We start from the raw sequence: 72,089 nt of genomic DNA, 5'->3' as shown, positions 1-72,089 counted from the left end.
ACAGGAGGCAAGGGAGGAGGACGTCCCATTTCCGGCGTAGGGGTTCTTCGAGGCCCATGATCATCCCTTTCAGGGTCCGGTTAAATCGCTCGACTAGGCCATTCCCTTGGGGGTGGTATGGGGTGGTGAACTTGTACGATACCCCGCACTGCTGCCATAGGGACCTCATGTACTTGGAGATAAAGTTCGTGCCACGATCACTCACGACTTCGCGAGGGAACCCCACGCGGGAGAAGATCCCCATCAAGGCCCGGCCTATCACAGGGGCCGTCACGGTGCGGAGGGGAATGGCCTCTGGGTAGCGGGTGGCATGGTCCACCAGGACGAGAATGAATTGGTGGCCCTGGGCGGTCTTGGGATCCAGGGGTCCCACGATGTCGATTCCCACCCGCTCAAAAGGGGTACTAACAACGGGGAAGGGTTGTAGCGGAGCCTTGCGCTTCCCACCACTTTTTCCGCTGCCCTGGCACGTGAGGCATGACTTGCAGTGGGCCTCCACATTCGCTCGCATTTTGGGCCAATAGAAGTGGGTAACGAGTCGCTGATAGGTTTTGTCTTGGCCTAAGTGTCCTGCCAGGGGTACATCATGGGCTAGGCCCAGGAGGAAACTTCGGAAGCGCAGGGGTACCACCAGTACCCGGGCCGATCCCAGCTCGGCCGACTTCTGTTCACTGTACAGGAGGCCGTTTTCCCAATATACACAGTGGGTTCCAGACTGGCCGCCTGCTGCCTGGGCTTCGGCCTGCTGTCGGGGTCCAATGAGGGAAGGGCAGGTGGCCTGTTCCCTGCAGAATTATTCTCGGGAGGGACCTCCCTCGCAGGGCCACTGGGCCATCTCGAGCAGGTCCCCGAGCTCGGTCAGTTGTTCGGGATCTGGATGCACTGACCCGTCATCGGGAACGGTTTCTTCTTCCGGAAGAGGGTTGTCGTGCTCGGGTATCGCGTCCCGGTCCTCGGGGACGGCGACTGGGTTCAGGGGTAAGGCCTCAACTCCCTCGGAGGGAGGCGATCAGGTAGTCATGGAGCACGTGGTGGCGCATACCCATTCGGATAGGCCCATCATCTCCAGATGGGCTCTTCGTTCCAGTTGTCCCCACGGAGAACTCTCGAGGTCGTTGCCCAGGAGGCAGTCTACGGGTTGGGAGGTTCGGACTGCCACTCTCAATTTACCGGTGACTCCCCCCCATTCGAAGGGTACCAGGGCCATCCGGCAGAGGCTCTCGGAATTGTCCGAATATATGACTGGACAGAAAGCGTCGGGCAGAATCTGGTCTTCGGAGATCAGGTGGCAGTGGACCGCTGTGACACTCGCTCCGGTGTCGCGGAGGCCCTTGACTCGGTTCCATCTCTTCTCCTAGGGCTACGGAGGCCATTTGTCGGGCCGGAGGGGCTGTCGTTGTGGGTCGTTAGTACATGGGACACTGGGGGTCACTGGCATAGTGTCCGGTCTGTTGGCAGCGGAAACCGGTGATCTTGACTCGGGGTCCCGGCCTCCCCGGGGGCCCGGTGCTGGCTGGAGGTGGGGCTGGAAAGTGCGGAGGTTGGCCTCTGGGGGGACTGTGCTGTGAGCCCACCTGGGATTCTGTCGGTCGGCCTTGGTTCCCTCCGTCCCTCTGGCGGGGATGGTCCCTGACTGTGGCGACCGTAGTCTCCCACGGGACCCCGGGAGGCCCGGGTGTTCACCCATCGGTCAGCTTCGACTGCCAGTTTCCGAGGGTCAGTGAGCTTGCTGTCCAGGAGGTGCTGGCGTAACTCCACAAAGCAATTTGCGGACAAGTGTTCCCATGCTATTAGGTCAAACAGTTCCTCAAAGGAGGAGACCTTGCAGCCCTTGATCCACCCGTCCAAGGCCCGGCTGTAAAAGTTCACGTACTCTACCCATGTAGTACCGGGTATCTTCTTGCAGTCTCGAAACCGTTGCCGGTACATTTCGGGGGTGAGCCCATATCTGGCTACTAAGGCCTCTTTCATGTGACTGTAGGAGTTCAGCACCGTGGAGGGCAGGTCCAGCAGGGTGTCTCTCCCCTCGCTCAGGAACCGGCCCCACAAACCAGCCCCCCAATCTTTCTGCGGAACTCGGTGGGAGGTCATGGCGACTTCGTAGGCCTTGAACCACTGCTGGATGTCGTCGTTCTTGTAGTATTCCTTCACCACATCCTTGGGGATGTGGACCTTTGGTTCCACGGCGGAGGAGGGTGGTTGATTTCCCGAGGTTCTGGACTCCTCACTTTTGGCCTTGAGTTCGATCTCTTTCAGGCTGCGTTCGTGTTCTAGTTGAAGTTTTCTTTCTTCGTGTTCTCTCTGGCGTTTCTTTTCCTCGAGTTCTCCTTGTAGGCGTAATTGTTCTACGGCTAACTTTTTCTCGGCCAGTTTTAGCTCTCCCTCTATTTTCAGTTTCACTAGTTCTAGTTCGTTGTTGCGGCCCCTGTATCGGTCCGCTAACTCCTCCAGGGACAGGCCCCCCTCTGGGGCGCTGCTCCTTACCGGGATGCTTCGTGTCTCGTTTGGCGGCTCTCCTTCTGTTTGGGCCAGGGAAGCACCTGCCTCGACCCAGGTCTTCAATGCTCCCTGGAAATCTTCTTTTGTGCTTAATCCGGTGGTAGGGATTCCAAGGTCTTTGCAGAATTAGTTCTCGATGCGTATAATATTCCAACTGGTCCTCTCGGAATGTTGGGCTTGTGTTGGTTCCTGCGGCACCTAGGGAGGTTTCTCCTTCCATCTCTTTTCGGTAGTGCATCAGCCGTTTACTGCACGATCTCTAGGTGTCGGCTCGGATCCTGTCGTCTGCCACAAAATGTTGGAAGGGCGTTCCCCGGGGGGCTTCGGAATACGTTCCTGACCACCCTTTGACCCACCTCTCCCAGAGTTAGGCCGAGCAAGGGCAAGGAGGCCCTTCCGGGAAGGGTCTCGTTCCTAGGATCGCACACGCTGAGCTTGCACTAGCTGACAGAGGGACACCACACAGTAGTTCTACGTAAGACAGTATATTTTATCGATAGTTTCAGGGGATCTTTATGATCCGAGATGCAGTTATTAAATCAATGCCACAAGCGGCGGCGGTCTCGTGATGGGGGTATTGGGGTAGCGGGACAGTCTTTGAATTCAGTGTCTCTGCGGAGTATCCTTCGCACAGCTCCCAATCCTCGAGCTGGGGGATGTTGTTTCTCTCGGCAATCTCTGCCAATTCTCCTGGAGGGGAGTGCCGCGAGTCACTCAGCAGGCACAGGTGGTTTCGGACTAAGGGGAGCCGCAACAGCGTCAGCAGGGCTCATATGGTTCAGAGTTCGGGGAGCCGCGTCAGCAGGGCTCAGATGGTTCAGAGTTCGGGGAGCCGCGACAGCGTCAGCAGGGCTCAGATGGTTCAGAGTTCGGGGAGCCACGACAGCGTCAGCAGGGCTCAGATATTTCAGAGTTCGGGGAGCCGCGACAGCGCCAGCAGGGCTCAGATGGTTCAGAGTTCGTGGAGCTGCGACAGCGTCAGCAGGGCTCAGATAGTACAGAGTTCGGGTAGCGTTTCTTCGGTTCAGGGATCGATCGAGCCGTGACCAGGTCAGCAGGGCTCTTGTAGGTCCAGGTCTTCTCTGCCTCCCATCCCTTCAGCACCCCTATACTCTCCCTCCTCTTTGAAGTCCGGAGTCCTCGCTGAGAGGGGTCTTGGTGCCTGGGGGCGGTGTGTCTGGATTTCCTGTCGCTCGGCCCTTTGATCTGTTCAGGTGGGTCTGGGAGGGACTCCAGATGCCCAGCAGGCGAGGCGCCCGCTCACCGGGGGCCTGGTGGCCGATCGAAACCCTCCTTGGGGAGGAGATCAGAGGTGTGACTGAGACGGCGTCTCCTGGTCTTGCTTGGGGGTTTCCCGCTCCCTCGGCTGGGCATGCGCGGTAGTGTTGAGGGTTCGGCTGGGGCCCCGGCCGGCCATCGGGTTTGTTGGGCCATGGTGGCCGGAAGTCCGTGACATCGGGGATCAGGTGTGGTTGCAGGGTTGCTTGCTGGTTGGGAGGGCCCATGCCACGAGGCCGGTCTCACACAAATCAGTCTGACCCTGTGCCTCATGGGAACAGTCCAGCCCGAACTGCCAAGCCATGTCTTCCCTGGACCGGAAACAAGCATCCTGGGACCGGTTTCGGGTTCATAACCCTCGTCAGCCAGGCTATCATTCAATCCAGTGGTAAAGTGAGCAAGGGACCCACATCTGGGCATACCCTGCCAACTTAGGGCGGACAAAGCGATACCAAAGGGGATGATGGACGGAGCGCTTGAGCAAATCAAACACTCACCCCCAGTCAACTGATCTGGGTTTAACCAATCATCATTCTTTAGCTCACTCCACCACCCCAGTTCAGACATGGCCATATGCAAATCAGTCTGACCCTGTGCCTCATGGGATCAGTCCAGCCCGAACTGCCAAGCCATGTCTTCCCTGGACCGGAAACAAGCATCCTGGGACCGGTTTCGGGTTCATAACCCTCGTCAGCCAGGCTATCTTCAGTCCAGTGGTAAAGTGAGCAAGGGACCCATGTCTGGGCATACCCTGCCAACTTAAGGCGGACAAAGCGATACCAAAGGGAATGATGGACGGAGCGCTTGAGCAAATTAAACACTCACCCCCAGGTCAACGGATCTGAGTTTAATCAATCATCATTCTTTAGCTCAATCCACCACCCCAGTTCAGACATGGCCATATGCAAATCAGTCTGACCCTGTGCCTCATGGGAACAGTCCAGCCCGAACTGCCAAGCCATGTATTCCCTGGACCGGAAACAAGCATTCTGGGACCGGTTTCGGGTTCATAACCCTCGTCAGCCAGGCTATCTTCAATCCAGTGGTAAGGTGAGCAAGGGACCCACGTCTGGGCATACCCTGCCAACTTAGGGCGGACAAAGCGATACCAAAGGGGATGATGGACGGAGCGCTTGAGCAAATCAAACACTCACCCCCAGTCAACTGATCTGGGTTTAATCAATGATCATTCTTTAGCTCACTCCACCACCCCAGTTCAGACATGGCCATATGCAAATCAGTCTGACCCTGTGCCTCATGGGAACAGTCCAGCCCGAACTGCCAAGCCATGTCTTCCCTGGACCGGAAACAAGCATCCAGGGACCGGTTTCAGGTTCATAACCCTCGTCAGCCAGGCTATCTCCAATCCAGTGGTAAAGTGAGCAAGGGACCCACGTCTGGGCATACCCTGCCAACTTAGGGCGGACAAAGCGATACCAAAGGGGATGATGGACAGAGCGTTTGAGCAAATCACTCACCCCCAGTCAACTGATCTGGGTTGAATCAATCATCATTCTTTAGCTCACTCCACCACCCCAGTTCAGACATGGCCATATGCAAATCAGTCTGACCCTGTGCCTCATGGGAACAGTCCAGCCCGAACTGCCAAGCCATTTCTTCCCTGGACCGGAAACAAGCGTCCTGGCCGGTTTCGGGTTCATAACCCTCGTCAGCCAGGCTATCTTCAATCCAGTGGTAAAGTGAGCAAGGGACCCACGTCTGGGCATACCCTGCCAACTTAGGGCAGACAAAGCGATACCAAAGGGGTCACAGCGGACTTCAGTCGGAATTTCTGACAAACTTCTCGACATTCCGACTTTGGACTACGCCGCTAAACGACATTGCACCCGGCTGTGGCTATCAAACCTTTGCTCATCTACTCTCGAAAACATAACATAGTTGGACGTCTTTTCAATCCATGTGGTGCCTGCCATGTAGTGCATTTAAATGAGGGGGGTACCATAGGTACCCCCCATGTGCACCGCCCACCCCTCTGACACCCTGGGGGCCCGCAACAGGCACCAAACAGCAAGGACCGCATGCCTTTCCTTGGCCGCTGGCCCGGTGGGGACGATCTGCCCGCCATCCATGTCTGTTTGACCCCCAGCCATATTCGTATGGCTGGGGGGTCCGTGGCAGACGGAAAGACCGTCCACCGCTTTTCCGCCGGTCGACTCGTTGATCGGGCAGAAAAGGGGCATAATATGCGCCATCCATATTAGGATGCAGGCGGAGATTAGCCTTTCCATGGCGGCGTTGCTGCCATGGAAAGGCATGCAGTTCATGCTTTTGGAGGCCAGTTGCGGGTCTCCAGACTTTTGGGGGGTTGGGGGTGCACATGGGGGTACCTATGGTACTCCCCACATTGCAATGCACTACGTGGCAGGCCCCAAGTGGTGCCTGCCATGTAGTGCATGGCAATGCTGTGCACAGTCCTTTTACATAGTGAGTGGATCTGCAGCCAGCAGATCCACCGGCAATGTAAAAGGCACAGAATACACCCGAAAGTGTGGTGGGCGCATCCTAATACACATGGCGGGATGGCCACAACCACGGTGGTCGGTCCCTGGCTCCCTTGCAATGTCCGCCCGCCATCGTAATGGACCTCTTAGTTTTTACCCCTTTCATTCATTCCCACCGATCAATGACATAATATCGACAACAACAATATCGACCTACCAGAATATTGTGTCAAGAAAATTGATGTTCATAATATCGACATCCTATCTACCACATGGTAAGTACAAAAATATCGGGGGAAAAATATCGTTGTTCAAAATATTGAAGTTAAATATATTGGTTTTTTTTTCATGTTAAATAAATATTGTAAAATAAAGAAAAAAATACTATTTACTGAAAAATAAATTATTTTATTTTATTTGTAAATGTAATGAATTATACATATTAAATTTAATTAAAAAAATAATCACACATATTTACAATTAAATATATATATATATTTACTTTAAAATAATTGATAAATAATATTTTTATTTAATTATAACATATTAGAAATATATCAAAAAATACAAATAAATATATGTACACAAACACCTGTGTAAACACAAGGAGAGGGGCTCAATAACGTCCAAAGGAACAGAGCACCAAAATATACTGTGAAGTAAGAGATTTTCCCTTTGGACCGTCTCACATAGATAATAGAGGCACTGCTAAGGTGTCCTGTCAAGGATAGATATCATTTGTGAGAGTGTCTACCAAGCCCAAATAGGTGGCCAAATGGAGTTCAAAGTGTACAAAATAAGAACCAAGTAATGAAAATCAATCCTTCCAATAGGGTGTCATAAGGGTGATCCAATACACAGCAATGTAATAAACAAAATGCATATGTAGAGTACATTTAATTAATCAATACATGCTTTATTAAAACAAATTTTAAAAGGAGAGACGCAACATAGATACAAAGAAAATTAAATTAACTCGTTACACAAAAAGTTCCTTTTATAAAAAACAATTTTTTCATAAAAAAATATATATGCACAGATTAAAACCAACCTATCTCACGAGTCAAAATCACACAAATCAGTAAAGAAGGACACATTTTGCAATGAAAGCACCACAGTTGTGCTTCAAAGGTGTTGGTTTGTGTTCACCATGGACCAAATCCGTTTGAGGATACTGCAAGTTACAGACTACAGGCATCCCCTTAACTTTCAACTTTGAGGTACATATTCTTGATATGTAGGCCCTCTTTTATAATTATTTAGTTTAGGTTGCTTAGCCTGATCCTTCACGATGCGGGCCGTTTGTATAAAAATATTCTATGCCTGCTTAGTTTTCATAATAAACTTATTGATGGTCAATTTACTACATATGGTCGTCCTTGGGCCCCTTTTCTCTCAATATTTTGGAAATATACTCTTCCTGGCCTGATCCTCTCACAGCAATGAGTAACATTCTGGATTAATTTGACATCTAAAGAGAAATTGTGATAAAATGAATGTTGTTTTTTTTAAAATGCGTAGACATGAAATACAGAGGATGTTCATTTTTAAGCATATATGTCGTTTTTTGTCTTATTACTTTTGAAATTTGATTGTATGTATTTTATTGTTAGGTATTGTTAGAAGTATGATTCACAGAAGGAAGGATCATTATTACCCGTCCTGAAGAAGGTGGCCCTATCAATTTGCCCACCGAAACGCGTCGACGCTTGAAACCCGAGTTGTATTTGTCCTGGGACCAATTACCAAATATTTAGGCATAGCGAGTTTAGTGGTATTGGTCCATGGTGAACACAAACCAACACCTTTGAAGCACAACTGTGGTGCTTTTATTGCAAAATGTGTCCTTCTTTATGATTTGTGTGATTTTGACTCGTGAGATAGGTTGGTTTTAATCTGTGCATATATATTTTTTTATGAAAAAATTGTTTTTTATAAAAGGAACTTTTTGTGTAACGAGTTAATTTAATTTTCTTTGTATCTATGTTGCGTCTCTCCTTTTAAAATTTGTTTTAATAAAGCATGTATTGATTAATTAAATGTACTCTACGTATGCATTTTGTTTATTACATTGCTGTGTATTGGATCACCCTTATGACACCCTATTGGAAGGATTGATTTTCATTACTTGGTTCTTATTTTGTACACTTTGAACTCCATTTGGCCACCTATTTGGGCTTGGTAGACACTCTCACAAATGATATCTATCCTTGACAGGACACCTTAGCAGTGCCTCTATTATCTATGTGAGACGGTCCAAAGGGAAAATCTCTTACTTCACAAACACCTGTAACATAAATATTATAAATAAATAAAAATTATATTATAATTTTAATATATAAAATATTGATTATATTTTAAATAATAATTGAGTACAAAAGTAGGGAAACTGTTGGATAGCGGAGGGGTAAAAATTACTATTCCCACTCCTTTGAGTGCAACAGTAGTGAAAGTGTTGATTAGCGGGAGGCAAAAATTACTATTCCCATTCCAACAAGTGTAACAGTAGGGAAAGTGTTGGATAGAGCAGGGGTTAAAAATTACTTTTCCCACTCCAGTAAGGGCAACAGTAGGGAAAGTGTTGGATTGCATCCCCAAATGCGATGCAGTGCACGCAACAAAATTCGTTTTATTAACTTATATGTTAATTTACCCGTAAACCTCCGTAATCCATAGTTTACTACCCCCCACCCTGCCCCTCCCCTTCCCCACGTCGCCGCCCTGCAGTTACTCCTACTACCGACCGCGGCTGAATACTGTGCATTCCTGTCCTTTCTGCCTGCATTTGCGCCATTTTGACAGACTAGCGCCAACATAGGTACTCTTACACCATGGTGCAAGGGTGCCTCTGTTACAGGCAGAGTTGTTTTTGTGTAGGAAGGGGCACCTTCCTGAACAAAAACAATCCTACAAGGTGTTTACCTCTTTCTATATCTCTGCAGAATGCAGTGCATATGGAAAGAGACAAAATGAGGAGAAATTAACATATTTCTCTTCGTTAAGCATCACCTCAGAGGGGGTACAGATTTGATGACTCCCCAAGTTTACATCACTTTGAAAATCTGGAGCAGTGGCAAATTCCATGAGTGTTGCATGGGAAAACCCACTGCAATGGCCAAGGAACGCCTCCTGGGCACAGAGCAAGGCGACGCAGCCATTTGCGCAGCGTCGTTCTACTCATGATTAATGAGGCCACTCAAAGCCATGCAGGGTGGTTTTGTTTGGTTTCATAAATCGTAATGAAAGACGTGAGTCACACACGTACCACCTTTACGTGGCATAAAAGGGATTCAGGGCTTTCATAAATAAGCCCCTTTGTTTTCATCCCATCCCTTCCCTTTGCAAATGCACATCCTTTGAGTAGTCAGTAACATATCAATGGTTTGCGGCCAGAATTTCGCTCACAAATCATTGAAGCCCAGCTTTCTGAATCACAATCTGGAAGGGACACCCTAAACATGCCCTTTCAAATTGCGCTTCGGAATGCATTTTAAAATTGATTTTACTATTTAATAACCTGCTACTGAAACGAAAATGGGTTTAGAAAATTTAAAGAAGACATGGAGTGGAAGCAAATCCTATGATTAGCAAATCACAGACTTTGTGACTGGTTAATTGCTTTGTACATCTGGCCCATTAATGTATTTCTTTTAACATTGGTCACATATTTCATAATTCTGCTACATCTCAATTTCAGAACAGGCAAAAATATTGATGCTTTTTTCCAGCACTTTACATCTGTTCTGTTATGCGAACAAGCATGCCCTCTATACCTATATACTATTATCTTGCTATGGTTTGCCATGTGTAAGTGTGGTTGCACAAGTGCTAAATGTAAGGGATTATGAAAACTATTCAACGTTCTTGAGCTCTGTAGGACCATAACCGTATTATAACCTTTTAATAAGCTCAGCGATGACTTCTCAGCTTTGTCCTTTGTCTCATTAGCATAAGACTTTCCTTGTTGTGTAGGAAATATTCTTTTAATCACGTCCTTTGGCAGATTGGCTCTTAATCTCCATTAAGATTGAAGTGATTAATTTCTAAGGGAGTAGGGGAAAGGATAACCTTTTTCACTCATAAGGATTACTCAAATAAGGTTAAAGAACAAATTGATGTATAAATCATGCAGTACATTGCAGCTGATAACACCTTGAACTTTGCATCCTAGAAATCCTTGTTAAAATATCTTTTAATGTTTTGTAATACTCTTTTTTTATTGTCATCTAGAAATAGATGTAACTTAGTTGATAACTGTAGTAAATTAAATAAAACTTTATGTGCTTTTAGTAGCTTTAAAATGTAATTTAATTTATTTAAATGAAAATATTTTGAAGGCGATATGAAATTAAATGTAAACTTTTCTTTTTCTTTTTTGAAATACATGCCCTATTTATTCCTTTGAGGAAAAGGAGGCGCATTTTTAAAACAAAAATGATTTATTGAAAAGTAATCACCAACATGGTGGTTGGGTGACCCCAGCAGGCCACCATCCCTGCGATGGCATCATTCCTAATGGGTCTCGAAAACTGTGAGCTACCTCATTAATATTCATGAGGTAGGTCGATATGCTACCCACTAGGAATCACTATTTAATGTTAGTAAGTTTTCTTACATTGGGAATTTGTATTTCCTATTTGCGACTTAGTAAGAATCGCATTTAGGAAATTGCAATACCTACATTTTGCAATAATGGACCAATGAGCTAGTTAAGGAATGGATAACTGTAGTCATGATTTGCTTTCGAAATACGTTTAGATAGACAGAAGTGATCAATAGAACATCACGTCTAAATGTGTTGCTTACTTTTATGCTCCCCTGTGGTGTTGTCTGGGTGCTGTAGCGTCGAGGCCTTGGCCACCCGGGTCCCTACACGTGGGCAATGACACTCGGGACACGGAGATGTGTTTGCTCCGTCACTGCTGCCGTGGCCGTTCTGCCTACGTGCACGCGTGACGTCATATTTATTATCTAGGTGCACACGTGACCTGATGCGCACGCCGTGGCGTGTCACGTCAGTATTAGTATCGCGACATTACATTCCTCCCCAACACACGAAAACAACAACAATAACCCAAACCAAATGACTGCATTATAAACACAAACTTCAGGTACCTCAGTAGTCATCAGCTCTGCGCTAGACATTGGCAACTCTAGACCACTTAGACAAAAATGAAGACAGTCTTACTTGACGTAGTCTCGTAAACGACGGGAGGGCTCAGGGTGCGGCCTTAGGTCATATCACGATCCCCCACAGTCCGGCGCGACACCCCGGCCCCTACTCACAGAGTCACCATCTGCGCCACCATCTCCATCCTCTGGCACGCCAGCTTCCTCGGGTGGCGTAACCTCTGGCTGGTGGTCTTGCTGCGGTGTGACAACTCCTTGATTCAGGGAATCCGCTCCCCCACTCGCATGGTCCATACGCTCAGCAAGTTCTAGGAATCTCTCCTCTCGTGGCGTGGGCCTCAGGGGACTGTTCTGGCGTCTTTCATCCGTTCCAGGGGACACGGGGATATTCTTGAAGCATGAAATGTTCCTCGTTATCTTCTCGGCACCTTTCCTGGCTGTTACGCATGTGCCCATGACCTTCTCCACTGTCCACGGTTGCGGTTCAAAGTTCAAACGAAACTTGCCTCCTGGCATTCGATTTTGGATCAGCACTCTGTCACCTGGGGCCAGGTGTGGGGTCACAGCATGCCGTCGTGCATCAACACGAGCAAAGGCTCCGCGTTGGTGCTCATCAATGGCACTGTCATTGGGAGTTTCGGGCCTCCACTCTGGGTGGTGTGGTATGGTATCGGTGACAACCCGCCCCATGAGCAGATGTGCAGGTGCCACTCCCGTGGTAGAGTGGGGCGTCTGGCGATAGCTTCGGAGAAACGTAAAGATTGCGAGTTCCACAGACTGGTTTTTTTCGTGGGCAATCCGTATCACTTTGTTGAGTGTCCTCATGAAGCGTTCAGCCTCTCCGTTCGCTTGAGGCCATCGGGTGGTGATTCGCCGGTGATGAACCCCTAGAGCTTGTAGGTACGCCGCGAAGTCCTGACTCTGAAATGGTGATCCATTGTCGGTTCTGATTTCCTTGACTATGCCGTGTGTTGCCATGATTTTCTCGAGCTTCGGGATCACTTCCTGGGCACTCAAAACGGTTAGTATTTCCACTTCGGGATACTTTGAATGATCATCTATGGCAACCAAAGTGTGCCTTCCGTCCGGCAGGCTGCCAAAGTCAACGCTTATCTTGGACCAGGGCCTTCTGGGTCGAGGCTCCATCACAACAGGGGTGGGCCGTGGTGCTTCTCCCGTTTCCTGACAGGCATGGCATTCTCGAACGGTGGCTTCAACTAACTCGTCCATCAGAGGGAACCACACTTTGGTGCGGAGCCTTGACTTAGTCTTGACCATACCTTGGTGACCAATGTGGGCCAAGTCCACCACTCTCTGGGTTAGGGCCGTCGGGATGACCAGCCTGTGGCCCCTCAGCAAGCAACCCGTGTCGTCTTCCGTCAATTCAGTTATTACATTGTACAGGCTCTCCATTATTTGTTTCGCCCGAGGCGTCAAGCTTTTCCACTCCTCTATGGCCCTGTTCCAGCTGTTGTTTTGGACCGCCGCTCTCGCTCTTTGTAGGCATTCATCTTCACTGGTGGCATGCGACAAGCTGGCCATGGACACTGGCCGGGGACACGAACGCGCCGTGATGCAACGGACGTACTCTTCTGTTTCCGCTGCCTCCTTCATCTCTTGTGGAGTTGCCTTGCGAGGGTGGCGAGATAGTTAGTCTGCCGGGTTCCGGGCGCCCGGTTGGTACTCAATCTTGCAGTTATAATTTTGCAGTTGCAACATCCATTTTTCGATTCTTGGCGGCGGCTTAGTGGACGTGCCCGCAAATAAGGATACCAGCGGCTTGTGGTCGGTGGCCACAACGAATGGTTTTCCGTAGACGTACAGGTGGAAGTGATGACACCCCCAATGAATGGCGATCGCCTCTTTTTCTATTTGTGAGTATCTCTGCTCAGTCTCTGTGAGTGACCGGCTGGCGAATGCCACCGGGGCCCATTCCTCTGCGCTTGTCTTCCTTTGTAGCAGGACTGCGCCCAATCCGACTGGACCGGCGTCGACGGCAATTTGTGTCAGTTTGGCCGGATCGAAGAATGCCAACGTCGTGGCTTCTGAAAGCGCCCGTTTGATTTCCTCGAACGCTCGATCTTGGTCACTGTTCCATGTCCAGGGGGTGGACTCTTTGGTGAGCTCTCTTAGTGGCGCTGTGAGGTTCGCCAGGTCCTTGATGAACCTGCCGCAGTAGTTCACCATCCCTAAGAAGCTTCGTACCTCCGTAATATTTGTGGGAGCGGCCGCTTCCTTGATGTCCTTTACCTTATCCGGATCCGGGTTGACGCCGTCTGCCGAGAAGGTGTAGCCGAAGAATTGGATCTTCCTACACAGAAATTCGCACTTCTCCCGATGCAGGGTGAGGCCTGCGTCTCGTATGCGTCGTAGCACCTGCACCAGCCTCTCATTGTGTTCCGCCACGGTCGTGGCATGCACCATGATGTCATCGCTGACGTTGATCGCTCCGGGGATTCCTGCGATGAGTTCTTGTATCACGTTCTGGAACACCTCCGCAGCGCTCGACACTCCGAAGCTTAACCGCGTGTACCGCCATAGGCCTACATGCGTGGAGAACGTGGTGATGTTCCGGGACGCTTCGTCCAGCACTAGTTGGTGATACCCAGAGCGTAAGTCCAACTTTGAGAACCATTTTGCGCCTGCCATTTCCCCGATGATGTCATCGATTGTCGGAGTGATGTGTCGCTCCCTCTTGATGGCAGCGTTGGGGAGCCGCATGTCCACACATATTCTGACAGCGCCTGGCTGTTTAGGTTTCCTCGCCACGACGATTGGCGACACCCACGGGGTCGGTCCGGACACCTTCTCAATGATTCCCGCCGCCTCCAGCTTCTTCAGCTCGGCTTCCACCAGTGGCCTGAGGTGAAACGCTATGCGGCGGTGCCGGAGTGCTATCGGCTGAACAGTGGGGTCGATGTGTAAGTGGACCTCTTTACCTCGGAACTTGCCTATTCCGTGAAAGATTTCCTCAAACTCTTCCAAGGTGTGGTGTATCGACTCTTGGTGTACCCCAAATGCGAACGTTACCACTCCCAGGTCTTCTGCCGCTCTGCAGCCCAGGAGCATGCCTTGCCCATCTTCGGTAACGAAGATATTTGACGTGATTGATCGCGTACCATGGGATATCACAGTCCTGAACTTTCCCCGTACTTTTAGTGGTTCCTCCTGTCCATATGCGAACACTGTGATCGTCGAGGGATGTAGTGCTGGCTGTGGGTGCATGGATCTGTGCATCGCAGCGGCCATGATATTTATGCTGGCTCCTGTGTCTACAACCGTGGTGACTTCTTGCGACCCTACTCGGACGCTGCATTGCGGCAACCTCCTGGTCCTGCGTACCGCCGTGCCTATCATGTGTACTCGGTGTATCACCTTCTCTTCCTCCTCATCATCGTCCATGTCACTGGCCACCGGGCCTCCTTCCTCAACCGTGTTTACGGCTTGGCGGGGCTTTCGAAATTTCTTGGACCGGCACACTTTCTCAAAGTGGTTGAAGCGCCCACATCCCATGCACTTCCTCCCTCGTGCTGGGCACTCTGCCGAGGCGTGGGGCGAGCCACCGCAATACCCGCAGGACTTGGGTTGATCTTGAGCGGCCGGGCCTGGCCCTCGTTGGGGCCATCTCTGTTTTGGCTTGACTGCCACCGCGTTAACCGGCTCTGTCTTCACTGGCGCTTGTAGGGCTGCTTCCATGTGCGCAGCGCGCGCTTTTGATAGTTCTTTCGTCCGGCCCATGGTCAATATGTCTGCCAGGGGCTTACCGGATTCCTCTAAGATCCTTTCCCTCAGCTTGACTGATGCGCACCCTTGTATTATCTGGCCTCTTATCTCCTCCGTCTCATCCCGAAACCCGCAGGTGGCCGCTAGGTTTTTGAGACGAGCGTAGAATTTGTCGAGCGACTCCTCCGGCAATTGGCGTGCTTGGCGGAATATGAAACGTTCATAGTCGCGGTTTGCCATTGGTTCGAAGTACTCGTTGAGCGCCGCTATCAACGTCGTGTGCGTCTTGGGGGTGTTTTCCGCAAGCGTCTTCACTATGTTGTGGATCTCCTTTCCTCCAAGGTGGATTATCATTGCACGTTTTTGATCTCTTTGAACCTTCGTGGCCTCAAAGAAAATGCGCACTCTATCTTCCCAGTCTCTCCATCGGGCTGCAACTGCTGATGGGGACCCCTCTACGGAGAATGGCTCGATTGGCGGGATGTTTGCCATGTTGCGCGTGCGCTGCTTGCGTCGGGCGAGACCTCCTCCTGCCCTTGACCGTGATGGCTCCCAGATCTGGCTCCCACGTGGGCAGCAAGGTCCTCTCACAGGCTGGGTGTGACCTTCCCCTCGGTGCTCCCCCGGTATGGCAGGGATGTGATGATCATTAGAGCTCTTCCCTCGTGACCTCTTGAGCCTCTCTTACAGGCTGGGTGTGGAGAGCTTCAGTACCCCCCAGGCAGCACTCACTCAGGCCATCCACACGACCCCACGACTTACTGGCACTGAGGAGGAGGGTCCACCCGCATTCCAGGCAGCCACGGGCTTGAAGCAGGGAGTTTACAGCCCTTCGCGCGCTACGGGCAGGCAGGGGGGCGGGGCGCACGTGCTCAGGAGCGCGCTGGGGGCGCCGAGGCAGCAGTCAACCCCACGCGTCCACACCGCCGATCAGGAGCGCTCCACTGCGCTCGCGCTCTCCCACCACAGCACAGGGGGCGCAGAGACTGCAGCGCGTCTCAGCGGGGCATGAGCACCGCGAGCGAGGACCGCTCACCGGCCGCCACACCAGCTGGATGCCGGAGACGATGAAACGAGGGCACGCCCACCCTCGTCGCCACTTTGTGGTGTTGTCCGGGTGCTGTAGCGTCGAGGCCTTGGCCACCCGGGTCCCTACACGTGGGCAATGACACTCGGGACACGGAGATGTGTTTGCTCCGTCACTGCTGCCGTGGCCGTTCTGCCTACGTGCACGCGTGACGTCATATTTATTATCTAGGTGTACACGTGACCTGACGCGCCCGCCGTGGTGTCACGTCAGTATTAGTATCGCGACATTACACTCCCCTGTCCACTAAGGTGTGGTGACATTTTGGGGCACTGCCTATCCACCATACTTTAAGAGTTTGCAACTAACATTATGCTGTCACTCTTTGCATAAATGTATTTTTATAAACTGAAAGTGTGTGCTTGAAATGTATCAAAAACAGAACCGCAAACTGAAAAGGAAGGGGGTGATGCGTAGATACAAGAGAGTGGAGCGTCTATAACTCGGGTGAGTGTCTAACACATCTGATAAAGCCATCCGCAGTGGCCTATATAAAATAAAATACAGCTAATTTCCAATATTTTTGATCGAAATCAACTGCCTCCATGCTACAAATTCAGTTTGAAAGCGCTTATTTGAGAAAGGACTGAGTACAACATATATTGAAGCTGTTTTTCCACCCTCTGAACTGCTCTCAATTTGACCTGACCATCCATTATTTTGGCATTATTTCCACTGAGAATATTCACTCTATCTCGAGCATTAGCCACCTTCTGTGTCTGAGCCAAGTTGTAGTCATTGTAGGCCTTACGATCAGTCACAGTCACAGTTTCAATTTCAGTTTTCTTTTATCAATACCAGGGCCTCATTTAGAGTAAACCGGAGATGCTCCAGCCCCCCGCACTTGTGGTCCACCACTCTACTTATAGTTACAGGAAGAAGCAGTGTTAAACCAATTGAGCCTCAGCTGGCTCCACTGGAGTCATAAAGACAATTGTTCCACCCTACTGCAACACATGTTTCCTTCCTGTGTCCACCACATGATGCATGGTGGACATGGGCAGGTAAAATGAAGAAGGACTCCCAGGTGCAGAGAGAAGTCTCCCTGCATGTCTGGGCAATTTATTTCTTGTTTCGAGAAAATAATTTCCCGCTTTGTAGTTTGGTTTTTCTAAACAAAGAAAGTTAACATATCAGGCACTTTCAGGATGTCATCTGCTGAGCTGTGAACCTGCTATGCTATGATGGAAGCTTCTAAGACACATGGGGGGATATGTACAATGAAGTGGACGGAGCGTGTCGTTAGCCTCCTGGGCTTAACGACACGTTTCACCACTTCGGAAACGCAAGGCTGCACCAAATTTACAAGAAGGTGGCGCAGCCTTGCGTTTCCCCCTGCGATGGCGCTACGTTTAACAACTTAGCGCCACCGCAGACACCCTTACACCAGAGTGCAAGGCTGTCTGTGTGCAGGGGAGGATTGTTTATGTGTAGGAAGGGGTTCCTTTCCTGCACATAAACAATCCTAAAATGCCATTTTGTAACTTTCAAGTGTGCTACTTCATGCAGCACACAGGAAAGTTACAAGATGGAATTTTTATTTTTAAAGGTTTGTTCATGTACATGAAGGGACACCTTCATGTACATGAATAAACCATGGCATTTAGCTTTTTTCATGTGTGCAGCTCGAGGCAGCACACATGGAAAAAGCAAAAACGAGGAGAAATAATGCATTTCTCCTCATTTCGCCAACTTAAGACCAGGGTTTTTCCTGGTCTTAATTTTGGCGCTGCCTCCTATGTATGCCACCCTTGTACATAGGGGGCAGCGTCAAATACAATGGGTGTTGCGGTTGAACGCCCACCACAACCCCCCCTGCACGTCCCTTTCACGATAAACATAACATGAAAGGGTGCCTTATGTACAAGGCAGCGTTAAGCCATGTTAAGTGGCTTAACGCTGCCTTGTACATAAGGCAAAGCTCGTATCGCCATTGGAGCATCACAAAATGGGACATTCCTGTGGCGATAGGGGCTTGTACATAAGCCCCATAATCTGCGCCAGGGTGGCAGGAATGTCTAAACAGGGCTCCACCAAAGCGGCAATGGTGTGACCTTTGCCTCTCTTGCAGGCCATTGTACAGCTGCCATGTTGTTTGTTTTATTTTTACTGAAAATTTGAAACCAAATACCTAAAAAACTAAGTAAAAAGAGAATGAAACAAACAATCGCAACAAATGAAATATGCAAATCCATGTTTGCATTTGAGCTGAGCACATTTCTTTTTAGGTTTACCTTTCTGATACGGCCATTAATGCTAATGTATGCATGGACCACTTAGGTTACAGCCACAAAAGCTTTTGGATTTACACGAAATCGATGGACAATCCTATCAGTAATTGCCTACAGTTAGTTGAACTACAGTACAATTGGCTGTAAGGAGCTTCCCAATAGCTTGTTTTCAGTTCGTGTATGTTTGATCGGTGTTTTGTGTGTTGTGTGATGATATGAGCTCTTGCCAGAGCACTAAAGCAGTATGTAGACCAGACCTAAGAAGGCAGACAAATTAAATTGTGACTTGTGAGCAACTCGAAGAGAAAGAGAGGTGAAACAAACATTCAAAATAGGTGAAAAAAGAAATGCATGAGCCAAAGAAAAGTATATAAAAGGTGTTTCTCACTGTTGGCCTGAGAGTTTGAAACACTGAGAAACAGCAAATAAAAGGAAAAAGAAAACAGTGGTGAAATTAACTGTGTGTCTGTCTGAAGTGAAGTCATTATTAGGGTTGGGAGTCACCTCAACAACTTAATATAAACAATCTGGTGAGATCACACCACAAATCCAAGAGAATACCGGCTCACCCCTGGTAGCAATGGCACAATAGCCTGTAGTTTCATAGAGGAATGCCTGGAAAGAGTGCAGAGACAGAATATCAAGTCAAAAATATCGATTTACACAAATATCTTAGCAAAAATATCGTGGATCAAGAACATTAACGGAAAACATATTGTGGTCAAGAAGATCGACTTTGGGTTAGTAATATCGATGTAAAGAATATTGAAGTGTTTAATATCATTTGCAATAATATAGATGTAAACATTATTGAAGTGTTTAATATGGTTTTCAAAAATGTAGATGTTAAAAATATCAATTTTGTATTAATGTTATGTATTTTAGTATATATTTTACATGTGTGTGATGCATGTATTTTTTGTATAAGAACTGTTTGAATTTTTAATATATGTGTTGACATTTTAGTAGATATTACATTTTTTTTGTTTGACTTTTGTGTTTTTAGTTCCGTAGTGGGTTGTGGGTTTAAAGGGGAATAGGGTGGGAAGTAAATTAATAATGTAAAATATATTGATTATTTTTAGTAGGTATTATTTTTTTTATTTGAATTTTGCGTTTTTAGTACCGTGGCGGATTGTGGGATTATAGGAGAATAGAGTGGGAAGTAATTTAATTATAGAAAATGAATAGACACATTTTTATTTATTAGTACATGTTGAATTGAGATGTTATAGTGTTAAATGTGTAAATTAATTTGTTATTACTCATGTGATAATTAGTTAGTAATTAATTTTTATTAATTAATTGGTAAATAATTATGTTAATTGTGTAATTATTTTAAGGTGTATGATGTAGTGTTTATAAGTGTAAATGGTGGGAAGAATGGGAAGTAATTTATTTTAAATGAAAAAGATTGATAATTATTTGCTATTAATTATAGTTAAATAATTAGTAACTAATTATGGTAATTGTGGTGATTTATTAGGTGTGCGTAGTGCATATTATAGTGTTAAAGAATGCATATTCAATTAATGTTTATCAATTATGTTAATTGTGGAAATACATTTAAATAAAAATGTTGAAGTTATTTTTGTTGGTGTGGTGTTATAGGGTGGGAAATAAAATAAATATATTTATGTTTTAATATTCTGTTGTTAATATTTGCTTATTTTAAATAAATATTGTTTATACATGTATTTATAAATTTATTTTAGATAATAGTTGTACCTTTTTGTTACATGTATTTAATATATTTAATGTTAGTATTTAATATATTTAATCTGATATTTTTAAAATATTGTTTATTTATTTTTTAAGATTATTATTGTTTTTGTAATTGTTTAAATGTTATTATTGATTTTTGTTTCTCTGCTATCCAACACTTTCCTTACTGTTGCAATCACTGGAGTGGGCAAAGTAATTTTTACCCCTCTGCCATCCAGCACTTTCCCTACCGTTGCACTCATTGGAGTGGGAATAATAATTTTTACCCCTCTGCTATCTATCACTTTCCCTACTGTTGCACTTATTGGAGTGGGAATAGTCATTTTTACCCTTCCGCCATACAGCACTTTCCCTACTGTTGCGCTTATTGGAGTGGGAATAGTAATTTTTACGTCTCCGCTATCCAACACTTTCCCTACTGTTGCACTCACTGGAGTGGGAAAAGTAATTTTTACTCCTCTGCCATTCTGCACTTTCACTACTACTGCACTTATTGGAGTGGGAATAGTAATTTGTACCCCTCTGCTATCCCTCACTTTCCTCACTGTTGCACTCACTGGAGTGGTAATAGTAGTTTTTAGCCATCCAGCACATTCCCTACTGTTGCACTTATTGGTGTGGGAATAGTAATTTTTACCCTTCCGCCATACAGCACTTTCCCTACTGTTGCACTCACTGGAGTGGGAATAGTAATAATAATATATACTAATCTTTATTTGGCATATAAAAATATAACCATAAAAGAAACATCTTAAAACATACAAACATCAGACAAAGGAAGTCTTCATAGAGACTGCCACATACACAAGGAATGCAAGGTATATATACTGTCATTATCCCCCACTTGTCACTTAATATCAAAGTGCATCCAACGTGTTTTAGTACAGGTTTAGAATATTTAAAAACAATAAAATATACAGCTAATACTTTTATAGCAGCAAAACTTAGTGCAAAACAGCAATAATATGCTGAGCTTCAAGCACCCCACTTAGTTCTTAACTTTAAAGCAGATCTTAGAAAGTTGGAAACACAAAAGAGTGTTAAAACATCTGATGACAATTTTAAAAACAACAAGGCAACACGTGTCTGTCTAAATCTAAACCTTCTAAAAAGGCCCTTCAGGAAAACTTTTCTGGGATATGCATAGTGCGGACGAAATGTAGGGTATCCTGTGGAGACCTATTGTCTCAGCCACAGAGTCGTCTATGTTCTATATTCAATGTAAAACCAGCAAGTACAGCCAAAATGTGATGAAATAAATTGTATCTAAAACGGGTAATTAAAAATCATGTGTCATGTGCACTAGTTATGAGAGATAAGTATGGTTCTATGCCCTGGATTGATTTGACTAAAATATGTTCTCTCACCGTGGACTTTCAAAGTTTGCTGTCCTCATGTTGCAACGTAACATACTTAAAGAACAGATCTTTAATAAGTGCCTTTTCCTGGATTCTCACCTTATTGGGGTTAGTAAACAAATCTGCATGCCCTAATCTAGAGAAGGTGTCCTTTACATATTTTAACCACTGGATTTTGAGCGCATGGTCAAAAGAGAGACAGTCCTGGATTACCAGCCTATTAAAACCTGCCTCCTCGTTTGACTAGATCTTTGACCAGCACAATAGGGGTTTAACTGCCGCCATTTCTGGAAGGTATTTAGTCCCTAGTTCTTTGTGGACAATGTACGCAGTGGTACTGTGAGGAACTTTCAGAGTACACCTGAGAAACGTATTCTCTTCAGTTTGTAACTTGTTAACCTCCATAAAACCCCAGACCTCACTTCCATATAAAACTTTAGAGCGACAGATAGAGTTGTATTGCTTTAAAATCATTCTTCGGGTCCAATGGCCTAGTCTATGAGCAAAATTGGCGATTGATCTTGTGGACCTTATCAGGGTGAGACACTTCTCCTCTAATAAGAATATAAAGGTAAAATTTCCCTCAAATAAAATGCCCAAATATGAGAAGGCCAGAACTTTCCCTAAAATGTGTGTGCCTATTGTGTAATTATGAGACTTGCTTGGCTTCTTCCCAATTTCCATAATAAATGGCTTTGTTAAATTGGGGGACAGATCCAGATTATTCCTGAAGGTCACAAAGCCATCTATTAAAAGCTGCAATCCCTTTTGGGTGCAGGCGATGAGTACTGCATTGTCTGCATAAAGCAGAACAGGGACCGCTCTTGTACCTATCCTCGGGATGTCTGCTTGTATGGCCATCCGGGCAGAATCAAGGCCGTTGATATATAAAGTAAGCAAAAACGGCGCTAATATACAGCCCTGTCTAACCCCGCTTGAGCACTTAAAATGGTCTGTAACCTTACCCTCCTGTGTATTTCTAACTACTGCCGAGGTATTAGAGTGTAGAGACATTAACATATTGAATATTGCCAGGTCCACCCCAAGCTCACCCATGAGTGTCCAAAGTTTACGGCGGTTCACTCAGTCAAAGACCGCAGTGAGATCCATAAATTCTAAATACATCATCCCCTGGTTTGGCTAGTGTGTATTTTGCAGTATTTAGATAAAGATTGAGGCATTGGTCTTTGGTAGATTTCTCCGGTCGGAACCCATAATGAGCATCCGTTATAATTTGGTTGACCTCTGCCCATTCAGTCACCCTATTTAAAACCACCCGCCCCAAATGCTTCACAGGCACATTAATAAGAGATATGGGGTGATAGCAATGTGGATTGCCCCTGTCTTCTTTCTTGAAAATGGGAACGATAGTGGCAGTGGATCATGATGCTGGCATTACTGAGGTTACTGCCGCATTTAATACCCTTACTAAGAGTGGCGCCCAGACCTCTATGTTACATCAGAAGAGGTCTGGCGGGATCCCATCTGGTCCTAACGCCTTGTTCCTCGTAAGACCATCAATTCCTGTTCTCACCTCATCCAAACAAAATATAATGGGGGTGGAAATTTGTTCTGGATTTGGGGTCTGAGATTGTTCTACTCTATGAGGGTAGTTGTACAAACCCTGAAAGTGCTGCTGCCATTGATCAGGTAGGATATTATGGCTTAACCTAGGTTTATTCGAGTCTTTGAAACATGGGTTATTAATAACTCTCCAAAAACGAGCAGAGTCCTTTAGCTCCGCTGCCTCTGTTAGCTCCTCCCAGGCTTACTGTTGTAATTGTCCCTTTTGCCCCTTGGTGGCTTGCTTATAACTTATATGACAGGCTACCATCCGATCCCTATCCCTCGGAGACTGCTTAATGGCCACTTTAAACTCTCTTAAGGCCCGAGAGCATTGACCATCAAACCATCTAGGGGTATCCATGCTAGACGAGTAAGCGGGGGCTTTCAATAAGCTATCCACTAGCTGTGCGATATCCCTAAAGGCATCTACAAGTTCAGCCCCTTGCACTTCTAGGTCTAGACATTTCAGAATAACCTGCTTGCCTCTATTGAAGAGAGATATGTTAAAAGCAGCAGTATCAACCTGAGACCAGCGCAACTGACTACCTTGATCCGTTTAGGCAATCGTCGTACCCCCTACTACTCTATGTAGTACTGGAGGATGGTGTGAGGCAACAAGAGATAAAATCATCGGGTTATGGTCACTGAATACACTATAATTAATGCTGAAAAATGATATACACCTTTTCAATGTAAAAGAAACAAAAATCAATGAACAATGAAAACCCTTTCTCCTTAAAGGTCGGGTGGACGAGTATGTCCGGTTGGGTGGCAATCAAATCCTACGTGTGTTTTAACCCATAGGTATTTAAAAGGCCGCTCAGTTCCCACCTCTCCTGCTTATGCTCCATATGTGGTCCCTTGCTTAATGTGCAGGATGACCGATCACCTTGGGTTGCCCTCAGGTTCGAACACAGGTGGCAATTGAAATCACCAACTAGAATCAGTTATGACTGTGCCAGCCCTACCTCTCGTGTATGCTCCAGCCGTGTATTTAGTTCTTAAAGGCTAATCAAGCCCTGCGAGTGTGATTTTGCATTATAAAAATTTATTAGAACTAGCCTGTACATGTTATTAATAAATGTGAGTCCTGGGCAACATCTGAGTCCCATGCCAGTTTTTTCCATCTACCCTGCATTTTCAGATCTATAAATATAGTTAGGTCCCCCCTTGCTCGTCCTGAGCCCGATTTTGCTGCTGGGCCAAAGAAAGTTTTATACCCTTCAAAGAAGAAGTTATTTTCTGGCTCCCACGTTTCCTGGAGGCATATTATATGACATTTTTTAACATAGAGGAGCCATAACTCATCCGTGAATTTACTGGACAGGCCTGCTACATTCCATGAAATTATTTTTATGTCACCCCCAATGCGCCCTTCCATGGAACCAGTGAGCGGGGTACTAATAGGCGTAATATTAGCCCTCTCTGTGTTATCTATCCCCAGATGACTAAGATCCCTGCACTCTTGTGAGGTTTGTATTGTTGTCCCCAAATTGGACTCCTCTCTCCTCCCTACTATGCCAGTGTATTCCAGAGGGGTATCTTTGACTCTGCCCGCGCACTCACCTTTGTGTAGTCAATAGATATCGTTCAGGCCCCTCAATGATGCAAATGCATTACTTAAAGCCAGAGGTCCACCACCCAGAGTTATTCCCTTCCCCTGTCCTACACAGCATTGCAGCAAATTAAGACTAGACGGTGGCCTATAAAAGAAGCCCAATGGTAGTGGTTTGATCCCTTACTCTGCTGGAAATAGGCTGGAGGGATGAGATAAGATCTTATGAGATCTTATGAGCCAATTCAGGATACCTAAGCGTGACAATAACACTGACTCCTGGGAGTGCTTTCCTGGACCAATCCATAATACCCTCTTGGCCATCAAAATGTGCCTATGCTCTGCAATGTTAAATCCTGAATTCTTGCACAGCCAGTGACCCACTTTATTAATTAGCTGGGTGGAGGATTCCTCATGTGTGCTATTACGTCCTGGTACATCTCTCAGGTCCACTGTGTAGGGGCAGCTTGCTGTTGGGAGGTCTATTACTGGTAGGTCTTGGGTATTGGGGGCAGCTAAAGTAAACCCCCTACATGATTGCTGTTGCAAACTATGATCCCTTGGAGCCCTTTGGTGAACCTCCTGCGACACCTTGTTATTACCTGAAGCCACCGGCCCGGGGACCCTTAATCCTGGGTTCCTAACCTGGACCTCAGGCCATGTTGCCACAGGAGTAATATGAGTGATATGGGTCTCTATGTAGCTCATTGCCGGAGGAGCTACCGGGGGAATTGCTTGTTGGGCCTCCTGGCTATTAGGTGAGTTCAACAGTAAAGAAAGTATTGGATTGTGGAGGGATAAAAATTACTATTCCCTCTCCAGTGAGGACAACAGTAGGGAAAGTGCTGGATAGCGGAGGGGTAAAAATTATTATTCCCACTCCAGTGAGTGCAACAGAAAGGAAAATATTGGATAGAGAAGGGACAGAAATTACTATTCCCACTCCAATTAGTGCAATAGTAAGAAAAGTGCTAGATGGCTGAGGGGTAAAAATTACTTTTCCCACTCCAGTGCTAGGTCCCACATGCTTATTGGGGTACTGTATCCATGGAAATGTTTTAATGATTATTTTTTAGCACTGAACGGGGGGTTTTGAACCCTCTGTATATGGGCCAGGTTTCAAGATGCCCTTCCAATCCCTTTAGGACTTGCGGAATGAATCCTGTAAGGGCTATTGCAACATTTTTTCTAATGTTGCAATCAGTCAATCACACTGTCCTGGTCCCACAGGACCTTCCCCAGATATGAAGTACCAAAATAGCAAACAGGAAAAGCATCTTCCACAGTCAATCAGATATTAGATTTTTTTTAAATGTTGATACTGCTGGAGTACTATGGTACCCAAAGGTCCAGATGTCTCATACTTTCCTGAGAATTAAGCCCTTCATGCCCAGTGCTTGGAAAACTGAAGGAAAGGATTTACATCAAATTACAAAAAGCATGCTTTCTGAATAATGCTCTAATTTGTGCCAAATTGTTCAATTAGTTTTTCTATACCAGAGAGCAAGCTTTCCCTTAGGAAATGAAAAGGGAAATCCTGCTTTTAGGTACCCTTATGCTTCTTGACCCCCACCACCCCCCACTAGATGGTCCATGGGGATTATTCAGAGAATACCATAGTTATTCACAAATCACAAATGCTCCTTCTTTAAGCTTGCCTTCAATGTCTTAATCTACATTAACACAAAAAACGGAACTGGGTGTCTGCACAGCAACATTTCATGCAGTTTTATCAAGCAGCTCCAGATAGTTTTTAGAAAAGTAATATTGTATCCCCCCCTTTAGCTTTGCCCCACTTCTACAAATTTACATAAATCTTGACATACCAACAGAAAAGTGGATTTTCTATGGTTCGGTCGAATTGTATGCAGGTTTGTTACTGTGTCCAACATTATTAGAAAATTAAACAGTTTACCCCCCTTAACTTGAGGTGGAAGGTAGAATAGCAGGTTAGGCTGTAGGGTCTGGACTAAAGCCAGGCTCTGCATCTAACCTGCTGCTGGAAGCCAATATCTGCTGCATATAAATTTCAGCTAAATGCAGGGGCTAGATGCAGGGCCGTGTCTGCGACTATGGCCTGCACCCAACCCAATGTGGCTTACCAACTCCCATTGTTAAGGGCTCATGGCCATGTGCAGCAGGGATTAACTGAAGAGTGCTCTCAGCAGAATCTTTATTGCTTTTTGGGGGGGTATTCTTGCATTTGGGATATTTTGGGTGCAAATACTTTCTCCTAATAAGCTTTGAACATATTTTCTTGTTCTGGTCACTACATCAGATGTGAACATTGTACTCTATTCAGTGCAAAGCAAAAATCCTTCAGGCACAGGTACACCTTATCCTGGTCTTCGTTCAGCACTTCATCTAGAAGGCTGAGCAGCATTTCATCCTCCTCTGCTGTGACCCACTCCTTTTGGCACGTAATGTACTGCCTTCCTTGAATTGACCTGAAGTGTGGTTGCATATTTGATGCTCTGAGCTTCTGCTCACAAAAGTCATTGGTCACCATGACATCATTAGGATGCTTCTCACCCATGAAATGGTTGAAGAACTCAATGGAAGATGTCCTTCTTTACTTCTTAAACCATCTCCAGTACAGATCACCTCTACATCTGCAGCAGCCAAAGGTGCTGCAATCTCTTGTAGCATGTTGCCTGTCGAGGTATGAGCTGCATAACTACATTTTTTCTAAAAAAAGAACTGCTCAGATCTCATGTCTGTTGTCAAAAAGGCACTTTTTCTGTGCTGTTAGGATACCTGAGCTTTTAGTGAATAGGAAGCTTATAATGGCCTTTAAATTGTAACCTAGCTAGCATATGTCCATTGACTATAAGATGTCCGGCCCTTATTTCTAGGTTTGCTTGTGTGGTCTCTCAAGAGTGGCAGATGAATCACTGCTCTAAGAAAAGTTGAGTAAATAAATGGCCTACTAAAAAAGCTAAATTGATGTCTGAGCACAGGTAAGTAGGTCATTGTATGTGGGCAAAGTCGGTTTTGTGTAATTGGATACAGCCCTCCACCCCAATGTGATGGTCGTCTGCAGACTATTTCTTGAAACCATAGTCTTGATGCAGCCAAAATATTGGCAAATGTTCAAAGTTTGACGACTTGTCCATCAACTGTTAACACCTAAGATGTCACCCATAGTGTGTGGATTTGTTGTCAAGGTTGCACATTCTCTACACGTTCAAGATGGTGCCCGAAGTTTGCACCCTAAACATCTAGACGTAGGGGTATATTCACTAAGGTTTAATGCCATGTTTGCATCACAAAAGTCATGTAAATCAACACAATTATTTTTACTAACTTACATTCCAGCGCAAAACTGGTTTTGCGCTGCAAAATCACTTAAACGTAGCGCAAAACAGAACATAACACTGCTTTGCCTTATTTAGTGCCACAGGGGCGTTTCATAGGTGGAGCATGGGCATTCTCATTGACAGACTTTTGTCAGAAAACCAACATTTTTTACACAGTTTTGGCATTTTTCTGAGACATAGCCTATTTTTGCTTTTTTTTGTGCTTTCAACCTCTTTCCAGTTAATGGTAGAAATGGGTATGAAAGAAAAAATGGATCATAGAAAGCTATACATTTTAGAAAAGTAGATACAATTCTGAATTCAGCAAGGGGTCATTTGTGTAGATCCATCAAGGTTTCTTTATAGAAACTAACAGTTAAATATAGGAACAATTTAAATTTGTTGAAAAAAACAGCCTTTTGTGTCAACGTTTTCACCTGTAACTTCTTTTAATTATGATAGCTCTTTGAAAGCAATATGCTTTTACATCCAATGAACCTTCCTGGTTGTGGGGATATATAGGACTTGTAGATTCACCAAGAACCCGACGAACCCACAGTCAAAAACTGAGCAGCAATTTGCAATGGTTTTTTATTATGTTCCGGGTATATAGCAATTATTGTGGGAAAATGTATACATGGAAAAATCGGTATGAAAGACACCTATGTATTTCTGAAATGGGAAAAAATTATAGAGTTTAGAAACAGTACATATTTGCACATTTTCTAAGTTGGGAACACTCATACTAGCATGAGAATTATCGGTCATTTTTCAAAATGACTTCTTTTTTACACAATGTCCTTCATTTGGAAGGCAGAAATGCATCAGAAATCAACAGGTAATAACAGTTGCTTTACAAATCTGAATTACCCTAAGTCTCCCGATAAAAATGGTACCTCACTTGTGTGGGTAGGCATAGTGTCCACGACAGGAAACGGCTCAAAACCCAACGTGAACAAACCACATTTTCACAATGAAAATGTACCCTTTTTTTGCTAAGTGTCTAGCTGTAGTTTTTTAACACTAGCTCTGCCGGCACCTAGGGAAACCTAGCAAACCTATAAATTTTTTAAAACTAGACGCCCAGGGGAATCTAGGATGTGGTGACTTGACTGCCTCCCACCAGGTTCTGTTACCCAGAATCCCTTGCAAACCTAAAAAATGTACAAAAAAAACAAATGTTCCCCACATTTCGGTGGTGGAAAAGTTCTGGAATCTGCGTGGAAACACAAATTTCCCCCCACCTCGCGTTCCCCAAAGTCTTACGAGAAAAATGGTACCTCACTTGTGTGTGTTGGCCTAGTGTCCGCAACAGGAAACGGCGCAAAACGCAACGTGGTCACACCATAATTTCGCAGTGAAAAATGACCCTTTTTTGGCAAAGTGCCTAGCTGTCGTTTTTGAACCATAGGTCTGCCGGCACCTAGGGAAACCAAGCAAACCTATACATTTTTGAACACTAGACATCCAGGGGAATGCAGGACGGTGAGACTTGACTGCCTCCCACCAGTTTTTGTTACCCAGAATCCCTTGCAAACCTAAAAAATTATCAAAAAACCACATTTTCCCCACATTTCTGTGGTGGAATGTTCTGGAATCTGCATGGATCCACAAATTTCTACCCACCCCACGTTCCCCCAGGTCTCCTGGATAAAATGGTGCCTCACTTGTGTGGGAGGCCCAAGTACCCGCAACAAAACATTTTTTGAAAGACAATGTTGATGTCGCCTCACTACGTTTTGTGCCCTTGCCTGTCACGGGTACTTGGGCCTCCCACACAAGTGAGGGACCATTTTTACCAGGAGACCTGGGGGAACACTGGGTGGTGGGAAATTTGAGTGAGCTCAGTGATGCCACAACTTTCCCACACAAAAATGTGTGAAAAAAGTGATTTTTTTCAGCTAAAATTGAGGTTTGCAGGGGATTCTGGGTACGGAAACGTTGGGGATCCCCGCAAGCCATACCTCCCTGGAAGCCCCCGGGTGTCTAGTTTTCAGAAATGTGTAGGTTTGGTAGGTTTCCCTATATGGCCACCGAGCACGGGGCCAAAAACCCAGGTGACCCCCCCTTGCAAAACCAGGTGGTTTTGAGATAGGCAATTTTGATGTTGCCTCACTACGTTTTGTGCCCTTGCCTGTCACGGGTACTTGGGCCTCCCACACAAGTGAGGGACCATTTTTACCGGGAGACCTGGGGGAACACTGGGTGGTGGGAAATTTGAGTGAGCTCGGTGATGCCACAACTTTCCCACACAAAAATGTGTGAAAAAAGTGATTTTTTTCAGCTAAAATTGAGGTTTGCAGGGGATTCTGGGTACGGAAACGTTGGGGATCCACACAAGCCATACCTTCCTGGAAGCCCCCAGGTGTCTAGTTTTCAGAAATGTGTGGATTTGGTAGGTTTCCCTAGATGGCCGCCGAGCACGGGGCCAAAAACCCAGCTGACCCACCTTGCAAAACCAGATTGTTTGGTGATAGGCAATTTTGATTTCGCCTCAATACGTTTTGGGCCCCTGCCTGTTGCGAGTACTTTGGCCTCCCACACGAGTAAGGCACCATTTTTATCGGGAGACCCGGGGGAACACTGGGTGGTAGGAAATTTGTGTCAGCCCGGTGATGCCACAACTTTCCCCCACAGAAATGTGTGAAAAAATCGTTTTTTTCTGCTAAAATTGAGGTTTGCAGGGGATTCTGGGTAAGGAAACGTTGGGGGATCCACGCAAGTCATACCTCCCTGGAATTCCCCGGATGTCTAGTTTTCAGAAATGTGTGGGTTTGGTGGGGTGGGTACACGCAGATTCCAGAGCTTTCCATTACAGAAATGTGAGGAAAGTGTGGTTTTTTGACAAATGTTTAGGTTTGCAAGGGATTCTGGGTAACAGAAACTGGAGAGAGAGAGTCAAGTCATCCCATCCTGTATTCCCCTGGGTGTGTAGTATTTAAAAATGTACAGGTTTGCTAGGTTTCCCTATGTGCCGGCTGCACTAGGGCCCAAAATCGACAGGTAGGCATATTGCTAAAAACAAATCTGTGCCTTGTCTGCTTTCTGTCGCCCTGGGGGGGATATCGGGGGGTGGGGTAGCCTTGATATGCCCCCAAGGGGGGCAGAAACAATGTGGCTATTTGTTTAGGGGGTGTGGGCATGGGCATGCAAGTTTTGGGCAGCCCCACTCTAATTCAAATTTTCCCCCCAAAACATCCTGGCGTCTAGTGGGCTTTTTGCCCCCCAGGTGGGGCACATTGGGGGCCAATGCCCCTATCTGCCCCCCAGGGGGGGCTGAAAGTCCAATAGATGCCAGGGAGTTTTTTGGGCAAATTTTAATTAGGGGGGGGCTTCCCAAAACAGGCATGCCAATGCCCCCACCCTAATTAAAATTTGCACGAAAATCCCTGGTGTCTACTGGGCTGTTTTCCCCCCCGGGTGGCAGATTGGTGGCTAATGCCCCCATCTGCCCAACAGGGGGGCAGGAACGCTGTACTTTTTGCAGGGGAGGGGGTGGGGGCATGGGCATGCCTGTTTTGGGCAGCCCCCACCCTAATTCAAATTTGCCCCCAAAAAATCCCTGGTGACTAGAGGGCATTTTACCCCCCCGGTGGGGCAGATTGGGGACTAATGCCCCCATCTCCCCCCCCAGGGGGGCAGAAAGCCTACCAGGGATTTTTTAGAGCAAATTTTTATTAAGGTGGGGTTGCATAAAACGAGCATGCCAATGCCCCCACACTAATACAAATTTGCCCCCAAAAATCCCTGGCGTCTAGTGGGCTTTTTGTCCCCCTGGGGGGGCAGATTGGTGGCTACTGCTCCATCTGCTCCCCGGGGGGCAGGAAGGCTACAATTTTTGCAGGGGAGGGGGTGGGGCATGGACAAGCCTGTTTTGGGCTGCCCCATTCTAATTCAAATTTGCCCTAAAAAAACATGGCGACTAGTGGGCTTTTCGCCACCCCGGGGATGCAGATTGGGGGTTAATGCCCCCATCTGCCCCCCAGTGGGGGCAGAAAGCCTACTAAACGGCAGGGATTTTTTTAAAGAAATTTTAATGGGGGTTGCCAAAAACGGGCATGCCAATGCCCCCACCCTAATAAAAATGTCCTCAAAGATCCCTGGTGTCTAGTGTGGTTTTTGCCCCCCTGGGGGGGCAGATTGGTGGCTACTGCCCCATCTGCTCCCCAGTGGGGGCTGGAAGGCTGCAATTTTTGCGAGGGAGGGAGTGGGGGCATGGACATGCCTGTTTGGGCAGCCCCCACCCTAATTCAAATTTGCCCCAAAAAAATCCCTGTCGACTAGTGGGCTTTTTGCACCCCCTGGGGGCATATTGGGGGGGCAGGAAGGCTGTCATTTTTGCAGGGGAGGGGGTGGGAGCATGGGCATGCCTGTTTTTGGCAGGCCCACCCTAATACAAATTTGCCTAAAAAAAATCCCTGACTAATGGGATTTTTGCCCCTCCAAGGGGGGGGAATTGGGGGCTAATGCCCCCATCTGCCCCCAGGGGGAGAAGAAAGCCTACTAGAACTCTGGGATTTTTTTGGGCAAATTTTAAGTAGGGTGGGGTTGCCAAAAACGGGCATGCCAATGCCTCCACCCTAATAAAAATTTGCCCCCAAAAATCCCTGGTGTCTAGTGGTTTTTTACCCACCAGGGGGCAGATTGGGGACTACTGCCCCATCTGCCACCCGGGGGGCAGGAAGGCTGTAATTTTTGCGGGTGAGGTGGTGGGGGCATGGGCCCATCTTGGGCAGCCCCCACCCTAATTCAAATTTGCCCCAACTAACCCTGGCGTCTAGTGGACTTTTTACCCCCGGGGGGCAGATTGGGGGATACTGCCCCTATCTGCCCCCCAGGGGGACAGAAAGGCAGTAATGGTGGTGGGGGTGGGGGCATTGGCGTGCCTGTTTCGGGCAACCCCACCCTAAATACAATTGCGCCGAAAAAATCCCTGGCGTCAAGTGGGCTTTTTGCCCCCCCCCCCGGGGGGCAGATTAGGGCTACCGCCCCATCTGCTCCCCAGAAGAGTCAGAAAGGCTGTAATGGTGGTAGAGGGGTCGGGGCATTGGCACCCACCCTAAAAAAAATGGTGCAAAAACAAAATCCTTGGCGTTTAGTGGGCTTTCTGCCCCACCAGGGGGCAGATTGGGGGCTACTGCCCCATCTGCCCCCCAGGGGAGCAGAAAGACTAATTTTGTGGCCAGGGGGGTGGGAGCATCGGCAAGCCCGTTTTGGGCAGCCCCCACCCCTAATTAATACCCCATAAGAAAATCCCTGGTGTCTAGTGGGCTTTCTACCCCCCGGGGGCAGATTGGGGGCTACTGCCCCCATCTACCCCCAAGGGTGGCAGAAAGGCTGTAATGGTGGTGGGGGTGGGGGCATTGGCTTGCTCGTTTTGGGCAGCCCCCATTACCCCCAAAAAATGGGGCAAAAACAAAATCCCTGGCGTTTAGTGGGCTTTCTGCCTCCCCGGGGGTCAGATTGGGGACTACGGCAAGAAGACTAATTTTGTGCCGGGGGTGGGGGCATCGGCATGCCCATTTTGGGCAGCCCCAACCCCTAATGAATAACTTATTACAAAATCCCTGGTGTCTAGTAGGCTTTCTACCCCCCGGGGCAGATTGGGGGCTACTGCCCCATCTACCCCCCAGGGGGGCAGAAAGAGTAATAGTGCCAAAAAATGTATGGGGGAGCAAAGGCCCTTGCCCAAGGGCCCGCTTCCCCCTCCCTGGTGCCTAGTGGGTGGATCCCTGCTTGGGGATCGCCCTCCTGGGGCGATCCCCAAGCGGGGTTCCACTAGGGAAGGGTACCATTGGAAAGGGGAGATTCTCCCCTTTCCAACGATACCTCTCCTGAGTTTCTAAATGCTCAGGGGGCTAAGATAACCCCCTGAGCACGTAGAAACTGAAACTGAATTGAGCCTCTTGGCTCAATTCAGTTTTGGTTTCACTGAAATGATGTCAGCGCGACGTGCGCAACGATAGTCATTTCAGGGAAACCGGGGGGAAGGCTCAGGAGCTGGGGAAGCTCTTCCCCAGCTTCCGAGGCTATTTTAGCTTAAAGAGAATCCCTCTCCAGAGGGATTTCCAACGCGATGTTGCATGACGAGCTGGACTCGTCATGAGGACACAACCACTGTGTGCCATGACGAGACCAGCTCGTCATGAGCATCGTATGGGTTAAGTTAGCATCCATGGGCCATCTTTATTGGCGCCATCTCGTTCTGTAACTAAGATCAAGCTTCTGTCTCATGTTGCTTGCCTAAGTAGAAAGCGGCTGGGATGCATTTGCATCTCTAAGGTTAGGCCTCACGGAAGCATGAGAAAGTTGCTTGTTAACGCATACCTTTCCCTGAGGGTGCTCCCACTATTTCAGCTGCAAGCACAGACTGTATGACCTAACCAGAGAGATAGTTTGTGCTCGGTGTCAGACTCTTAGCTCATCCTTCTGTGCCTCCCTTTTGTTCAGTGTTTGCCCAAACTGTATTTTTCCATAATGGGCGGGTCTTTGTGGGCTCTGCAACACACATAATGTAACTTTTGTTAGAGTCAGTCCCTCATCAACCATCATTGGAGGCTGTTCAGATTGGACTCCACTGCAGTGTACTTTGTGAATAAACTAGTTTGTTTGTGTTCTCTACTGCATCATCGAGTAAAAAGGCTAGAGGAGGTCGAGAGTGACCCAGGAGGCCCTATTTGGGTCACTTCCTTCAGTTGGCACCCAAACAGGGACTCCACCAGGTGACCCATCCTGCCCGTAGTGGGGCTGTGGGGTCGGGGTTGCGTCCGGTCAGATGGGTGAATCGGGGATCCCCATATGATAGTGCCTGGTTCTTGCAACTGCCCCGCCTGTCTGATCACTCGGCTCCTCGTCTAGTGGTCATGTCGGCAGGAGTCCTGAAAAGGTGAATCCCTTGGATCTGACCATTTGGTCCAAAGAGCCGGCAGTGGAGAATAATCTTGTTTGACCTGTGTGCACCAGGTGAGTTCATTTTGATTTTTGGTAAGTGTGGCACCATCTTGGTTAACTTGGTGAGTCTGTGGACCCTGGTGATACGGAGCATTTTTGAACATTCTGCCAGGCCACTTGTTGATTTGGCTTATTCTTGAAAAGGCCTGGGGCTAGAGCCTGTCTTGTCTTCGTACAGTCTGAGGACCGTCTTATCTTGGTGCATTCGGAGGACTGACTTGTGGTTTCATTTGGTTGACACGGTCTGAGGATCGTCTTTGGTAAACGCGCTTGCATTTGTTTGTAAAGATGGTGCACCATCAGTTTGTTTTTGGTACCGTCTGAGGACTGTCTTTTGGAAAAAAGTACTTGTAATACCTTTGCCAGGCAAAATAATGCATTTGGGCCCTTTCTTGAAAATGCCTGGAATGAGCTTATTTTGTTCTCTTGTTGTCCTTATTGCTTTGTAGATTGGAAGATTATCAGCTGGTGCCTCCAGGTGGCACTGTTCTGTGGGTTTTTTGAGTACAAAAAAAGAAGAGAAGGAATATAGTGATATTATATATGTATATGTTTGTATTTGCATAGGATGAATGGTTTGAGAAAGGACGAGGGAATGTGAAATGGGAGAGAATGTGAGTAAGACAGTTAGAGAGCATGATGTAATAATATAAAAAAGAGAGAAAAGCAGGGATGCACTGATGGCGCCCAGATCACACATTTAGCTTTGCACATTGCAAAATGATAAAATCTGTTTTGAGCTACAAACATAAAGTTGCATTTTTAAAAGTGGCATACAAGTAAAAATGAATGAATGAGCCCTGCTGATGCTTTTAGCCTGATGAGTAGTGCAAAGCATGCTCAAGTAATTAATTCATGATTGATTTGAGTGAGTGTGTTTAATTTGGATTTGACCTCCCACTATATCATGTATTTATTTGTAAAAGGTGTTTCAAGCATTTCAGGCAGTGAGTATTTATGCTGAATAAAAAGGATTTTCAAAGTTGAAATACACAGTCCATGATTCAGTCTGTTTTGGCAGGCTTACTGCGGCCTTTAGCCTTGAGATAAGGAATGGAATTTTCTCCCTGTTCCTCCCGCCTTCTAACTTTCATCAGTTTGCAGTTTGTTTAAACAAAGCTTCTTTCACTTCACAATGTAGATTGAAAAATGCAAAGCACACATTTCTCTTCTTGATTATTATAATATGTATTCTCTGTTTACAGAATTAGATGCTAGCAGTCTAAGTTTTATGTTTTTATTAATAGGCGTTGTCAAGTTTTCATTTGTCCTTGCACTTATTTCTTTTCATGGGAGATTTTGCAATAATTAAAAATTGATCTAGCTATATATTGAACACACCCTTGCATTATATTTCATGAGCACTGTCAGAGCCCTGTCTCTTGTGTCTCATTTTCCATAGAACATAGGTTTCCCAAACTTTATGGGGTGTACAATATGCTCTGTGAGTGCATGGTTGAGCTATTATTTCTATTTCTACTGTAACTGTTCCTGCCATGTTGCCCAGGCTGTATAGGCTATGGCACATTTTGCTTTCCTTTGTCCATGCCATTTGTGGCCATTATAACAGTTAGGACCCCTGACTCTCATATTGCCTCAGCGTCCTTTTTCACTAACGCGTATACTTGTGGCATGGCAAGCAGTGATGATAATGTCTGTTATTTCTATTGCTATTTCCACTGTGGTTTTTCATCCCCCAATATTAGTGAGTACTGGGACACAGGTATATGGATTTTAGGATAGAGACAGGATGCAAATGGAGGAGCATGTGTGATCTGAGGTGGGAAATGCAGAAAAGAGGGAACAAGCTATTTCAGTTGCTGCCGCCAGGGGAAAGATGAGAGAGAGAAGGTGTTTCTAGATTTTAGTGGGCAGGATTTGTGTCTTAAAAGGGAAAATTGATTGTCTGTTTGCAGATTTGTTTTTATTGTGTTTTTTGCAATAGTTTTGTAGATGCGCTGTTCACTTTATGGGCAATAGGCAATGCAGAGCTGGGATTGTTACAGCTAGGTCTTGATCTAAGCTAAGAGCAATGCTATCTTGCCTTGTATCCCTTATTGTCAGATACAATGGGGAGGGGCAGCGAGCCTTGTTGTGTATCATACAGGATTTGATTGAGAAAGGTGTTGGTGAGGAGACAACTGTTAAATTGTAATAACCCCGTTATTTTGATTATGTCTACAATTTGTTGACTGATTGGTGTGAAGCTCCTGAAAATGTGGTTTTCCATCCTCCTGCTGTTCTAGCCATTGCTATGCTTCTGCTAATGTTTCTTTCTGCTGCTCAATATTTTTCTATCACTGATCTAAAATACATTCTTTGGCGGTACTATTTATTTCAATAATAGGTCTTTGTCCTGATTCTCATTGACTGGTAGGAGTCATATGATCCGCTGTGCTTCTTAGGACTATGCAGAAAGACAGAGCATTTGTAAAAATGTTTTAAAAGGGTAGTTACTTGCTCATCATTTCAGGCGCACAGCAAAGTTGTCGGGACAGTGCAGCTAAATAGTGTTAAACCTGGCATCCTTGGTGTGGTTCTCCTTGACTTTTTTGCCTCTACCTTCTATGTTTTTGATGCTGTGTCGGATTTCGTTTTTGCTGGCTTAGATGCTTTGGGCACTTTGCCTCTGCTAATCAGTGTCACAGTGCAAGTGCTCCCTGTGTAAATGTATATTGTGCTTGGTTCTCCCTGATTGGCATATTTGCTTTACCAGTAGATCCCCAGTAAAGTGAACTGAATGTGCCAGGGCTGGTAAATCAAATGCTACTACTGCGCTGATTGTGCCACTCACATGAGTAGCCCGAAAAGATGTCTTAGGCCTGCCACCGCAGTGCCTGTGTGCAGTTTGTACATAGGACACCCCATTTTCTATCTTATCCCATATGAATAAGATAGAACATTGGGGTCTGGTATCCCTGAACCCAGAATTTTATAAAACATCTTTTATTAAGGATGGTTTTAAAGTCTGTATTTGAAAATATCACTGTGTGCCTCTGCCTGATTGTGGATTGACTGTCTGGTTTCAGTGTGACAGAGACAGAGGATGTGTATTTGGTGTGGTGTCCTATTGTGGTATTTTGACTGTGTTACTGTGAATGTTGGTACACATACTTTGCTCATTGCCTTTGGGATAAGCCTGTCCAATCGTGCCAAGATACCAAGGGGGTGAGTGGGGGTTATCTAAAGCGAGTATTCCCCTTACCCTGACTCGACAGAAGGGTCCCTATTTGGACAAAGGTTCCTACTTCTGCCAACTAGAGACTCCCATTTCTAACAAATTGGTATTGCATTTTGCTATGAAAGGCCAGAGAGCGTGCTTTTCAAGCGGGTAAGTATTGTCGACAAGAGGTTTCCTACATAGGTCACCTACTGTCAAAGGGAGGTAGGAGATTAGCTCCTTGTCAAATTAACACATTAAATGAGGTGCATGGGGTGCATGGGATGCATGAGCCTTTACCCTGAATCACTGAAACAGTCTTTTGGGCAACGAACAAACTGCGCTTTCTTTGGTTTCTGTGCTTGGTACATATATTGTTCCGTGCTGTTCTGTGTTGTAAGTACACAAGAGGGCTTGTTGTGCACTTTCTCTTTGATGCTACCGCAAGAGCCCTCCCGAGCTGTCTAGGGGGTGATCATGACGGTGCCGTCTCCATAAGACAATCGATTGGACTCGTTTTAGCCACTGATCTTACTGTTATGGTACACCATGCTGTGAACATGCCCTTGAATAAAAAGAGAGACACTGCACCTCACCACTGCACGTCTAACAGGCTATAAATTAGCATTGTTTGCCAAAAATTGCATGGTTAAAAGTTAAAAGTGTGTCACCTTGAAGTCAGCCATGTTACTACCCCTCCTTTCTGCCAAATGATTGAATTGAAAATGAGATGAAAGGACAGGTAGACTAGATTGATGTTCCCTTATCTGTTCCTTAAGGGGAACTATAGTTTGATGGCTCTTGTTTAAATTTCCAGGTGGCACCACCACTATTGCTCATGTTACCGCAACACTGCATACCGTTGCAGAGACACCATGAGTCCATTATTAGTTAGTCTGAATAACTGGGTTTTGAATTGTAAGTAAGTGTAAGGCCCACCGGAAAGGAACTGATAATGTGGAAAGGGATAATGCGTTTGCAGAAAATGATCAAAATGAAATAAAAGAATGTTTGTAGCAGGCCCTGCTGGGTGGGTACTGGAAGCCACGATGTCTAAGTTGAAAGTAAGGCACATTTGAAGGGACGAGGGATGGTGAATTAATAGGCCAGGGAAGAAAGAAGAATGTTGCCAGATGCATATGTATTTCCTGTTGTCATGATGAGACATTTCTCAGCCTGTGTACTGTATGGTGCTCAGGACACACAATTCTGGAAGGGGTATCCAGATTCCCTGGTAACTTTACACCACACATTTTTCCTTTTTGAGTTTTTTTTAGAATAATAATATAGGAATGGACGGATATAGTAATTCAAAGGATGTCCTCTTTGATGCTACCGCAAGAGCCCTCCCGAGCTGTCTAGGGGGTGATCATGACGGTGCCGTCTCCATAAGACAATCGATTGGACTCGTTTTAGCCACTGATCTTACTGTTATGGTACACCATGCTGTGAACATGCCCTTAAATAAACAGAGACACTTCACCTCACCACTGCACGTCTAACAGGCTATAAATTAGCATTGTTTGCCAAAAATGGCATGGTTAAAAGTTAAATGTGTGTCACCTTGAAGTCAGCCATGTTACTACCCCTCCTTTCTGCCAAATGATTGAATTGAAAATGAGATGAAAGGACAGGTAGACTAGATTGATGTTCCCTTATCTGTTCCTTAAGGGGAACTATAGTTTGATGGCTCTTGTTTAAATTTCCAGGTGGCACCACCACTATTGCTCATGTTACCGCAACACTGCATACCGTTGCAGAGACACCATGAGTCCATTATTAGTTAGTCTGAATAACTGGGTTTTGAATTGTAAGTAAGTGTAAGGCCCACCGGAAAGGAACTGATAATGTGGAAAGGGATAATGCGTTTGCAGAAAATGATCAAAATGAAATAAAAGAATGTTTGTAGCAGGCCCTGCTGGGTGGGTACTGGAAGCCACGATGTCAAAGTTGAAAGTAAGGCACATTTGAAGGGACGAGGGATGGTGAATTAATAGGCCAGGGAAGAAAGAAGAATGTTGCCAGATGCATATGTATTTCCTGTTGTCATGATGAGACATTTCTCAGCCTGTGTACTGTATGGTGCTCAGGACACACAATTCTGGAAGGGGTATCCAGATTCCCTGGTAACTTTACACCACACATTTTTCCTTTTTGAGTTTTTTTTAGAATAATAATATAGGAATGGACGGATATAGTAATTCAAAGGATGTCCTCTTTGATGCTACCGCAAGAGCCCTCCCGAGCTGTCTAGGGGGTGATCATGACGGTGCCGTCTCCATAAGACAATCGATTGGACTCGTTTTAGCCACTGATCTTACTGTTATGGTACACCATGCTGTGAACATGCCCTTAAATAAACAGAGACACTTCACCTCACCACTGCACGTCTAACAGGCTATAAATTAGCATTGTTTGCCAAAAATGGCATGGTTAAAAGTTAAAAGTGTGTCACCTTGAAGTCAGCCATGTTACTACCCCTCCTTTCTGCCAAATGATTGAATTGAAAATGAGATGAAAGGACAGGTAGACTAGATTGATGTTCCCTTATCTGTTCCTTAAGGGGAACTATAGTTTGATGGCTCTTGTTTAAATTTCCAGGTGGCACCACCACTATTGCTCATGTTACCGCAACACTGCATACCGTTGCAGAGACACCATGAGTCCATTATTAGTTAGTCTGAATAACTGGGTTTTGAATTGTAAGTAAGTGTAAGGCCCACCGGAAAGGAACTGATAATGTGGAAAGGGATAATGCGTTTGCAGAAAATGATCAAAATGAAATAAAAGAATGTTTGTAGCAGGCCCTGCTGGGTGGGTACTGGAAGCCACAATGTCTAAGTTGAAAGTAAGGCACATTTGAAGGGACGAGGGATGGTGAATTAATAGGCCAGGGAAGAAAGAAGAATGTTGCCAGATGCATATGTATTTCCTGTTGTCATGATGAGACATTTCTCAGCCTGTGTACTCTATGGTGCTCAGGACACACAATTCTGGAAGGGGTATCCAGATTCCCTGGTAACTTTACACCACACATTTTTCCTTTTTGAGTTTTTTTTAGAATAATAATATAGGAATGGACGGATATAGTAATTCAAAGGATGTCCTGATTGAAAAAAAATTATATAAAGTTTTATCCTTGCCAGTTAGCCGGAAGTTTGCATTCTATTCACTAATAGGTCTGGGATGCCCTGCAGTCACTTCAGAGGGACCCAGACGTGATGCACAGCCATGGACCATCCACTTGAATAAGATTGAGGCGGAACGCAAGAGCAAAGAAGTTCTGGACGAGGGAGGACCACCAAAAGAAAGGAAAGAAAGAGGGGCTATCCAGGAACCCCAGCTTGTTGGTCCACCTGCGCTTGAGCGCAAGCCCATTGAGCCCCAGCCAGTAGGCTTGCCTATGTTTGAGCCTCTGTTTCTTGGTCCCCCTTAAGGTTGACCCCCTTTTTTCCTGATCCCTCTGTGTCCGGAGTGTTGAGGTACAATTTACGCCCCCGCAGGAAGAACAGTGTACCAAAGGGAAAGTCAGATCAGTAGGGATGGACTGTATTGCTGAAGGAAAAGATGCATGTAGGCTGCCCGTGGTACTAACAATAGTTTAGGGAAATGGAGATTGCCGGATTGTTTGGACAGTCAACGAACAGGGCAGATGGACTGTGATTCTAAAGAAAGAAAGAAATACCTTGCCCTGCAACGTGAGATCTGGATCCGAGCTGGACAAGCAGCTCCACCGCTGGTGCTCAACAGCGCCTACGCCTAATAAACAATAGGAGCCTGCCAGTGACGGCTCTCTGAAGGAAACTGGAAAGAAGAGTTTTGCCCATCCTCTTGTTCCCTGGTCACCAATTCCATTGTGTCGCATTTCTCTCCAAATCACCATGTATCCCTTTGGTTGCCCCATTATTGAAGAAGAACAGTCGGGGCATATCATCAAGGTGGCGATAAAAAATGATCGCCGCTTTTGGGGCTGTTTTCGGCCGAAAAGCAGCGATAATTTTATCGCCTAATCAGCAAGGTCACGCTATCGCGTAAATCCTTGCATTATCGCCCTTTCCCCCAACGCCCATCTTTGCATCTCTAATGAGATGCAAAGTGGGCGTTCCTGCCCTGACATTTTTCCAATTACCAATGGGCACGCTAACCTGCAGAGCGACAAGCAAAGTAGCGATAACCTCTGTTATCACTACTTTCCTTACACCTGCTTCAAGACTGACTTAGCCATGATATCCTATGTAAGGTTGATATCATGGCTAAGTATACCTTGCCCTATCAGCAAGCTATCGCCAAACTTTGTGAGATTATCGCTGGATTTCCCGCGATAATCTCACATTTTTGCAGTTAGCGCTTGGAATTTTATCGCTTTTGAGATAAGCGTTGCTAATAGCACGCTATCTCAGCGATAAAATTACACGTTACCCGGCGATAATTATCCTAGCCCTAAGTGCGCTTAGCGATAATTATCGCCGGTCCTTGATGATATGCCCCAGTCATTTGCAGCACCGCGTCTAGAGTGGGCTGGTCAAAAAAGAGAAAATAGTCTGTTCATCATTTGGTTGGTGCAACACCCTCACTGCCTGAACATGTTTTTGTGATGTAGGCCCTGCATAAGGCCATGCATAGATTGTCCTATATTGAAAATGTTTCAGCTGAAATGTACAAAGGAACAGGTACATGGACATTATCAGAGTGGGTTTGGATTTTGTTCGTGACATGGGGTTGGATGATACTACTTGGTTTAGTTGTATTTGCTGATACTATTTTTCCATGCTGCTTCTGCATACACTGTCTCCCAGTTTGTTTGCCTGCTGTGTAAGTACCCTGACCCCTAGGCAAGGATATCCATACAATACAAAATATAGGACTATGCTTCAGAAAGATATTGAAGGGATAGGCTTGCATCTTACATACACCAAAAAAATGGCACGTGGTCACTAATAGGTGGTTTTGGGGCCTAGTGGCATCATAGGGTTAAGGGATAATCATTTTCCTAGTTGCCATATCTGGCATCGTTTTGACATGTAGTCTGTGCATACACTGCCTTCCTGCCTTTCTAGCTTTGAATGGTGTCTGTTATATATTGTATGGATGTTCAGCCTTTGCAGATAGCCAAAAGAGTTACTAAATCTTGCCTATTTTTGAGAAATTCTTTTCCTCCCTTCTTTTAGAATTGTAAAGACCCTTACTTGATGGCACCAATAAAGCTTAGCATGAATACTAAAAGGAGAGTCTGTTAGATTTGAAACTTTATTTTCGTAATGCACAGAATGGAAATGCTCCCTTTGCTACCCTCAGACTCTATTGAGTTAGCATCCATGGCGCCATCTTTATTGGCGCCATCTCGTTCTGTAACTAAGATCAAGCTTCTGTCTCATGTTGGTTGCCTCAGCAGAAAGCTGTTGGGATGCATTTGCATCTCCAAGGTTAGGCATCACTGAAGCATGAGAAAGTTGCTTGTTAACGCATACCTTTCCCTGAGATAGAGGGTGCTCCCACTATTCCAGCTGCAAGCACAGACTGTATGACCTCGCCAGAGAGATAGTGTTTGCTCGGTCTCAGACTCTTAGCTCATCCTTCTGTGCCTCCCTTTTGTTCAGTGTTTGCCCAAGCTGTATTTTTCCATAATGGGTGGTTCTTTGTGGGTTCTGCAACACACATAATGTAACTTTGAGCTTGTTAGAGTCAGTCCCTTGTCAGCCATCATAGGAGGCTGGTCAGATTGGACTCCACTGCAGTGTACTTTGTGAATAAACTAGTTTGTTTGTGTTCTCTACTGCATCATCGACTCTTCATTAAGTAGAAGGCTAGAGGAGGTCGAGAGTGATCCGGGTGGCCCTATTTGGGTCACTTCCATCACCATGCAACAATCCAAGATTTCTGATAAAACACCCTATCTGCTAAAACAAAAGTAGACAGGGTTTTGCATAAAAAAATTGTGCCCACTTCAACCAGATGCTATCACGCAGAAATGCTTTTATTTCTCCTTTCTTTTCTGACTTTGCATGTGTGCTGCATTGTACAGTACACATACAAGGTGGTAAAAGCTTTAAAGATATCTAGGCATAGTATGTTGTAGTGGAACGTTATCTTTCCAGTACAAAACTGATGCAAGACTCGCAGAGACACCCTTGCACTGTGGTGCAAAGGTGTGTGCATGGCGCACTGCAGCACATTTCTGAACCAGCACTAGGGAGAAGGGAGGAGAGTGCCTTATTCCCATGAATATGGTGCTCTCGTGCTCTGTCCTTGCACAGCATGATGCTGAGTGATACTTCAGTAAATCTGTACCCTAGTATTTTCAAGATGGTCCTCACAGTCTTTGGTATCAGTGCATAGGCAGTGTACTGTTGATCCTGGACATAGAAAATGCATGCCCGTAGAGGTTCTCGGTACCATCACAGGGATGTGCAGCCTGCAAAACAATTTTGTTTTATTTTGTACTCTTTAGGGGAACATTTTGGCCACCCTCCCGATGAGGCTGAATGCAGGCATGATGCATATTTACATGGCCTTCTAATTTTCATTTTCCAGATGTGGGGACTATGCCTTATGTCCTGTGATTGCAGCTGCAGCACAAAATTCTCTCTTCCAACTAGCCAATGAGAGCCCTTGGGTTGGCATTCTCTGTTTTAAGCAGCCGCGGTCCATGGAGAGAGTTCCATGGGGCGGAAAGGCAGGGCGAGGAGGGGCAGGGTGGGGGGTACTAAACACCGGAATATGGATAATTGGAGGTAAGTAAACAATTAAATAAATAAAACGAATTTCGTAGAGCGCGCTGCATCGCATATTGTGATGCAGCGCGCTCTACGAAATTCGTTTTTATTTATTTAATTGTTTACTTACCTCCAATTATCCATATTCCGGTGTTTAGTACCCCCCACCCTGCCCCTCCCCCGCCCCGCCTTTCCGCCCCATGGAACTCCCTCCATGGACCGCGGCTGGTTTTAAGCTGCCATTACAAAATGGACAACTGGAGAAAAGTTCCCTTATCCAATATGATTTGGGTATTTTTTTTTATTTTGATCCAGTGATGGATCAAAAGTCACCTGTCGACTATGATCTAGATACCTCTGTCTTAATTGAGTGGTCAGCTTAATTTAAGGCTATAAAAATCAATTTTCTAATACTAATTTCTCAAACGCTACTTAACAGGTTCACAACGAAACATGCAAAGGTCTTTTCTTGATAAACTTAAAATTTCATAACAAGTTTGGTGCAATTCTGTTCAGCTTCTTTTCTCAATCTCCATTTGCTATTTAAAATGGGAAATGTCACTTTTTTGAGCCCCTCTCCCTTTTGTATGGAGCTGCTTGACAAAACTGCATGAACTGTGTCATGTTGAGTCCCAATCTGGTGAGCAATTTAAAAAAAGGTTTTGAGCTGATTTTTCAATCGGCGCCATAGGGGCATATTATGAAGCGGCAGCGATAATCATTGCTGGCCGCTCTTTGCAAGAACATATTTATCGCCGGCTATCACTGGCAATTATCGCCATGCTATCACTGTATTAACAACGCATAGCGCAATGGCGATAATTTTCCAGCGATAGCGGCGTTTTCCATGGAACATCGCTGGTTTTCCAGCGATGTTCCATGGAAAACGGCGATAACCTTGCTGATACGACCCTGTGACCGTATCAGCATAAGCCACCCCTATTGTTAGGTATAGGTAAGTCAGCATTTTAGCAGATGTTAGTTTTTGGCGAAATCCACGGTTTTTGCCAAAAACTAATGTCTGTTAAAATGCGTGGGCCTCCTTGTAAATATCACGATGTACATTTAGCGATATTTTACAAGGTAGTCTGCCACGGGTATGCCCAGTGACGCCCAGTTTGTATCTCATTAGAGATGCAAAGCGAGGCGTTGGGAAAACGGGTTAGCACCACCTTGTAAATAGGGAGATAAAAATATCGACGCTTTAGCGGCAAAAAGTGCCGCTAAAGCAGCAATACTGCCCTTGTTAATATGCCCCATAGTTATTAGCAAAAAATCTAACCAGATCTCCAATAGAAAACCAGATCTAACCGTAGCTATTTGTGCAGTATAATTCTGGTTCCTTGTCCTACAGAAAATGACAGACATTATAAAACAATATTTTCTACAGAATTTCTTGTCTATCCCTGCTTTAAGTAAAGAAAAAAATACTGGAAATTATAATACGTTCAATACAAATGCATAATTTCAGATTGAATTAAATATGTACAGAGAAGAGGCTTTTGTATGATTCGTGCACTATATTGTATAAAGGAAGAAGCCCATTTCAAGAGAGCTCAACCATTGATTGCGGAATGCATGAACTCACAATATTGAAGCTGGTTCAGAAAGTTGCTTTCTGATTGGATACGGTCTATCTATTACATGGCTGACTGTTTGGAGAACATGAAACGGTACATTAATTTACTCCGTGGACTACGTGTTGTCTGTAACTACCAGAAAGCGTTTGCCCTCACTGACATACATACCCAAATCAATGTCATGCCATGTCGGTGCTAGATTGTTATTGATCATAAGAAGTGTTGAGATCTATTCAAGCCAATAGTTTACGGCTCGTGCTAGTATTGTAGGAGAAACATACATTAGTGGTAATGTTATGGCATGGTGTTGCTGATAGAGGGGCATATTTATAATAACTGACGCATCCCTGCATAACAGCAGGGATGCGCCAGTTATTTTGCGCCCCAGCTCCGCCATCATGGATGCGCCGCATTTATAATGCGGCGCACCATGGGGCAAAAACGGCACAGATGCGTCACGCATCTGTGCCGTAAAAGTGGCGCATTGCTGGAGTTGCGTCGCAAGTGCGACGCAGCTCCAGCAAGGCTCTGGGGTGCCCTATCTGCACAATGCTGCGTCAATCCTTACGCCTGCTTCAAGCAGGCGCAGGGTTTTGACGCAGCATGGGCTCAAAAGTGACTGAGTGAAATCTTGTAGATTTCACTCAGCCACTTTTAGGAGGCGTTCCTGTGCCGGAACGCCCCCACCTGCCCTGGAACGCCTACATGTGGCGCAGGGCTTTACAACGTGACGCATCTCCCAGATGCGTCACGTTGTAAATACCTCGCACCATGGCGCAGGATTTGCGCCGCTGCTGCATCACAAAAGTGACGCAACGGCGGCGTAAATGAGGCGCAAGTCAAACATAAATCTGCCCCAGAGTGTTTTATTGAAATTTTTTTACAGTGAAGAAGTAGAAGTAAGATACTGGTTTTATGCTGCATAACGTTTAACCTGTACCCCACTACAAAAAATATAATCAATCAATTACTTCCAGAAAACATAATGTACATATAATTTACTACCTACCATTCACTTCTCATGATACATATGGAAAGACACATGATTTTCAGTCTCCCGGTCAAAGGCTTTAAAACTTACCTCGTGAGCCTGTGGTACTACATAGACCTTGGCTAACTTTAAACTATGCCAGTGTAAATAACAAAGTTTCCAAATGTCGCCTCAAGCAATGTCATTTCTCAAAACTTTGCATTACACAACTCTTTGTAATTTTTGCATGCCCAAGACTTGTTTGTACAGAAAATTTCTTATAAGGAGACATTTTCCCTTTCACCAGTCCCCTGCCAGTGTTTGAAGTTACTTTTTATGGGAAGTATTTGATGGCATGTAAAATGTCGTTTGAGATACTAGAAAACCACATTTGACTTTCTAAGCATAATTTCCCACGCTTTTCATGGAATTCAATGAACTTTTATGACAGAAAAGTGTACCAGCTTCATGCACACCTGATACTGCGCAGGCTGCCTTTATAGAATGGAATACATGTTCTGCTAGTACAAGGTAGAACAAATGCTTGAAGGAAAACGTGGAAGTTATCAACAAATTGTACAAATATGACCAGACATCAAACAAAACTAGGAATGCTCTAGTCATGGTAAATTAAATGCATTTGCTCCAATGTAATGATTTATGCATTTATTTTATTTGTATATGTTAGACATTGGGTTTTAGGTTGGCAGAGTGTTAGAAATGGGGTTCCTGGTTGGCAAGGTTATACATCTAGGTTAGGCAGAACCCACCACTCTAGTCAGAGCAAGTAAATTACACATCAAAGATAACCTGTGCTCATCCTCTGGTAGCTTGGCGCAGATCAGGAAGGCTTATCTACAGAGACAACGTGTAAAGTGTTTGTGCAGCACACTCACACCGGTAACCCAATGAACACAACACAAAAGAGACTCCACACAGGAATTTATACAAATATATAGTATATTGTACATATCACATAGACCAAAATGACATAATAATAAAAGCTGTGCATACTACGTCCATCCTTGGTCAGTGCTCATTATCCTGACAAGGTAAAAATTAAAATGAAATGTAGCAGGTTATGGCATAAAACCATGAAACATGACTGTTGTGTATAATATATACATTACTTAATATCCTGGACAATGTATGTATCAAAAATTAAACTCCTGATGGTTTCCGGGTTGGTACTGGCAGTTAGAGCAGGAAAGATACACAAAACACCAAATATCATGATAAAAACATACGGCATAGTAGCACGGAGTGCATTTTAAGGTGAATACAGTAACTCCAAAGAAAAAATGTTTTCGACCATGGCAGGTTTTTGGTTTGTCCAATGCCACCAACCACGATTAGGTGCCCCCCTTGTATATCACCAACGACGGGGAGGGGCACCCCCTTTAGATTTCAGCACTGAGAGTTAGTGTAAACACAATCTCCTTATTAACAAATTGGGGACCGGGTCTCCCGCGAGACCTGTTTAGAGTGCCTGGCTCTGTAAGCTCTTAAGGGGTCTCCCCCCTGGGCAACCATTAACAGCTGGGCAGGAGGTGCAACAGCGTAGGTATCAGAGGCGGCACACAGGCTTTCCAGAGCGTGAGCCCTAGGGCCTACCAAAAGAATCTATGGACGGCGAGCTTTCCTGGGTGAGAGCCACCGATAGAAACAGTGCCTTGCTGATTCTCCTTCCAGGCTGGTAGCTAAGGCAGCACTGACAATACAGAAGCAGCCCAGGAAATCAGGGGCCGCACTTCCAGCTTTCTCTCGCCACGGCAGCATCTCTTTGGGGATAATTGCCAAATGCATCACACTCGCTGGGATTTGGAACACTAGGCAGTACTCATCTTACACAGTACACTCCACACACGCTTTTGGGAGCCCACCACGTGTTGCTTGCCAAGAAAGGAGCAAGAAACAGCACTCACCCTGCTTCTATCACAATGCTCTGCTTGGAAGGGCCTTCAGGAAAATAAAGCGCTCTGAAGAATGGTCGAGGCAGACCATTTATATACTAATGGGGTTTATTGTATTCGAAGATGACCAGACAAATCCGTCTTAACAGGGGCCCAGAGATAACTGCCTGTCGTGGAATCTCCGCACCTCACGAGTTCCACGACAGAGCAGCATTCCAAGGACACATCACCACACATCTCCCTTTTTCCAAATTAAAGACTAATCAAACAAGAAATACGAAATAAATAAATTAGCCTAAAAATGATATCATAAAGAATATCATAACAAACTATGAAATACAGAAGAACAACACGCTCTACTCCCCTCTAACGGAGAAAAACGCTAGTCACAAACGAAGTCTTGGTATATGCTGGGATTGAACTTAGGACGGACACTTCTTCTCACAGATCCATCATCCGATTGTGTAGGTTGATGATAACGATTGACGTCTTGTTCGTTGGCAGTCAGACCAAGATTGGGGTCAAGAGCAAGACGAGAGATGTTCCACCAATTTCCATCTGAAAGTTTTGCTGCATTTTTCCTGAGATCTAAAATTTGCAATGGTGACTTGAATTTAGAGAAACCTTTAGAGACATGACACGGGTTTTTCACTCGAACCCAATCACCTAATTTCAGTTTGCTGCAATTTGAGTTGTCATGAATCCTTTTTGCACTTGAAACATCAGAATTGTATTTTGCTGTATTCCAAGAATCCTTGATATAAATATTTTTTCACATACTCGAGGTTATCCAAAAAGGGCAAAGATCAGTTGCAGCTTTTCTTCCTCTCATAAGTTCAAAGGGGGTTTTTGTCGTGACACTGTGAGGTGTCATTCTGTAACTCCAAATCAACTCTTTCAAAGCAGCCTCAACATTCATGTTACATTTTATAGTAGACTGTATACATTCAACTAAGATTCTATTGAATCGTTCTACCTTACCATTGCTTTGGGGGTTGTACAAAGGTGTTTTGATATGCTTAATATTACATTTTTCTAAAAAAGATTTCATTTCAATGGAAACAAATTGAACCCCATTATCAGTTAAGATTTCACCTGGAATACCTTCTCTTGCAAATACATCTTGAAAAAAATTGACGACTTTTCTTGTGGTAGGCTCCATTACTCCTCTAACTTCTACCCACCTAGATAAATGGTCAATTAAAGCAATAAAATATCTCATGTAGTTACGTAAAGCATGATAGGGTCCTAAAAAATCCACCCCAATACGTTGCCAAACTCTTTCAGGACAATTGGTGGGGAATTCAACAGACCCTTCAGTTTTTAAAGCTTTATCGCTAACCCTGCATTTAGCACAGTCACGCACATACAAATCGATTTCATGATCCATACTGGGCCACCAAAAGTTTTCTCTTATTCTTCTTTTTGTGAAAGTGGATCCCAAATGACCGGAGTGGGCAAGTTCAATAATGTGTCTATGGAAACAAGTTGGAGGAATGAGTTTATCACCACGCATTAACTTATTACATTCTAAAGATAGTTCATCAGAAATTTTCCGAAAAGGTTGCAATTTATCGGGTAAACTCTTTTCTTTCGGCCAACCGGAAGTATTCATTTGTACAACATCTTTTAGAACAATATCGTTGTTTAGTTCTTTTACCCAATCATGCTCATCTTTACAAATGCTCGAATCGCCAATGTAGGCAATAAAACATTCTTCAATCTCTGACTTCCATTCAAATTAATCACAGTCCTTGATTCTGCTCTAGAATTTTTTCCACCTGGAATATATTCTACAGAAAAGGAAAATTCTAAAAGCCTCATTGAAAGTCTAGCTATGCGGGCAGTGGTGTGTTTTAACTTCCTTCCTGACAATATATCTACCAGGGAACGATGATCAGTCCGTAAGGTAAAATGCCTTCCCCACAAGTATGCTCTAAACTTCTCTACACTCCATACACATGCTAGGAGTTCTTTCTCTATAACAGAATATTTACGTTCAGGTGAACGCAAAGTTCTGGAGGCAAAGCCAACAGTTGTTTCATGAGTGGTGTTGAGTTGTGTTAAAACCGCCCCTAGACCATACTCTGACGCATCTACGGTAACAAAAGTATTTCTGCCTTCTACGAATGGTTGAAGAGCTGGTGCTGAAATAATGTCTGTCTTAATTTTCTCGAAAGTATGTTGGCATAAGTCTGACCATACAAACTTCTCACCTTTTTTAAGTAAAACCTTAAAGCATTCAGTGATTGTAGCAAAATTGCGCATGAATTTTGCATAGAATTCGCAAAGGCCTAAAAAAGACAACTACTGCTCTCTATTCTGAGGAGCGGGTGCATCTACAATACTTCTTACCAAACTAGGTTTAGGTTTTATACCTCGCTCCGAATATACATGTCCAAGGTATTCAATTTCTTTTGTTTTGTAAGCGCACTTATCTTTTCGTAATGTGACACCTCTTTTCTCTAAAGTCTCCAAGACATTGTTTAGAGATAAGTCATGTTCTTTCTCATTGACAGCAAATATCAAAATGTCATCTTGAAAAATTGCAACATGTTCATTACCTGTGAACATGTCTGACATGAGTCTTTGGAAGACTGCAGCCGCAGAAGCGATGCCAAATGGCATGCGACAGAATTGGTAGACTCCATCAGGAGTTACAAATGCGGTCAAATGGCGGGAACTTTTATCTAATTCAACTTGGTGGTATGCCGCTCTTAAGTCTAATTTGCTAAACCACTTAGCATGACCAATTTTAGTTATTAAATCTTCAATTCTAGGTAGGGGGTAGTTATCTATTCAAATAGCGTCATTCACACTCCTCATATCCACACACATGCGTAATTCCCCATTCTTTTTCTTCGCTAAAACAATCGGAGATAACCACAAAGTTCCATCAGTTTTCTCAATAATACCTTGTGAACACATGTCATTAAGCATGGTAGAAAGGTCATTTCTCACACTGAAAGGTATATTGCGTAGTTTATGCTTTACGGGAACAACATCATGTTTAACCTTAATGCAATAGGTAAAATCTGAGATTTTGCCTAACTTGTCCTGAAAGACTTTGCTAAATTTTTTTACCCATATGTTGTCAAGATCACATATTGAACTTAGCCTTTTTTTTCGAAGGAAATAGGTTGTTCTCGACCTGGTCTAATTGTAATACCAAATTCAGCTTGGTGAATTAAACCCAAAACATTGATCCCTTCCTTTGCAACATATACTTTACCATGGATTGATTCATTTGCAATCTTAATGTCGGTCCAAAAAAAACCAATAAGGTCGACTTTGCTTCCTTCAAATGCTACAGTAAGGATATCTGGGGGAAGCAAAGTTCTGTTGATCCAATATTTTTCAAAAATATCATTGGAGATGATGGTTATACGTGCACCTGTGTCAACTAACAGTTGTATGGCATGACCTTCAATAGAAACATTAAGGTTTGGATCAACTACTAAATTTTCATCATTTGAGTTAACACATCTAACACCTAAGAGTAATTCTTGGTTACTTTCTGGGTTTTCTTCATCAAAGTTGTTACCAAAATCATTTCAAACACAACGTATATTAGTAGGTTTGCCTGTTCTGCACATTTTTTGAAAGTGACCAATTTTACTACATTTCTTGCACTGTTGGCCCAATGCGGTACAAAATCTAAAGGAAGAAACATGAGTAGGCGAACCACATCTATAACAAAATATCTTCTGAAATTGTTGAACAGGCACATTTTGCTTATTAAATGATCTGGGTTTGAAATTGCTTAAAGGGTTCTTAGTAGTAGGATTAGTTTTGTTGATGACAGCACCAGAAATGGAAGATTTGGCTAAAGACTCCTCCAGTATCTTGGCGTCGATGGTGGATCCTTCAATACTTTTAGCTATGTCTATAGCTTTATCCAAAGTTGGATTTTTGCATGCAAGTAATCTTTGTTGTATATTCTTAGAGTAGCATCGAGCTACTAACTGGTCACGTATCAATTCTGCAGTGAAATAATCGAATTCACACTTTGAAGCTAACATTTTCAGTGCAGTGACATAAGTGTCTATACTTTCGTTGGGTTGCTGTGTCCTAGTAAAGAATTTGTACCTGTGTACTACCATGTTTTTTGTCTTTGTAAAATATTTATCCAATTGAGCAACCGCAGACTCAAATTCATCTAAGTCTTCATCTTCATTAGGGACATGTTCAGGAAGGTGATCATATATATTCTGGCCTTCCACTCCCAAATGATAATACATGAGGTTTTTCCATCTTTCTGGTCTGAACTTTTGCGCATCAATAGCACCTAGGTATGCTTTAAAAGATCTGAGCCATAAATTCCATTCTAAGGGTGGGTCCCCCGGGTCTTGTAGAAATGGTGCTGGTGCTTGAACGCTTTGCATAATGTTAGATGAAGATGAAAAAAAAATGTAACTTGCACTGAAAGTTTCCTTGAATGAGCATGCAAGTCACTGTTGTAGAAAGGAGAACAAAAAACAATTTTTGAAAAGAAAAAAAATAATGAAAAAAATAATGAAACTTCCACCAATTACTTTCTTAAATAAACGTATAAATTGCTGCAGCATTAATTGTGTGCTTTCATCGTGTTTCTCCTTTTTTTTCCTTGTAGAAGACATAAGAATTTCCACTCGAGAAGTCTTCTTTCTATTCCATGCAATTGGACGTTAGTCTTATTTCTATTCTACTGAATTGAAGGTCCCACAATGCAGTGCGGTAATCCAGGAAAGAAAGTCTCTGTAGTATCGGAGTTTACTTGTCACTCGTTTTTCAGGTAAGCGTTTAAAAGTTTAAATCCTTATTTTTCAGCCTACGCTACGCAATCATGCCTGCCTGTTTAATTAAATGCAGCGCTCGTTTCTATTTTCTTCGTACAAACAGAGCACGTGGTGGCCATGGAAACTGGGCTTGTTCATGCGCGCGCAGAGCTCGTTCCGACTCACGCCCTCAGACGCGCTGATGATTACGAAAGAGTTCGATATTTCTAAATAAAAATTCACATCGAAGCATAAAAAAAAAATTATCTCAGCCCTCGCCTCGTGAGGAGCGACTCCAATAACCTTACCGATAACCTCGTTCTCCGGCCCCTGTTCAAACAACAGTTCTACAGTTGTCTTCCTCGTTGTGGAGAAGCTCTTCTTCCCCGAAGATCCGTGTGCTCATGTGTCGATCCCATCCTCGTCGCCAAATTGAAGAAGGGTCGAGGCAGACCTTTTATATACAAATGGGGTTTATTGTATTCGAGGATGACCAGACGAATCCGTCTTAACAGGGGCCCAGAGATAACTGCCTGTCGTGGAATCTCCGCGCCTCACGAGTTCCACGACAGAGCAGCATTCCAAGCACACATCACCACACGCTCATTATGCGCAAATTGTTGGGTGCTCTCCCTGCAACTGGTATGAAACATTGGAAAGTGAATGGCTCCACAGGCCCTACACTCGTAGGGATCGGGAGCACAACCAGTACCCACCACACACTGGGCTCCTGGGGGAACACTGGGGGGGGGGGGCACAGGGAAAGTGCATTAGTCAGGTCGACCAGCACAACCAGTCCAGCAGTCCTGATGGCGATCTCTCCAGGCAGCACCATAGTGTTTTTTTTGGTTTTTTTCCTCATTAACGAAAATAGAGTGAGTGAACACAAAGCGGTATCATGGCACCCTCTTCAACCCCGCAAGGAAGAGACGAGACCCAGCAATACTCTTTCCACCTCATGGGTATCTAGAGAGACCAACCGCCATTTTATTTGGGGATTTCCAAGGATGGTATCACAACCAAAGTTGCCCATGGACCATTTTCCCCAAGACTCACTTGTTTCATAATCATTGGACTTTTCATTATGTACTAAGCAGTTGCAAGGCTCCAGTTAGTTTTATTTACCCAGATGTCCCAAATCCCCCAAAATCGAATTATTTTCTTTGCCTTACAATCCATATCCAATTTATAAGTTCTTATAACCAATGCCACCCAGTCTAAAACCTTTGGAGGGTTAGGTGAAATCCAATGTAAGCAAATTTCTCTCCTAGCCAAGAGAATAAGGATAGACAATAATGAGACTTGACAGTTTGGTAATACTACTGTCTTCAGGTAAAATTCCAAAAATAATTAAAATCAGGCTTACCGGTATCTCTTGGCCCATTACCTCTGAAATAATCCTACCGACTTGGCTCCAAAAGCCCTGAATCAGCGGACACTGCATAAACATGTGCACATCGTCTGCTCTTCTCAGACTACATTTCAAACAGGCCTTCTCTCCGTCACCCAACTTAGATAACCTCCTTGGGGTCCAGTAAGCTCTGTGGAGTGTAAACAGATGGTTCCTTCTAAATGATGCAGCCTTTACAACCTTCCATAACATGCATAGAGATACTTGCCATAAAGACGCGATGTCACTGCAAGGCAAGTCTCTTCTCCAGGGCTCCTCCATAGGTAACAATGGTAGATCTCCTTCAATCAAAATCCAGTACCATTTTGCCACTTTCTTTTTTTGATTGCACGGGACCAAAAACCTGTTCTCCGATTGATCGTAAATACCGCCGATTTTACCCTGCTTTATGAACCAGGAGGAGAGTTGATAGAACTTAAATCTGGATAAGCATTGATTTGTCAGGAGCAAAAGCTCATTCCAAGACAGAAGATTGTTATTACACCGCAAATGGCCCCATTTCTGAAAGCTGGAATCCCATAGGGGCACTGATAAGCTATCCATTAGGCATTCTGGAGCCCCTGGAGAGTTCCAAATGGGGGCACTAGAGCAGTAATAAGGAATTTTAAGCAATTTCCTCATCTGGAACCAAAGTTCACAGGCTGACCGTAACACCTTCAATTTAATCTTTTTAAAGTATTTCGGGTGACCGAATTTGAAGAGAAGACTATCCCCCCCTTGCAAAATACTATTAGACATGGCTAAAAGATAGGGCATGAAGTTGGGAGAATCTAAAAGAAGAGATCTCATATTCTTAAAGAGAAACGCCCAACTATAAAACCCCAAATCAGGGCTAGCAATACCCCCCTCTTGTTTTCCACATCTCAGTTTCTTCCTTGCAATCCTAGTCCCTTTATCACCCCAGAGAAAACTATTAACCTCAGACTGCAAATGTTTTAAAGCGACTGGGCTGAATAAAAGGGGGATTGCATCGAAGATAAATGTCATTTTGGCAGAACTGACATTTTAACCAAGTTGGAACGGCCCAAGATTTCAGTAAGGCTCTGATCTCCTTCCATTTTAAATCTAAATTGGCCTGAGCCTACTCGCTAATATTCTGAGTTATTTGGACACCCAAATATCTTATTCGCTGGTGTACCAGGGGTGAACTAAATTGGCAATTCCAAGACATGATCTCGGTTTTTTGGAATTGTAGATCTTCCTAAGAGTTCTCACAATGTTTTCACCTAAACCAAACGCATGGACCAACTGATGTAAGCAAGGCCAATTAACCCGGTCAAATGCTTTGGCTGCGTTGAATGCAAAGATCGTCAGTGGCAAGTTATTAGTAGAGGCAATATCTATGGCACCAATTAGCTCGTGGGTTAAATCCTGCAGATAGCCTCCTCTAATGAACCCCTTTTGGTCAGGATGGATTAGATTACTTATTATGTTATTTAATCTTCCTGCTAAAATTTGCGCAAAGATTTTATAATCGCAATTAAGCAGGGAGATGGGTCTGTAGGACTCACATTTCTTTTTATCTTTATTTGGTTTCAATATCTAGGTAATAGCTGCCTCGTTCCAGGAACTGGGGATTGGGGAGTTATTTGTAAAAATACTGTTGAAAAGTACCTCCATAAACGGGGCAAGAGTCTCGTGTGAGGCGATATAAAAATCAATAGGGATTGCATCTAACCCTGCAGCACTCCCTCTCTTTAGATTTTTAATTACAGCCCTAATATCAGAGAGTACGAACTTGCTGTTGAGTTGTTGAGCCTGCTCTTCAGATAACAGCGGTAAAGAGATCTTTTCTAAATAATTATTGATTTGGGAGTCCGAGACAACTAAATCCTCAGTATATAGGTCCTTAAAAAAGCTTTCAAAAGCTTTTTCCATCGTGACCCTATCAGAAGATAACTCCCCTGATTCAATATTAACGACCTCTTTAATAAGATTTCTTGTTAAATTGACTCGAGATTTCCAGGCCAGAAGTTTCCCACTGCCTTCTCCATACTCATAGTTAGCCAATATACTAGCATCCCGTCTTCTCTTAACAATACTATCTAAGTAATCCACCAAAGCCTGTCTCTTAGCCAATAGTTCAGAACTTTCTCCCCTCTGATCTACACTCAACCTATCCGTTGCTTGTGCGAGCGCGGCTCTATGAATTTCGGCTTCCAAAAACTTCAGTTTATCTTTATTTGCCTTGTTGAGAGAGGCTGCGATGCCGATAATTCTACCTCTAATGTAAGCCTTATAGGCGTCCCATATTATCTCTGCCGGGGCAGTATTCTCGTTTACCTAAAAAAAAAATAGGGTGTCGCTTTTTAACTGGGAAACCACTGACTCATCATTGAGAATGGACCTATCAAACGTCCATCTTTTAACTTCTGATTGGTGAGAAAATTTTAGGACCAACTGAACTGAAGAATGGTCGGATAAATGTTCAGGAATATGAGAAATTGCCCCAACTAATTCTACCAATCTGTGATCTAGCAGAAAAAAATCAATTCTAGAATAATATTTATATTTTTTATTATGGAAGGTAAAATTGGCGGGCCGCTTATAGGCTTATTTTTTATTCTCCAAATATCTTTTAGATTTAAGTCCGCCATCAGTATTTTAATCAATGAGCCCATTTTCGAGTTTAATGATTTACCCCCTTTAGATTTATCCAAGGCTGGGTTTAGGAGGACATTAAAATCTCCACCCATAATAATAGGGTGAGTTGAGTCAAGTAGGTGATTGTAAATAACTCTAAGCGAGGACTCATCATCGATGTTCGGCCCATAGTAACCCACCAAGGTAACTCAGCTATTTAGAATTTTTAATTCCGTTATAATCCAGCGCCCTTTATTGTCTACCTTATAGGACACTAAAACCGCATTTGCAGCTTTCTTCCAAATAATAGCCACCCCTTTAGTACAAAAAGGCTGTGTAGTATGGAGTGACCCCTCTATCCAACCTTGCTTAGCCTTAACAAGCTCCCATTCTTCCGATAAAAGATGGGTCTCTTGTAGAATCATGACATCGAATTCAGCTTGCCTTAGATATTGAAATATTCTCCTTCTCCTACTTGGGACCCTTAAACCATTAATGTTCCAGGAGCAGACTCCGATCTTACTTGTTTGTGCTGGGCCAGCCATCCTCAACTTTACTCGAGCAAAGTGCACATTGCAAGAAAACTTTTCTCAACTGCCTAACAATTTCTTTTAAAGAACTGTGTAAACGAGGACTTTTTCTTTTTTTTCCCTATTTTGCTCCCCACCCAGTGCATGCATACAATTGTGATCCACCCCTATATCTCCTACCCCCCCTCCCCTGGGAACCCTCCTATTTCACTTGGGGTTTGTTGTAAAATAACCCCTATAAGCTCGAAAACCACCCGGCAACCTATACTTGTTCTGCTTTTTTTTTTTCAAAAAACCTTAGCCTTGGCCTTGATTTGATCGACAAAGACCTCTACCTCCTTGGGGTCTCTAAAATTATGCATTTTGTTTCTCCACATTACTCTCAGTAGAGCAGGGAATCTCAGCTGAACTGTAGCGCCAAGTGATCTTAACGATGGTATGAATTTCCCCAGTTCCCATTGCCTGTCTTGTGTGATTCTAGAGAGATCCGATCCTATCCGAAAGGCCCAATCCCCTTTTGTAAAGGACCCAGCTTTTAAAGCTTCCGAAAGAACCCGTTCTTTTAAAGCGTATGATTTAAAATTCACCAAGATTCTCCTGGGGTTTTTTCTATTTGGGTTCTTGGAGAAAGGGTCTCTGTGGATTCTCTGGATGTCAGCTTCCAAATCTTTAACCTCTAAGACTGGGATAAACTCTTTTAAAAGGCTTATAACATAGGTTTTAATATCCCCCCCTTCTGGACCCTCCGGGATATTCATGATTTTAATATTATTGCACCGGGCATTATTCTCCAAAACTTCCAACTTTTCCAGCAGACCTTTTTCTCCTCTTTTTAAAGACTGGATTTCGGAAGAGTTTGACTCAACTTGCTTATTTAGAACATCGATTGAGGCTTCCATTACACAAATTCTTTCAGTGATAGCCGACATTTTAACTTCTAGAGATTCACATGAATCTTGAATCTTGGCCTGATTCTCCTCCGAGATGGCAAACTTACTCCGAATTTCCGAAGATAGGGAGTTTAACAGTTGCATCAGCTCAGACTGATCCTAGATAGATGGTAGAACTGGCAGTACTGGGGGGGTCGGATCTGTATTGGCATTATCCAAAGCAGATATGGGATCTTGGCTGCTTCCTCTCAATGCCTCAAACCTGTTTTCTGTTGTAATGTTAGCGAAAGGCACCCCCACAGGAGCTGCAAAAATTTCTCTTGTACCCATATTATCTTCGGCCGCCTCAGATGAATTAATTGAGGCCACTTCCTCACTACCCTTACTTAAAATAGGGTTGAACTCCTCTAATGGCTGTAAAGGTGTTAAATACGTCTTTTCCTGTACTTTAAAGAAAGATCGTAAAGATGGTTTAATTTTAAGGTTTGAGTGATCTTTTGGCTGATGCAGGAGCCGCGAAGAGATAGAATGCTGGTCTCTTTTTGGGCACTTGCCAGATATTTTAGTAGAATTTCTGGGCAGCAGGCTAGTACTAGAAGGTCGTGCTAAGGGATGGCCGAGGGGGAAGACACGGGGAGGCTCCCGGCAGGCCGACTGGTAAAATTCCTGATTATTCGTCCCTTCCTCTATCACCACTTGGAGGTCTGACTCTCCCGACCATTCTGTAGATTAGATGGGATAGGCAAAGGTTGCTGCAATAGTGGCCCACTATCTGAGGTCGCACATATGCTAGAACAGTCGGTGGTGGGTGCTTGAGAGAGTATTACAGAGGGTATTGTAGACAGAGCACCTGCTTTAACTTTTTTTCCTATCTTAGCTTGAGAGTTTAAAGAAACGCTCACATTACTGTCCCCCTTATTTAGTTTCTTTGATCTTTTAGGTCACCCTGGGGTCATGTGTCGAAGTGAGTGGAGGTCCCCACTTGCACTCTTGAACAAGAAATCAAGGGGCGAGAGGGATTGTACCAAGACTCTCTGCTCTGCAGGGAGCTGTATTTTAAAGTCTTCTTGATGTAAAGGAGGGAAAAAACAAGTACTTCCACTGCTAACACCTGAATTTGGAATAACATCAGTAAAACACACACCACATCCGAGGAGCCCCAAAGCCGACCGCTAGGAAGGGAGCAGAACCGAAGGCCACAGGAGGCCACAGGAGGCGAAAGCAGAAACCTCCAAAGCGCGAGCCAAAAATCGGCTCCCGCGAAGCAGGAGACAACCGGCATCCAGAAGCCATCAGCAGGAAGCCGTCCACAGGGCCGCGCACGCATCTGCCAGCCCTGCGCCAACACACAGTAACGAGCCGTCAACACAACGGGAAGCGCAACCCTCCAAAAAACGGCGCCACTAAGGACACCAGCTTCACCGCAGGTAGTTGTTTAACCCAGACGTATTTCTTTCAGGAGGCCTAAGTGGGGTTTAGTGCAAGCTCCAAGGCTCAAGGCATCTCAGATGTGCCGGAGGGGTTTAGCGTGCTCGCGGCGAAAACTAGTCGCCCGCCATGTTCCCTCCAAGATAGATATCGCAGCGCCATAGTGTTGTTGCAGAAAATTCAGGCAGCTGCTGACAGCAGGGCAAGAAGCAGAAAAAGCAATCCAGTGAGTCCTTTATACCACCCAATAAGAGCAGTCCAGATGAGTCATTTTGAGCAGCACACCAGTCCTTCTGACAGAGGTTCAGTCCCAGTTCCAAACGTGCTCTAAAATCATAGGGTCATGGCCCTGTACTCAAAATACTCAAAGTGTCTTTGATCTAGGGAGCAATTAAAAAGAAACCTTACAATGCGGATGCACCCAGCCCCTCCTGAGTGATTGCTGTCTGGAAAATATGCACAAAGTATAGCTGTCACTCTGCCCTAGACATGGATTGGATTCAGGCTGCAAAGTACATGGAGTTATAAGCACAGAAAAATGATCACTTTCTACAAGTCTAACACATCAAGCGGCCGTGCTCTTACCGTCAGGTAGGCTGAGCCACTACAAAATGCACAAAAAACCAAATGCCAAACCTGACCCTCTTTCAAAACCACACTGACTTGCACACGCTTCACTCAATAACAGTGGTTGCTAACAAGTATCTGTTAACCACAGTTCATTTAGTTTGAAAAAACCTTTTTGTCGCACACAGAGAGACAGACGAATTATAAACAGTATTTGTTTCTCCCACCCACAATAATAAATACATGACAATAAAAATCACTCAATAAACAAACAAATCAACAGGAATTTAACAAATGAATACATCAAATTGAGTTTAACATGGAATAAATCAATCAAAACATCAGATCATTTTATGCAAAAACAGGAGGTACCTCACAGGGCAAGTACAATAAGCACCTAAGTACTTCCCAAATTGAATCAAAACGCTCCCTAATGTGATGAATATCGGATCCCTGTTAGAGCAAAACTGAACACCAAGTACATTCTTCAAACATTTTCTTTTTGTATTCCCTGGGTTAAACCAGTACACAGAAATGCACAACATTTTCCAATTTACTACAGTGGATCCAATGGAAATGGTTGACTTGTTTCGAACCCCTGTTCCACCTTAATGGGGTTCTCTTCAGGACATATATCCATTCTCAATTGCCTCGTAGTATAGGTATAGTCCCATTAGCTCGGATCTGTCATGATTAGAACGTAGGACAAAGCCTTTCTTATGAATAACCCATGCTCATCACATCACCTATGGGTCCGCGCTCAATCCGGGATCGTGGTGGTCTTCTAGTTGTTCGCTCACCATGGCTCTGTGCAACGTTAGAGCAGTATCCATAACTCAGAAAGGCTTTGTCCTACATTGTAATCATAACAGATCTGAGCCAATGGGATTGTACCTACACTATGAAGCAATTGAGAATGGACATCAGTTCTATGATCCATTATCTGCCCCGGGGGCAGAAAGCCCACGAGGCACCAGGGACATTGCTTTTTCTTATATGTAGGAGTGGGGGACGCCCAGAATGGGGGTGCCAAAGCACCCATCTCCCCCCAAAAGTGCCACAGACTTTCTGCCCCCCCCCCAGAGTCAGATGGGGCAATAGCACCTTATCTGCCCCCACGGAGGTGCAGAAAGTCCACTAGGCACCAGGGATTATGTTTTTTATTATACATAGCCATGGGGGCTGTCCAAAGTGGGCATGCCAATGCCCCCAACCCCCATAAAAATTAGCTGCAGTCTTTCTGCCTCCCCTCAGGGCAATAGCCCCTAGGCACCAGGGATATGTTTATGGACATGCCCGTGAGAAGCCTCATAGGCAAGGGTCGCTCCCTTTTTTTAGACACACATTTTGGCTGTTTCAGTGATATTTTTATCCTCATCTGCACCCAAATGGGGCCAGAAAACCACTAGAAACCTGGGAGAGTTTGTGCTTACGTAAACTGGAGTTTGGATGACGGTCTGCATGTACTGACCTTTGGCTGGCATTTTGCTGGCGGTGTGTGTGGACCGGCACTTGGCTAATGGTGTGGGTGGACTCGCGATTGATGGCGGTGTGTGTAGATTGGCCCTTGCCCGGTGGAGTGCGTAGAGTGGCGCTTGCCTGGCGGTATATGTGGACTGGTGCTTGGCTGACTGTGTGCATGGATGGTGCTTGGCTGCAGGGCTGGTCTGGCTGTAGCGTGCACCGGGCACCAGGGATTTCCCCGATGGGCATGAGGGGTGGTTGCCAGTGTTCTGGCCGCGGGGAGCTGTTTTGTCACTGAGGGCTGCTTTTGCATCAGTGCTGCAACATCAGGCCTCAGTAACAAAAGCGAGAGCAGGGCTTTTTACTAACAAGCCTACCCTCCCTGGGCCGGTTGAGCAGTAATCTGCCAGGGCTGGTTGCTGTTCCCAGTGCGGCCCTGCTTGGCTGGCAATGTGTGGGGATGGTGCTTGGCTGGCGGAGTGCATGGGTGGCGCTTGACTGGTGGTGTGCATGGATGGTGGTGTACATCTACTGACTCTTGGCTGGTGGTGTGGCTTGCATGGTTCCCCCTGCATTCTCTTACCCAGAATCCCCCGCACCTTGACAGAACGATTTTCTATTAGTAAGTCTAGGATTTTGAATGAATGCGGTCATATACGCTCTATTTGGCTCCCGTTTATTGGTTATTTATATGATTACAGCGCTCCCAGATCGAGTGATTGAAGAAATGGGACCTCCCTAAATAGCCTTGAGAAACAGTACGCGTTACCAATACCGCTTTGACAAGAGGTAATATATTTCACAAGGCGGTATACTATTCAGCTGTTAGACAGGCTTGATATACATATATATCGTCAGGGGAATGTGTATAATATGTATCGATCACCATTAGGATTAGATAGAACCAATGCACAGTGGTGTTAGTTCACTATTAATTTTTTGTTTATTTATTTTATTTGGTTTTGGTCCGCCACTTCAGTATTTTTCATGTAATTTCTTGGTCATATGACCTGTTCCTATGCTCCAATGTATATATAGTGTAAATAATGACTTATGTTTGTATCATGTTGTATGTATAAAATAGGTAATATAGGATTATTGAATTTGTATCTATAGGTGGAATCCAATGAAGTTATATATACATGTGCCCTAGTCCTGATGAGGCCTTTAAGATAATTGTGGCTGAAACGCGTCGACAACGATTAAGAAGACACTTATTTAAATTGTTGATTATTTCGAATTTACTTTGAAAGAGTACTTTAAGGAATGGGGAGATCACAATGAAAACGATCTCAAAAAGTGCTCATGTAGGTATGATCTTCAGTAGAAAGGAATGCTTTAGTAAATTGATCCTATAGGCATCCTAATTGAAATATAGGGTTGTGTTGATGTATATGTTCATTGATTTCTGGATGTTTTGAAAATGAAGATTGTAAATAATATACATTTTTGTATATATGTCTGAAAGATGTACTTCTTTATATTGATGCTGAAACACAAAATAATAAATATACTTAGACGCAGATCTAAGGAAATATATATTTGTTGTTGGGTTGGAATTACCGAGTATGACAATCAAAAATAATGACAACATAGTTCACATTGAGGATAGAACTACTCAAGGGAGGAGATAATTAACCTATCTCGTCACCAGTACGAAGAAATATCATTAATCCCTAGGCGTTTTATTTTTTTCTTCACATTGTTTAAGTACCCAGATGCCAAAGGGTTATTATGGGTTCCCCCCTTTTATTGTAAAAGTTGCATGGTTCCCCCTGCATTCTCTTACTCAGAATCCCCCGCAAACCTCAAATTTACTTTCAAAGTCACATTTCTGTGTGGGGAAGCTGTAGGATCACCAACCAGGCACACATTTCCTAATACCCAGTATTACCCTTGGTCTCCAGAAAAAAATATCCCTCATTTTTGTGAGTTCCCAAAGTAGCTTCAGCCTAAAAACGTATTAACAAACTGCCCGTTTGGACCAGTTTTGGGCCCCCCTCAATCTCTACCGTTTTATGGCCCTTCCATGTCATAGGCACTTTGCCCATCCACACAAGTAAGGTATCATTTTTATCGGGAGACTAAGGGGAACACTGAGTGTTAGGAACTTCATGCTGTGCGGTGATCCAACAACTTTCCCACAAAGATATTATAAGAAAATGTGACTTTTTAGCAAAATTTGAGGTTTGCAGCAGATTTTTGGAAGGAATACAAACCTCCCTGGACTCCCATGGTTGTTTAGTTTATAGAAATGTCTGTTTATTTTATGTTCCACTAGATGTCTGCAAGACCGGGACCAAAAACTAGTGCCCACCGACCTATCACAAAATTACCTGGTTTTTCAAGGGGGTCACCTGCGTTTTTGGTCCCAGGCTCAGGGGCCATCTAGGGAAACCTACCAAACTCATACATTTCTGAAAACTACACACCCAGGGGAGTCCAGTGAGGTGTGGCTTGTGTGGATCTTCCAACATTTTTATACTCAGAATCCCCTGTAAACCTCAAATTTAGCAAACACAATCACATTTGACTCACTTTTCTATGTGAGAAATTTGTGAGATCACTGGTCCGCCACAAATTTCCTACCACCCAGAATTCCTCCAGGTCTCCTAAAAATGGCACATCACTGGTGTGGGTAGGCCAAGTACCCATGACTGGCAAGGGCCCAAAACATATTGTGGAGACATCAAAATTACCAATTATAAAACAACCTGGTTTTGCAAGGGGGCACCTGCATTTTTAGTCCTGGGCTCGGCTGCCATCTAGGGAAACCTACCAAACCCACATATTTCTGAATACAACACACACTCATAGGATTCTAGAGAGGTATGGCTTATGTGGATCCCCCAATGTTTTCCTACCCAGAGTCACCTGCAAACCTCAAAATATCTGAAAAACAATCACATTTTTCTCACGTTTCTGTGTGGGAACATTGTGGGATCATTGGGTCGACACAAATTTCCCACCACCCAGCATTCCCCCAGGTCTCCCTTTACAAATGGTACCGCACTTTTGTGCATGGGTCATGTACCCACAACAGGCAAGGGCCCAAAATGTATTGTGGAGATATCAAAATAAAAAATTACAAAACAACCTGGTTTTGCACAGGGGCACCTGTGTTTTTGGCCCTGGGCTCAGTGTTCATCTAGAGAAACCTACCAAATCCACACATTTCTGAAAACTAGACACCCGGGGAGTCCAGGCAGGTATGGCTTGCATTGATTCCCCTATGTTTTCCTACCCAAAATCCACTGCAAACCTCAAATGTAGCTGAAATACTCACATTTTCCTCACATTTCTGTGTGGGATCATCATGCCGGCACAAATGCCCCACCACCCAGCATTTCCCTTGATCTCCCGAGTAAAATTATACTTCACTTGTGTCGGTGTCTAATTCAGAATCGCCTAAAAACTTATTTTTTTAACAATTTAGTGCTTAGAGTTCACTTTGCTATTACCTTAATCCCTATGTGTTGGGCCTTTCCCAGTCGCAGTTCCTTTGCCCACCCACACACTGTGTGACCATCTACAAATGATGGTGAATGGACGGATGGAGGCCCTCAAGGAACAGCTGACCCCCTATGTTCTCATTCTATAGACATCAACAGTTTTTGAGCACATCACATGTCTCTTAAGGAACAAGGGCTGCATAAAAAAGTTATCTTCCCCCAGAAAACATCTGGTGGAGCAAGCTGTGGTAACATGGATCACTGTATGCTCCCTCTGGGGCCACCTACCATGATTTGTAAAATGGGTAAACTGACCTACGCTACCCTCTTTCCATATGCTAATCAGTTACCATCCCAACTTATGGTTATTATTGACAAATACTCTTGCAACTCTCAACTTGGAAACCTCTACTTTTAGTCCATATCCTCTTTGTAGTTCATAGCTTGGTGCTTATTTCTGAATTCAGTGGCATAGCGAAAGTTGAAGGGGCCCCCCTTCCAGGGTACACAGAGGGGGCCCCCGGTCTGGATTTAATCCGGTGCTCTCCATGGTGAGTACAGTGATGTGGAGGCCCCCTTTTACCTTAAGAAAGAGCTTTAACATTGCACAACGTTGTTTTGCAATTACAAGTAATGGGATTTTGCAAATCACTCTCAAAAACCTTTTTACATCAGACCACAAGTAAAGTAGAATGTGGACTGTTCACAAAGGGCCCTGTGCATGAGGTAGAAATTCCCAAACTTGGGGGTATACTCACAAGAACTTGTGATGACTACCGCAAGAGTAGGGTAACACAACTTTCAATATCGCAGATCATCACAGGAAAATAACCCTGCGTCAACGTGGAATTCACAACAAGGCGGTAGCATGCAATAGTCACCAGATAACGTGCCAAATATCAGTGTCAAAATCAATGCCACACAGCAAAAATGCGATACGCGAACTCGAAAATTCATGCAATGAGGCCAATCGCGGTACAGAAACCAGCGAAGACCAGCCACAGGCATGCAAATCCCACGCGTCTGGGATTTATAATGTGAGTGGGCATTCATAGTGTATGGTATGTAGTGCTTATACTGTATGACAGATTATAGGGGAACTCTGCCCTAAAGTAATGTTTAACTACGCCTAGTCCTACGGGGACAAGTGAGGTATCAATCTGGGGTTAAACATGCACCTGAGTGTAGATTTACAGTCTCTAGCACCATGGTCACACTTATTATGGCACGATTTGTTGCATTTCCTTGCCTCAACTCAGAATCAGATTCCAGACCTTTGTCCCTACTACAGAGCAAAGATAATTTCTCTGATCCACAGCAGAGGAATTAAAGGCCTCCTTACAGAATGGAGCAATTAACAGAACTTTACCTAGTTTCTATGAAAGGAAGGGATGAGGCAGAAATGTGCATTTGATAATTAGCTTCTCAGATTGCACATGGGCTGGTACGTCTCTTATGGCTGTGGCAGCAGTCTAATTACATAAAAGGAAAACCTAGTCACACGTGTTTCGATTCACAGTGCTTTATTGGGAAATGTTGATGCAGACAATGCAATGTTTTCATTTCAATGAATGATTTACAAAATCAGTAATGTTCCCATCAATTTTATTAGTTGCCCAATGTTGAGTAAGGACACGTGGGTGTTTTAACTGATGTAGAAATGCCCTGACAAGGCCAGGAAGCCTGCCTTATGGATAATACCACTCCCTTATACTGTGATGTTGCATTAGGTACAGGTGGGCGGTATTGTGGTTACAGTATTCAAGACCCACTACCGGTGTGGTGTTATATATGAGGGTGTCAACAAAGGCATTTCTACTTATCTGAATGTAAATATGTTTTATTCAATGCTTAGTAGTGTGTGTGTGTATGTGTGTTGGTGTGTGTAATAAAACTACTTTTCTTGTTTAGAAGAAAATGCCCAGACTGGACAATGATTTCTTTAGAGTTGTTGTTGTGTACCGGTGGACTGGAGTTACAAGCCCACACCCCCTCTTCAGAGGAGGCTTTGGGCTACTCTCACTTTTCTAGCCTTAAGGAGTCAAGTTCTACAATGGCGTACTTGGTTCCCATTGAAAAAACACATCTTTACTTATTTCTTGTGATTGACTCATATGCTTCGCATATATTAACCCTATTTCTTAAAGAAGCAAATTAAAGTGTCATTAGAACACAGTGATGTGGCTAGTGCACGTCAAGCTATGGATGAGGCAAGCCATGTCATTCTTATTTCTCTGTAGTTTAGCCATGATTTTGGCAAGGAAGTCAATCTATTGCACTTTAAAGTATTACATTTTGGCAATCACTACAGCAATCACTACAGCAAGGACAAATGCAATTCTTTGAGGCATAGGCATCATAGGTGGATTGGTCCAAGTGTTAGAATAATTTTTTGTGAAACAATATAATTTGAAGAACCTTAGACAGTTAACATTCAGAACACCACCAAAATTGCAGACATTTTGAGACAATGTGGGTGTGAAGCCAATAGAAAGAGGCTACCTAAAATGGTCTGAGTGCAGATTGCTTTTACCAAGAAGTAAAATTCCAATCCTAGCAGACATAATATATCAAAGACAAAGAAAGCTTTATTTATGATGTACCAATCATAAAAATCACAGATAAAATACATAATTAATACAAAGATTCCCATCTCAAATTTAGATACAATATCCAAATAAAAATATTTCATCTTAAAATACATTTCATATATGTTTGTGTAGCTTAAAACTGGTAAGAATTAATTAACAGTACATCGAAAATGGGCCACCTCCTCAATCCTAGCTAGCAATGCTCTTTCTGTGATGAAGATTTTTTTTTTAAAACATAGATGTCCTCCATGCTATATGCTCGTTTTCTAAGAGCTGGAGCTTAATAAAAGCAGGGCGACATTGTCTCAGTCCCCAATTCTGTAAAATCTGAACTATCCAGATTTTTCTTAGCTCCTTGTAAAATGTACAGAATAAAACTAAGTGTAATGAGGATTGAGTTGACAAATTATCACATGGACATAATTGTAGCGCACTTGCCCAGTCATTCATGTTGGGGAAAGAGACAAGTCTGTGTATTGTCCCCAAACTGAATCTTATTAATAAAAACCTATCATAGCCATCAGGTACAAATACAAAATATGGCTGCAAGCTAAAAGTTGTAAGAACCATCTGATGCTGCAAGATGCTGGACTTGGTGATTTCCCCCGATAGTCTTAGGCTAGCCAGGAAAGAGAGGACCTCTTTTCTAAGATTTTTCCTGGAAAACAGGGTGATAGTGCTGGGGTTAGTAAAGTATTTCCGGGTTACCCATGTCTTTTGTAAATTCTTGGATAAACTTAACCCATGGTATTTTTTGCGCACCATCCAGCCTAAGACTGTCCTGTAATAAGTCCCTGTTAAATTTGGTCTCTTCCTTTGACCAAATCCTGTGCCAAAGGAGAATTGGCCCCAATTTTATGAGATCGGAAATATATGGGAGACCCAACTCCGCTTGACAGACATAAGTGGAGGTACTAGAGGATGCTGACAGAATACATTTTAAAACAGAGTTCTCAACTAATTGATTATAACAGTTGAAACACATTTTGCTTTGTAGATTTTCAGAAGTTCCAATGGTGGTTTACGTCCCAATTTTCTTGCAAAGCTGACAAGAGCAGTCGTTGTTCTAATTAGTGCTAGCGCTTTTTAGCTGCAACTGCCTGAGCCCCCGGAGTCATTGTGGCTAAACAATATACCTAAATATGAGAAACTGTTAGTCTGGTCTATTGGATTTCCCTCCACAAAAATTTCCCTGCATTTCTGGATCCCAAGACCACATCTCATTATAAAGGTTTTTGAGATATTAATTCTGAGATCCAGATCCTTCATAAAGTAAAAAAAATTGTTTAGGGTCTTTTGTAGGCCAATCTGGGTACGAGACATAATCACAGCGTCGTCCGCATATAGAAATGCTGGAATGGGACGATTACCTATTTGCGGGAAATCTTCGGTGTCTTTGAGCAGTGCCTGTCCTAACCCATTAATATAAAGATTAAAAATGAAGGGCGCTAGGACACAACCTTGCCTAACCCCCCTCCTAATAGGGAATGGGGCAGTGCACTCTCCTTCCAAGCCAAATTGCACGCGTGATTTTGCTCCATTATAGAGGCGGCGCTTAAATGAATAATGTTTTTATCGACCCCCAGTGATTCTAAAATCTCCCAAAACTTTGAATGCCTCATACAATCAAAAGCAGCCATGAGATCTACAAAAATTAGATACAAATTTCCCTTTTTGGCCCTGATATACTTCCCCATGAGAATCGCTAGGTTTAGGCTCTGCTTCACAGTCCCTAGTCCTTCACGGAAACTGTTTTGGATGTCAGATAAAATTTGGTTTTCCTCTGCCCAAAGCTGTAGGCATTCCAAATGATACGTCCCACAGCCTTGGCCATCGAATCTAATAAAGCAATGGGCCTGTAGCAGGTGGGGTCCTGGCGGTCCTGATGCAGCGGAGTTTACCAGCTCTACAAATTCATACACACAACACTCATTTGGGCCCATATACATCATACAATCAACGAGCTAGTAAATATCCACTGGTCAGCAATTTTATTTTACCCTACGAAACCTTTACACCAGTAATCTTACCATTCCTTTTTCCTGAGCAAATGAACAGTTTGACAAGATCTAGTAGTAGATTAGAATAGGGAAGAAATTACAATTATGCATTTAATCTTTATTTAAAAGAACCACAAACTCAGAAGGAGTTTTTAAACGTTTATCTGAATTAATAATTTTGTGAGTCAAATCAAATACACATGAATATACCAGAAGTCTCCATCAGGAAATATAGTACAGTTAGCTCATAATCAGTTTGAATTAATACATTCATGCAATGACAGCACCTGAGGAGAAAAAGGACAGAGAGCAAGTACGGAGTATTTACCCTACAACTATATTTATCTAGAAATGGTGTGAGGACCCCGACATCAGAGTGTCATAGATTCAGGATCAGCTCAGGACAGGGAAGGTGACCTCTTCTAGTGTAACGGCAGCGTTACACCCGTCTCTGATGCTACTCTCTCCAGCTCGGGCTTGCCGGACCCCTTCCTAGATGTGCCTCCTCGGTTGTTCCGCAAATGTCCCTAGTGTTGGATTCTTCAGTCAGATTGCAGCAAAATCGGGCAGCATCTCAGCATAGCATCAGCATCTCAGCATCAAGTGTGTCTAACTATCTATAACTTACCTTTGTTATACCAAATTCAAGTGTATGATCCAACCCCAAATGTTTCAATTCCATGTTCACCCGCAATTTGATTGGGCCAAGCAGTGGGGTGAGGACATCACACCATACTAAGTACAGTATTTTTCTTTAGTCTATTGTCTAGTTCCCCGCCCCATAATTTTAATACCCACAAGCTTTATTCCCACAAGCATTTCATATGTGGATCAATAAGTTTCTTTAACAATGTTGCTTCTCTTTCCTCTCGTAGGGTCAAACGTTGGATTCCCATGTTCTTACTGGGCTTGGGGTTTGGCAGCCAGTAAATTTAGTTCACTTGTCCAGAAAAAGCAGTCGTTTGTGCATGCGTGGAATCCACAAGGAACAGAGATGCGGTCACCCTCCAGGCCCAAATGTGAACTATTAATAAAGTCAAAGAAAAACACGTTAGAATACAAACTTAAATGAATTGAATGTATACCACTTACTTCTACTCTAACCCCATTTACTTAATAAATCTTTCGCATTAATAGCTTAGTAGAATTTTCATAGGTTAGTTTCAGCTCAGCATGTGCATTAGTGCATTACTTTAAAGCGGCTATATTAGAAACT

The sequence above is a fragment of the Triturus cristatus genome, chromosome 2_2 (assembly GCF_964204655.1).
Source record: "Triturus cristatus chromosome 2_2, aTriCri1.1, whole genome shotgun sequence".
Lineage (NCBI taxonomy): Eukaryota > Metazoa > Chordata > Amphibia > Caudata > Salamandridae > Triturus > Triturus cristatus.
The sequence above is the reverse complement of the archived record's forward strand: the minus strand, read 5'-3'. Positions refer to the sequence as shown.